General features: G+C 45.0%; 1 protein-coding gene across 14 annotated transcripts; it reads left to right on the forward strand.

Moving 5' to 3' along the window:
* The first annotated feature begins 6,549 nt into the window (after nucleotides 1-6,549).
* On the forward strand, nucleotides 6,550-28,856 carry LOC129148992 (C2 calcium-dependent domain-containing protein 4A-like). Of its 14 annotated transcripts, none has more exons than XR_008555984.1 (5): nucleotides 6,569-6,600; nucleotides 7,241-7,295; nucleotides 8,201-8,415; nucleotides 13,596-13,666; nucleotides 15,643-15,902. XR_008555984.1 is itself a non-coding variant. In XM_054715523.1 (4 exons), exon 4 carries the CDS (start codon nucleotides 27,609-27,611, stop codon nucleotides 28,701-28,703), a length of 1,095 nt encoding a protein of 364 aa, XP_054571498.1. In that variant the 5' UTR covers nucleotides 6,809-6,820; nucleotides 24,778-24,862; nucleotides 25,980-26,028; nucleotides 27,569-27,608; the 3' UTR covers nucleotides 28,704-28,856. The 14 variants fall into 14 exon arrangements, 2 of the variants coding, with proteins under 2 accessions (XP_054571498.1, XP_054571497.1); XR_008555979.1 differs by lacking the exon at nucleotides 6,569-6,600 and adding an exon at nucleotides 12,276-12,391 and having other exon boundaries at nucleotides 6,922-7,295; XR_008555982.1 differs by lacking the exons at nucleotides 6,569-6,600; nucleotides 7,241-7,295; nucleotides 8,201-8,415 and adding exons at nucleotides 10,549-10,742; nucleotides 12,016-12,079; nucleotides 12,276-12,391.
* Nucleotides 28,857-61,892: the final 33,036 nt, after the last annotated feature.

Below are 61,892 nucleotides of genomic sequence, written 5' to 3' on the forward strand. Positions count from 1 at the left end.
AGGTCATTTAAAATGGCGTCCAAGGTGAGGGCTAGATTTCAACTTTTTAGTTTGACTAGAGAGAAAGGCATGTGGGGAGTACATCCGCTAGCACTCACCCAAAACAACTGGTGCAGGAAAAGTGTTAGCACAGCAGGCCTGAGTACATTAGTGTGTTGGGTCAAGATATCGATCCCCTATTGATGTTTGGTATCCTACAAAGGCCTGCACGCCCTTGGTGGGCAAGGCCTAGTTGGATTGAGGGCTCCTGCCACCCTAACTGATAAGTGCCTGAACTGCACATATCCTGTGATTTGTGCTGAACATCGGCTTTCCTTCTCTGAGCCTGAGATTTTGGCACACAGCCGGCAGAAGATGAACAGCTCCCAGTAAAAACCGTGGGCACCGAGTCTGTCAGGAGCTTCTCAGGTAGACAGTATTTCACATGCAGTGTCATAACTCATTGAGGGAGGACTTAAGCATGTCCTGTGCGACTCCCCTGGAAGAGGACTCTGGACTTTGTGATCCATGCATCGTCTCCTTTGCTGATTTTCCTTTGTATTCTTTTGCTGTAATAAAGTACAGCCATGAGTATGATTACATGCTTGACTCCTGGGAGTCATCCTAGCAATTCATCAAACCTGGGATTGGTCTTGGGGACTCCAATATACTACCCAGGTCTTTTCTTTCATTCTATTAAGATCTTAAACTTTGGAGGGGTGGTAATAGAGGAAAAAGAAAAATTTCTATCCTTCTATCTTAATATGGACCCCTCCTTGTCCTCTCTCCATTTCTGCTCCATTCAGACACACGTCTTCAACTACTTAACTTTTCTCATTTCTTCTCTCAGAAATACAGAAAGAAATTCTTTCTAAAGAAGCCCACCAACTATGACAGAGATGCCTGGGGTATGTTGTTTGCCCTAGACACTGCCTTCCAGTCGACAGCAGCACCCTTCCTGCTTGTTGGTTTCTGATACTGTGAGCCTTGATTTCTCAGTCTTGACTGCCTCCTTTTACTTGAATATCCTCTTTTAAATTTGTTTTTCCCTTTCCCTCTGCTATAGTATCTATCTACATTGTTTGCTTTGTTTTATTCTGTTGCTGTTCCCACAACTGTCTACTTCTAACACAATCCCACACTTGTGTGTCTTCCTCTCTTACAGCTAATTACATTTTTTTTAAAATGTTTTTCCAGGGAAGCCTAGAGAAAGAAACCATCTGAGAACTACTTGAATCATCTCTTTGTGAACAAAGACTGCCTTGTGTTTTTTTCTCTCTTTTGGGTCCCAGGGGTCAGAAATGATTATCTAGATAATCTCTAAAGAAACACACCTTGAGAAAGATTAAGCCCCACCCATCTTCAAGAGCCTTCCTGGCCTGGACCTTCTTCCATACAGCCAAGATTCCCAGCTGTCTGGGAGTACCCACTCCTATCAAAATCTGTGCTCCAACCTGGCTGCCTGCAAGCTTTCCCACTTTCAACAATGAAGCAGACATCAATAGGGGATCTATATCTTGACCCAAACACACTAATGTACACAGGCCAAGATCTCCATCCTTCAACCAAGAACATCAAGAAGTGATTCCAAGCCCTATACCCTACCATTGATAAAGGTCAACTGTCCCAAAGGCCCACTATCTTGATCAAACACTTGGAAACTCTATCCCCTGTCCTTTTTTGCTGGCCCCTCGGGGTCTAGGTGACTGAGATACAACCACTGATATCCCATAGGAATTGTTGCTACAAAAGCAAAGACAATACAAAGATACACAGGCTGCTGCCTCAGCCCCAAAAGGCTGTCACTCCTGGCAGGGCTTCCAGAGCTTTCAGACAGGGCTTCCAGGCTTCCTTTTAGAAGTTTTAGGATGTGATGTTAAAGTTTTAATGCTTCCACTCAAGGGTTACAGGGCTCCTTGGCAGAGGCCACAGCTTTATTCTGTGGGCTATTCGGAAGTTGAGGCAGCAGCTCATAGTGTCATCAAGGACTCGGAAAGTAATTAGTAGTCGTCAGGGAGGCTTCTAGAGGGTCCTATCAGCATATGTTTTCCTCAGCCACCTCCTTTCATTCATTCATTCAGCAAACATTTAGAGAGCATTTCCCATGTGCAAGGCACTGAGCTGGGTCAAACTTAGGACACAGTATCGACCTCAAAGAGCTCACAGACATGGCTGCTTCTCACACTCTCCCGCTAGTGGAGGCCACAGCTGTTCCTTTATTGGGTCCCACAAGGCCCCTAGTTTACAAAGCCATGTTTCCCTTCCAAGCTGAAGAGCTTGGGGTTAATCTTTTGGTTCCAAAGCTGGGGAGTAGCTAACTTGTGTTGTCTCTGACAGCAGTTTTGTCCTAAGCTCTTTAAAAAATGTTGTATCTCCTGTGGAGGGGGACTGGAAGAGCATCTATCTCCCCACCAAAACCATCCTCAAGCCCTCTGGCGCTTCTTTGGCTGTACTCGAAGGGCTCTTCAAAGAGCAAGAATCCAAAAGGGCCACTGAGTTCAAACACTAGACCTACCCAGCCACTTTTCATTGGCCTAGTAGTCATCACATTTTAAAATGTATTCCTGTGAATGGGTTCCATAAGCCACAACTAAAGAGGACTATATCCTCTAAAGAAACATGCCTTGAGAAGGATTAAGCCCCACCCATCTTCAAGAGCCTTCCTTTGCCAGGACCTTCTTCCATGCCACCGAGATCCCCAGCTTCATGGCTCTCTTCAGGGCACGGACCCCCCTACACTAACAAGAAAATGCCCAGAATATTTCTAGCTCCCATCAGAATTTTTCAACCTGTGAGCAATAAGCTCACTTCAATTAAGATGGGTGAGAGTAGGTTTTAATGTTGGGAAGGAGGAAAATGCACTGGGCACCTGAGAGAAAGAGGGAGCTTGAAAGGATGTGAAAAGACCACAAATCAAATTCCCTATTGCATAGCTGACTCTCAGGCCAACTCTGCAAAGAAAGTCCAAGAAAGTACTAGAGGTGATACCTACAACTGGGGAGCGGGGGGTGGGGGGGGGTGGGGGACACCCTAAGAGAGGGAAGGCCAGAGCCCAACTGGCACCCAGGCTCCCAAAGGGTTAGAAGGTAGACTCTTCCTTGTAAGTGTCCAGTACAAATACCCCTGAGACCCATAGAGAAAGCCCCTCTTCCAATTGAACAGAAAAGCCCACATGGGGTCTTTGAGAGTATATGACATTACAAAGGGTACCAGCATATTGCAGGGAGAGACCATGCCCAGATAGAGGAATAATAACAACAACAGCTAACACAAGTAGATATATAACAGCTAACTGCACTAAGCATTCTATATATACAGATATATAGTGAATTCATTTTACGTGCCCCACATAGGTAGGTACCATAATTTCATTCCCATTTTACAGTTGAGGAAACTGAGAAACAGACTTTAAGTAACTTGCCCCATGTCACACAGCTGGTGTGATAGCAAGGCTTGAACTCCGGCAGTCTAGCTATAGACTCTGAGCTCTAAGGCCTGCAACTCTCCATGGTGACCGGGAATTTCTCTGACAAGACTCGAGACCCATCCGTTTTTTTCTTCCATGGCATTAGTTTAGCCGCTGAAGGCCACCCTTGGTCCTCTCAATCCTGGGACAACATTTTCTCTCACTTTTCCATCCCTGGTTTATTCAGTCAACCCCTTTTTACTTGGCCTTTACTCTGCTTTCTCCCCAAACGTGAAGCCTTGCAAGCATCTTTCTCCCCGCTCCCCTTGGAGAGTTGAGAAAATGTCCGGTGTGACAAGACAGCCCACCCACAAGGTCAGAGAGCCCCTGTGTGGTCAGCAGGGTCTGAGCTTTACTGCCTGAATTTGCTCAGGCCTCTGGCTTCTTGGAGGGCAGGGAGGGCTCTCTGATATTCTCCCCCCTCCCCTCTCGCTCTTTGATCACACTGTTGTTCATTGCTCTTTGTATTTCTCCTGTTAAAGCGATGAGCACGTGTATTGCATGTGCCTGTTTATATGTCTCCCTGATTAGACTTAGCTCCCTGAAGGCAAAGATTTACTTTCAGATGCACTTCCTTTTCAACAGAACACAGTAAAAAAGTTTGCTTTTGGCATCCTTCTCTACCAACTATTCTCTGCCCACATCATGCTGTGAAATGTTGCCTACTTTCTGCTCAATTTGGGGGATGCCACAGTCACAAGCACTAGCTGCTTCCTCCTTCAAATCTCAAGAAACTTTGGTCCCTTAGAGATGTTTCTTCTGGGGCTTCTCATGACAAACTGTTTTTAGTAATCCTGGAGGAAAGTGAGGTTGGGAGAGGTTTTGTGGAGTCTTTCTGATAACCATCTTGGTAGGAAAATTAGATGAAACCAATCACGTCAGTAACCCTTACCCACGGTAAAAACAGCCGGCCTTCCTCCCAAGGGGGGCACCGTATCTCATTCTTGTCCTTCCTCTCCCAGTGCCCAGAAAACATACTTGTTGAAATGTTTCATTCATATGTATGTGTATATGTTTGTATGTGTGTGTGTATGCCTATATGCAATTATCTAAATGTATCTACAGATACTTCTTATCCATACACGCATTTCATTTGTATGTATATATGTATAGGAATTACAGGGTAGGGATGGGGCTATGTATGACTACAGACAGTGCTCTGGCTTTTCTGGCTACATCTGAGCAGTGGCGAGTTTGGGCCATGGGCTCGGTTCTGAGAGGACCCCAACAAGTTCTAAACGTCTTTACATCTGAGCTGTGACGTTTGGATAGCCTCTTACAGGAACCTGTCTGCCCTAGCAGCTGTAGCCAACGGAACACTACATTTCCTGGGAGAAGTGTTACCCCAATACCCTGTCTGCAGTTTGTTTTTTAAAATTAATACTTGAACACCGTCGGTCAGTTCATATTTCTTTATTTCTTTGCCACCATGTACTTGGACATTTCTGCTGCTGGCTTCCCCACTAACCAGAGCCTTCGGCAGGGCCCACTCTGCCCCGGTGTCCCAGCTGGCAGAGGCAGCTTCCGGCAGCAGACCCTGCAACACCTGTCCAGCAGCGGAGCGCTCAGGTTCCCCCTCTCCCTTCTGGGGTAGCCGCACCCCGGCTGAGTTGTCCCAGGGACCTCCCTGGGCTGCAGGCCTGTGTTGTCAGAAGCTCTCTTGAGCAACTATATGCCACATCTCATGAAGTCAGGTTCCTCTTAAAGTCTTTCTTCATATGATTCTCTTAGCTATTCTGGACCTTTACACTCCCACATGAATACTAAGACCATCTTGTCTAAGTTTGAAACAAACAAAAGGATTCGTGATGAGTAGGTATTTTCAAATCTCCCAGCATATTTATATTTTTAGATCAAGTTCTCCTTGCATGGTGAATAGTTTTTTGGCTCAATGCACTTAGCTGCTATGTTGCTAGCTGTATATACAGTTTTTATTTTTTTAACGTACTCAACCTAGCTCATCGTAATACTGCTATTTCTGCTTCCTGGCATATATATATGCAGTTCTTTATTTTCAAGCTTTTGGGAAGCATTTTAAGAGTATTTCTTGTTCAATACCATGTAATAGATTTAAAAGCACATACGTCAATCACATAGTCTTCCTTCAATAGGAAAATTCAGCCCATTCACACTTTATAGTAACTGGGGGCAGGCAGGCAAGCAAAGTGGGCTCAGGTCTGAGTGGGACTCCAGGGGCTCCATTAGGTCCATGGACAGACTGGATCCGACAGTTCCCAGTTACCAATATCCGAAACCCCGCTTACAAAGATGAAGATGTCTCTTTTAAATGAGTTTCATAAACCAGCACAAAAGACAAAACAGAAAGTGGTGAGCACTGCTTCCCATGAGCAGAAGCCCTGTGGACCTGAAGGAACCGCATGGTAAAGGATGTAAGTGACTGAGACCTGGGAGAGGCAGACGCAAGGATGGCCTAGAAAATGCCAGAGAGACCTCAGAGGGGCCAGGCACATGGAATGGAAATCAGAACAAATGCCTCAGGATGCTTCAAGCATCAGAGCCTGCTAGTCCCCAGATGAGGGCGAGAGGGACCGCTGGGGTCAGGGGCAGGAACACGCATGGAGGGCCTCTGAATGGAAGAGGGGAAGGGAGAGATTCTTTCATTTCCTGGGAGGACTCAGAGGTGCGAAATGGGCGTATGCCCCGACGCCCTTGACCCGGAAAGTCTGAGGCTGTCCGGAAAGTCTGAGGCTGTCCAACCAATTTTAGATTAAGAAAGCGAGGCTGGAGGGCTGGAGAGGGTAGGAGAAGGATGTGCAAGTCTGCCTCCCAGTGTGAATTCAAGTCGGAGCTAATCTGGCACCCAGTGGGCCCACGCAGGGCCGTGCGGCTGCCTAGGGCGATGCGGAGAAGACACGGCAGCGGGACAGCGTCCTTGGCTGCCACCTGTCGGCGTCACAGACACACCAACGTCTGCACCGCGAGGTCCCAGAATCCAACCGCCAAGGCGCGTGGGCGGTGGGGGGCGGGGGTGGGGGTGGGGGGAGGGGCTGCAAGTCATTGGCCCGGCCCGGCCCCAAAGCCCCGCCCCCTCGTCCTCCCGGGATGCGCCTGCCCAGTTGCCTGGGAAACCGGGCGCAGAAGGTCTGGGTGCGGTTGGAAAGCGTTGGCCACTCCCGCCCTGGCTCCCGCCTTCGGTTGGGCTCCTTGTCACCCAGGGGTGGCCAGAGTCAAGGTCCAGGTGCCCTCACCCTGCAGCAGGCCTGCTGGGAGGCTCTGGAGGGTTGGAGACCCCAAAACCTAAACTGTTGCCGGGGACTTGAACTGTAGCAGAGCCATATATTCTTGTGGTGACAGTGGCCTTAGGAGAAAAAATTGGTCTCTAGGAGGATTAGATCAGAGCTACACAAACCCCAAGTAATGTGACTGGCCTATGTGGTGGCCTTTGAGGGGGCCCTCCAGAAAATGTCAAACTTTAACCTTGGAAGGGGGCGCGGGGTTATACAGTGGAAATTAAACTGGATGCCGCTTGTAATTACACCCATCGATGCTGAGCTGGGGCTGCCAACGGAGCAGATCACTTTAGCTCAAGGCTGAGGAATTTTAGCCAGACTTTCTGACCAGAGGGACGGAGCAGGCACGCTTCCTGCCGTTGGAGGGTCTCCTTGGGAGCCAGCATCAATTCACTGAAGCCTAATACGGCTCACAGAGCACCCCAAGGCTGGGGAAGAGCCACCTAGTCGCCAGATGACAATGCCTGTCAGCACTAGACAAGCCCAAAGGTTTCTGCCATCCAGGACGTAACTGTTTTCCTTCTGTTCCTTTTCCCCATCAAAGCCCTCTCACCTCATCTCTTAGGACACAACATTGTTCTTCCCACCCTTCTTACTAGGTAGGAGGAGAATGAATTCCCAAAATGACTTTGAAGTTAACTTTGATGTCATTGGAGAAGTCACTTAACAGTGAAGAGTATTGTTAGGATCAAGGGATTAAAACAAAACAAAACAAAACAAAAATATTGCCTTCAGTAAGTTCCCTTTCTAGTGGAAGAATTCACTTTGCTCTCTAATTAGGGCAGGCGTCTGGCTAATAGGTTAAGCCCAGTGTGAGCTGCATAAGGCTCTAAGGTTTGTGAACAAGACAAATGTGTGTGGTGATCCTAAGTTGAAACCTTGGAATGATATTAGACTGAATCTGGGTGTGTGCCCACCAGTGTTGCTGAGATCATGGGGGTGGGGGCCTGTTACTGCAGATGTCGCAATTTCCAGAAGACCAACTGGGGTGGGGCACTCTTAAAACCCCTTTTAAAATAGGTTAAGTTTATATGTGAATGTTGCATCCATGGTGGTAGTAGTGATTAGAGAAGACTTACCACAGTCATTAGGGACCCAAAGGAAAAGAAGGTGGGACACCACTGGATGGCATTTCTGACTAAGGGACATGTGTGAAATTGGAAAGTCCCTTCGCCCTTTCTCCCGAGTTAGTGCCCTGCCTCTGTAAGTGGGCCTGGAAGAGAAACAATCCTGCAGAGATAACTAAACAGCTGGCGTGTAATGTTAAGGGCTGTTAAGAATTTGGGCTCCAATCCTGAGATTCATTACCCTCCTTCTGTACTCAGTCTGGAGAGAGATGTCAGCGCAGAGGAGTCTTAGGCAGATTGTCACTGTAAACGGCATCTCCAAGTTCTGTTTAAATCCTCTTCCTAATAGGAAAGATTCTAGATGGATAATGTCAGTTATACATCTGTGTGCCAAAATGCAAACACCGTTTTTGGTTTTGCTTCTTTTTATATCTTAGCTGTCCCCTCCTTTTAGCATCACCAAAGTGCATAAAGTGAGCATGAGCCATGTTGTTCCTAAACTGAAAACCTGCGCCCTGGTTACGAAACTAGGTGTAAAGAGTGCTGGATTCCATTGGGAACCTGGCGTTGAATGTGTGAGGATGCAAGTTTTGTCCTTTAGAAACACCAATTGTGAGATAATCTGCGGAGGCCCCAAACCTTTGGAATCCAGGTTAGAGCTGGGAAGAGGGACCTTGCAGAGGTGCCAGGAGATCTTGATTATATCTTTTTTATTAGATAAGGGGGGAGGGACATGAGGAATGTGTGGTTAGATAAGGGGGGAGGGACATGAGGAATGTGTGGTAATGCTGTGCAGCAAGAACGCTCTTCCCCAGCCTTGGGGCGCTCTGTGAGGCCTTTGCTGTCACTCAAAACAGGACCCGAAGCTGCCTTTTTGGAGCAGTGTGCTGAAAGACAAAGCGCCCGTTGTTCCCAGGGTTGGGTAAGGATACATACATACCCTTGAAAGTGTCAGTTCCTATGTTGATGGTAATTGGAAGAACTTTTGGAGTGACCTTGGAGAAGCCAGAGAATGGGTTAGAAAAAACATGAATGGAAATTTCTCATCCATTGGGATAAGACAAGGAGGAACGAGAGTTAATTCTGTTTACTGGGCCCGTGTGCCGTGCCTCTATGGGTGGTCAGATGATACTCTTCTTAACTATTGCTTCGCCTTTAACTTAACCTTAGGTCTATTGAGCCTCGCACTAAAGGAAATATTAGATAGAGCTCTGAAATTCAGGAAGCCCCAGGACCTGAAAACAAATACCCTTCTTGTAGGAGAAGAGACTGCCCGTGTCTAAGGGTGCGTTAAGGGTCTTTGTCGAGGCTGAGCCTGGGACAGAACAAAAGCTTCCAGTTTTTCCCCCTTTGATGAGAGAGCCTCTTTGGGGGAGGTGCTTTTGTGCAAGCCCAGTGTGAGCTGCATAAGGCTCTAAGGTTTGTGAATAAGGCAAATATTTGTGGTGATCCTAAGTTGGAATCCTGAAATGATATTAGACTGAATCTGGGTGTGTTTAAAAACATCCATAGGTCCCAAGAGTACAGAAAGTTGTCGGAAGCCGCCCATTGTCCTCACTAATAGAGAGATGTGGACAGGGAACCCGGAAGGCTGGTCAACCTTAAATGTTCTGAAAGGTCAGAGCTAATCACTCACTGTCTAGTTGAGACATTGGTAGCTGAAGCAGCCTCCACCTGTTAGTCTTATGTAAATTCTTGCTGATTGGCTATTATTGGAATTGCCTGCCTAAAGGCTATGGGTGTATCCCATAATCTTAATAAAAGGAATAGCAAGGCCAGAGCGGGGTGTAGTCCTCCCCCTAGAGGTGGGCTCCCACTTGCTTCCAATATTACCAAATTAATACTTTTCTAGTCTCTTTCATTTGTATGCGGCCTCCTTCAGAACCCAAACCCTGAACCTGAACCCTGAACCACGCGGGACGTGAAAGGGGTTCCCACAGGAAGTTCTCAGATGTGGGCCATCTAAGGGACTTAAGTTTTGTTATACATTGAGTGGCCAGATTATTATGATTTCTGAACGCATAATAATCTGGCCACTCAGTGTATATCCTATGTAATAAAAGGCTAATATGCAAATTGTCCCCTCGACCAGGAGTTCGACCAGCAGGCAGGCCGGCCAACCACCCATGTCCCCTCCCCCTGGCCAGGCTGGCCGGACCCCACCCATGCACAAATTCATGCACTGGGCATTATTATGATGTGTTCAGAGATCATAATAATATGGCCACTCGGTGTATATCTAGGTTTGGGCATTGTAAAGCAAAAATGGAAGAAATAGCTGTTTTTTCTCTAGAGTTTGAGGGGAATAAGGTTGCTGGTTTAGGACTAGGAACCTTTGAAGTCTTTTTCAACTGTTGAAGCTAATTAATGGGAAGGGGGGATGGGATAGAGAGCTGGGGACGGGTGTGTGTGTGTGTGTGTGTGTGTGTTAAATTGCCTGGCCAGAGCCCAAAATAATCTGGAACTAAGTCACTGGCTAGATAAATGCTCTAACCCACAGAGACAAAGCCAGGTGAAGGACATTTACTCTATTTCTGTTATTTTACCAAACATTTTGAAAAATGTTTGGTTTGCCAAGGTCCTGTAATGATGAGCAGTGCTTTAAGTTGGATAGATATCTTTACTAAAAAAATAGTACCACCACTGAAACTGACAAAATTGCCACAGTCCCTGGGTAGCGTTTAATTTCTACTGATCTAGCCCAGCTCTACCACCTCTGCAACAATGGCATGAAGTCACAGAGCTTGCCCATCTTTGTTCTTTACCCAGATGGCCAAGGAGGAGTTGGGAGACATCAAGGATATGATCAGAAACTCTGTGCAGATTCTGAAATTGCTGGCTGATCAATTGATTAGGAGTCCCCACCCTGCTCTCCCCTATTGGAGGTGTTTCTCTATGACCATTTAACGAACTTTCCAGCATCTTAATCTTTTATCAAGTTTGGAAGTTGGCTTTTCTCCCTCTCACATTTCCCTATAGGTATATGCTCTGCCTTTTCCTATTTTTGGCTCTGCTCCCAACTAACTTGCAGCTATTTATTTATTTATTTATTTTTATTATTTTTTTACAAGGCCAGATAATTCACAACTACGCTGAAAATAAAAAAAAAAAACCCCACAAACATCAACATTTTACAAACTTGTAGGTCTACTACTTTGGGCATCTGATTTGGTTTGGTTTTCCTTTAAATGGTATCTTAACTTCTGGACCCAAAGCCTGCAATTCTAATGACATGCTTTTTGATGTCCTTGCCTGGAAGTAATGCTTGGAGAACGGAACTGTAAATAACATGATGGACTCCAATCTCTCATCTAGTCCCCTCACTTGGTTGTCCAACTTTGTTGAAAGGGCTTGCCGTTGAATTTCCCTCAGGTAGCTAGCAAAGACCCTGGTTCCAAAACTGGAGACATCCCATGTAAAGATGTTTTGAAAAAGGGACAAAGACCCTGTGTTCTAATTCTGGTACTGCCATTATTAGGCGTGTAAACTTGGGCAAATCTCCAGATTTCTTTGGGTTGTGGGTAAAATTGGGACATATACCTACCTCCCAGTGTTGTTGTGAGGATTAAATATGCTCTGTAATCTGTCCTGCTATATACTAAATATTTGCAAGTTTTTAGGATTTAAGAGCTATTTTTAAATATTCCCTGACAACATAGCAGATAATGCTGACATTTCTACCACCAGATCAAGGGGTTTTCACTGTCATATACTACATAGTTAAGTTGCTGGAGCAAAATTTTCTGTTTCTATGTATATACTTTTGTGGGGAGAGAGTCCCCATAGCTTTCATCAATTTCCTAAAAAGAGGTTAATTATCCTAAAATGTTAAAAGTGCTTCAGAATTGAAAAGTTGGATTCAGTAACAGGAATAAATGTATTGCTTCCAGAAGGTCCCTCTTAACATGTCTGTAGTAGTACTTTCAATGTTTTTAGATACTGAAATTGTTAATGTGGCCTGATGACTGTGGAGAACATTTGAGATTGGGACTGAGAATCTTGGACATATGGTCACAGTAGCCATTAGATTATCCAATTGCCTACAGTGTGAATGTAGGTGCAAAATGATGAACTAGATGGCCCTATGAAAGTCACCTCACCTCATGGAGTCTGTTTCCTCATTTGTAAAGTGAGGGATTTGACCTTGAACATTTCCAAAGTTACTAGTTGGAATTCTCTAGGAAAGTGAGATTAAAGCTGGACTTGGATGGAAATTTATTGCGACAAAAATGAATCGGGCTTTTCTGTGAAGGAGGAAAAAGAGCGAATGTCAAGAGTGAGGAGGAGGGACAGAGATCCAAGGAGCTCCATCCTCGGTAAAGATGGGAAATTCCATAAAGCCTGCTGAGGTGAAGGGCCAGGTCAATCAGGGCAGAAAGAGTGGTGGTGGGCTCCTTAAGATCCAGGACGCCGATGGCCCAGAGACACAACCTCCTCCATTCACCATTGACTTGCCAGAACACGAGTAGACTCCCTCAGTGAGCAAACACCTCTTCTTCCCCGCACTCACAGAACTTCAGTTCCACTTCCAGTTGTCAGGGGTGATTCCTGCAGCCTCCCCACTTCCCAGAGCAGGTGGTTCAGCTCCTTCAGGAAAGTGGCGGCCCTACAAAGACCTCGAGATACAAGTAAGTTGTAGGGATGATGAAGAGGCTTTTTGGAGAGCTTAAGAGAATCTCTTAACTCTATTTTAGGGTGGATTGGAATCCCCACCCTCACATGAGGAATTTTTTATTTTTTAAATAGAAAACTACTATTGATAAATTATCATTAACTGAAGTCCATAGTTTACATTAATGTTCACTGTGTGACTGTGTGTGTGTGTGTGTGTGTGTGTGTGTGTGTGTGTGTGTGTATGCTTAAACTGGGTTGAGGCTATTTGTCAAATGTTAAATGCTTTTCTGCATCCTCTGAGATGGTTATATGTATAATCATCGTCATTTTGAAAAAACAAAACAAAACCAACAACACTAGCTCTGTGGACTAGAGAAAATGAGAACAGAGAGTTACATTTTAAAAATATATGTATTTTTTATTGATTTCAGAGAGAGGAAGGGAAGGGTAGAGAGAGAAACATCTATGAGGAGAATCATTGTTTGACTGCCTCCTGCACACTCCCTGCTAGGGATCGAGCCCACAACCTGGGCATGTGCCCTGACTGGGAGTCAAACCCTGACCTCCTGGTTCATGGGTCCACACACTCAACCACTGAGCAACACCGGCTGGGCCAGTGGGTTACATTTTTCAGAATAATAATAGCTTTATTTTGTGATTCTGTAGAATACGGGTCAGTAAATATTTTTGTGGTAAATATTTCTGACATTTTAGTCTTTGCAGGACACAGAGTGTCACTCTTTTCTTTTTTAACATTCCTTTAAAATATAAACTATCCTTGGTTTACATTAAAAAATTTTGGTCTAGCCACCTGAGCTGAAATGATTAATTACTTTGTTATGAAGTTGGCTATACAGCTTTAAAAAGAAGTAGCAACAGTGACAAAGACATAAGTGGCCAGAAAGCTCAAATTATATACTACTGGCCCTTTACACAAAACAAAGCAAAGCAAAAAACTTTGCCAACTCCTATCCTAAAATATTGTTACAAAATACTTTAAAAGGAACATTATATTTTCATAAATTGTATATAGTGCAGATTAAATTAAGCCAAAAATGGCAGCTTCTCCTCATCTCTAGTACTACTCCCTAAACAGGGAATTTTTTTTTTTTACAAGAGTACAATTATTAAAACAGGTAGCATGAAGAAGCAGCTGAGGATGTCAATTTTGTTATTAGTCTGGAAATTAATTGATGGCAACTATTCTTGATTTCTCAGAGATCGGAAGACTTGGCTCCTGGGTTTGGAAGCAGCACTGGCTGAGACTTGAGTCTTCTGAAATAAACAAGGTATAGCCTTGCTTGGCTAGGTGTTGTCGTTAAGTCCCCCTTTTAAGTGCATTTAACTGTCAGATAGTAGTAGGTACAGTCCGAGCATTATGCTAAAGGTTTTATCCTCTGGGAATGATATTGACACTAATAGTACCCTCTTCATAGGATCGCTGAAGGGATTACGTGTGGTTAATTAACCTATGGAAGATGTTCATGGAGTGGTAGAGCCAGAATTTGGCTCTTAACTCTGTATCATGTATTTCTCTCGTACATTGAGTTCTTTCTCTGTTTTCTCTCCCATCTGGTCGTCTTCCCTAGGTCTAGATTGTCACAATGACTGATGGAGATGAGATATGAATGAAAAGTCCTATTTCATATCCCCTTCAGTGAACTATGAGGTTGAAAGCTGTGTTCCATTTTTTTCTTTTTAATCCTCACCTGAGGATAGTGTCTCCATTGCTTTCCAGAAGAGTGGAAGTGGGGAGGGAAGGAGATAATAAGGAAGGGAGAGAGAGAGAGACAGAGAGAGAGACAGAGACAGAGAGAGAGAAAGAGAGACAGAGAGAGGAGAAAGACAGATAGATTGGCTGCCTCCTCCTGCTGCTTGTGCCATGACTGATGGCTGGGAGTGAATCTGCAACCCAGCTACCTGCCCTTGACCAGGAATCAAACCCGAGACCCTTCGGTGCAGGGGCCGACACTCTAACCACTGAAAAACACCAGCCAGGGCAGCTGTGTTCCATTTTCAATTTGTGGTTCAAAACAATGTTTCATTAATCTTCATTTAATATCTCTTCAAGAGGAGGGCCAGAATGTTTTGGAGAGGCAGAGAAAGAAAGAAGCATAAAACTACAGAAACTAAGAATTAGGAAAGCTTCCACTCTTTTCTTTTCCTCTGACCTGAAAACATTTTAAATTTAGAGGAAGTCAAAGAGCTTTCCCTAGTTTAGCTTCATTTGAATCCATTTTAACCAATTTTGGTGGGGATTTTCAAATGAACCTCTCTGGGGTAATCATTTAAAACATATTATGACACTGATGATTTTTAAAGGTCAAGAAACAACCAAAATCAAAATGGCATGTCACTCATTGTAAAATACCTCCCAAATGAATTTCTCTTACTGTGCACATCACCAGGGTCATTGGTGTTCTTCCCAGGGAACGGGCCGATGCGCCCGTCCAAGGCTCAGGTCCACACAGGTCCGCACTGCTGAGTCCCTCCTGTGGTTGGTTCTTGTGCGGGACCTGGGCCAGGCCTGATTCGGTTCTCCCATAGGTTCACGGTTCTTGGTTTCCCCCTTTCTACTTAAATGCATTACTTTCTTATCAAACCCCTAGTTGTATGGCTTTACACAGACACCAGGTAGTGTTGGTTTCTTTTTGCCTGACGGGGGGCCCCGTGTTCGACATACTAGGTCACCAGGGAAAACTACACTGTTACCAGGCTACAGGCTTTTCACTTTTGCTTGAGTTTTTAGGGAATTCGTGTGCCCTATGGGGTGTCTGAAGCCTTTTTCTTTTACCCAGATATATCCTTTCTCAAGTACCCAGGCTCTGAAGTGGCAACTTTTAATCCACTAACTTCATTTAAAACCTCCATCCTTGTGTCTTCAGGTACTGACGACTCAAATTTATTGTCCATTTAAAGTAGCTTTAGTTTTAATGCTCACCAGAAGTATCTATTTCTTGAGGGGGAGGTATTCTACTATAGAAATAACACATCTTCCTTTTGGTAAATCTAGAAAATACAAATAAGGATTAGAATAATCTATAATCCCACCATCTTGAGTCCACTTGCTGCTAACATTTTAGTGGATAGCCTCAAAGTGTTTGCCATATATACATTTTTCTCCCCAGAAATAAGATCACTTAATACAATCCTGTCTTTATAGCATTTACAATTTTTTTCTAAGTTTATAGTCTTTTATAACATCAATTTTAATGATCTATCACATAGGTATGCTTCAGTTTATTCAATCTGCCTTTGTCCACAGATCCCATTCCAGGAGGATTTTAATGTAGAAGATGCATGAACACCAACTAGAGACAGTGCGATCAAGGGCCCTGTGATACGATGTTTGGCTGACTCTTGATGGGGAGGACAAATATGCTTTTGTGGTCAAGTATGGGGTAGATGGGTTCTGTCATATGGAGATTTCTTTGAAATTGTTCATTTCCACTCATGGAACAAATGGTGCCATTATTTGCCCAGCACCAAGGTATACAAATGTTGCATTAAAAGCTTCTTGAGGTATCTGCTGTCTCAAAATGTATATACTTCAAGGTGATATTAGGGCATTATAATAAAATGTACTTTTGATGACATATGAACTGAGAAGGCATTTATTTGCCTGAAACATCTTTCAAAGACAATACAAATTAAATAATATTGAATTCTATTTGTAACATATAAGGATTTACTCATGCTACCTGGCTGGGGGGTAGGGAAAATGTAAAAATGTCATATTATTTGGAGACCTCACTTATAAAGGGAAGCAAGAAGTGTTCTATATTAATCACTAGAGGGTCTTCCACTATTTAGACTGTACCAGGGCTCTGAGTAAGAGATCAGGGGAATGTGGGTAACTTTGTTATTTACTCCATTGGTTTGCTTTGAAGATGGACCTGAGCCCCTGTTCAGGGCCTAAAATTTTAAATTTGGGCAAATCTTCTGTGGCTCCACTTACCCTTCTGCTCTCCATAATGTGCACAGTTGTGCCTGGTACACAGACTCCCATGAGGGCCATGTGTTTTCTCCTTTCCAAGATAATCCTGAGTAGAGTGATATTAGCCACTCTGAAATGGAAATCTCAGCTACCCCAGTAAATCCAGAATCCATCTTTTATTCAACTTGGACAGCTCAACCTTACATCCTTGTTGGGTCTCTGTCATCCAATCAAACACACTGACAAAGAAGGGGGGCCTTCAAGCTGGTTTGTCCCCACCTGGCTTGGAACATACAAATGGTATCAACTTTCAACCGCGCAGGAAAATATGACTCAAATGTCCAACTACACTCTATAAAGAAAGGGGATGTTTAAAGTGAGGTATCCAGCCCAGCTCAGGGTGATCAGGCTTTGAGGACATATCCATGAATTTGTTTAAGCCTCAAGTAATTTCTAAAAAGCAACTTAACATCACCAACTTTAGGCTTTTGCATCAGCATTTAGAACCTAACTCGTTAGTTTGTCCATAATGTGCACAGTTGTGCCTGGTAAGGAAAGAGAAAAGAGCATTGAGATGTGCACAAGCACTGAAAAGCTGAGGTACGAAGGCGTGCGAATCGGGCTGGCAGCAGGGGTCTGGGTGCGTTGCTTTTTTCAACCCGAAGGGAGACAAGCTCCCGATTACCCTGAAATCCAGTTTCTGGGGAGACACGGGGGACCCAAACTCCTACAGGAAGAAGCTGGACTGTCTGCCATTGGGTCAGAAAGTGAGGGTGGCTTGCTTGCAGAGCTGCACGCAGGAATAATTGTCTACTGTGCTGGGGCGCGGGACGTGGGGATGCGGTCGGAGACACAGACAGCTGACTGGCAGCCATCACTGTTTGCCACGCCCTAGCCTAGTGACTCCCTGAGACCCCACCCCGCACAACCTACAAACCCACCCAAGCTCCAAGCAGCGGCTTTTGCATATGAATGGCCTGCCCTTAACCTAGCAAACTGCAGCCCTAGTCAGACAGCTCCAAAACCTCCAAACCCCAAGCAAAGAGGAGAAAACTGTAGTTCTCGCTGTAGCTCCTGCTGGGTGGCTTCAGACAGTAGCTGACCTGCACCCCATTGGAGATCCAGAAGCCAGTGTACCCAGTGGTCAGTGTGAGACACAAGATTTCAACTCCTCACATCTATAAGTGACACATTCAAGAGGCAGACTCAGTGAGCACCAAAGCCCCACTGAAACAAGTCCTGCGCCATAAGCATGTCTCCAGTGCTGCAGTTCTTCCATTATAGACACAGCGGGTCCTCACAGCCAATTGGCCTGGAGGTCAATTCCTGCCAGTGTACCAATAGCAAGCAAGGCTTAACTACACCAAGACTTTGCACACAGCCCACAAAGGGGTGTACCAGGAACGTCCACCTCAGGTGATTGGGGAAGCTGAGCTACTGGCCCCTATAGGTCACCTACCACACAAAGCTGCTCCATCAACACAGGGAAGCAGCCAAAATACGGAGACAAACATGTCATGAATGAAAGAAATGGAGGAAAGCAAACTACTGGTCATAGAGTTCAAAACCACATAAGGTTACTCAAGAATCTTCTAAAAACCTCCGAGAAACTTAATGAGACCTCCAAGGAGCTTAGTGAGACCTTCAAGGACCTTAATGAAAATGCAAAAAAAAAAAAAAAAAAGAAAAGGACCAGTCAGAAATTAAGCATACATTGTCTGAAATAAAGAATATACAGAAACTCAACTGTAGATCAATGTACCCCAAGAATCAAACCAAAGATCTGAAATATGAGGAAACAAAAAACACCCAACCAGAAAAACAAAAAAAAAAAGAATCCAAAAATATGAAGGTAGTGTAAGGAGCATCTGGGACAACTTTAAGCGTACCAACATCTGAATTTTTTGGGTGCCAGAAGAAGAGAGAGAGCAAAATATTGAAAACCTATTAGAAGAAATAATGACAGAAAACTTTCCCTACCTGGTGAAAGAAATAGATTTACAAGTCCAGGAAGCGCATAGAACCCCAAAAAAGAGGAATCCAAAGAGGACCACACCAAGACACATCATAATTAAAATGCCAAGGGCAAAAGACAAAGAGGTAATCTTGAAAGCAGCAAGAGAAAAACAGTTAGTTACCCACAAGGGAGTACCCATATGACTGTCAGCTGATTTCTCAACAGAAACTATGCAGGCCAGAAGGGAGTGACAAGAAATATTCAAAGTGATGAACAGCAAGAACCTACAACCAAGATTACTCTACCCAGCAAAGCTATCATTCAGAATTGAAGGTCAGATGAAGAGCTTCACAGACAAGAAAAAGCTAAAGGAGTTCATCACCACCAAACCAGAATTACATGAAATACTGAAGGGTATTCTTTAAGCAGAGGAAGAAGAAGAAAAAGGTAAAGATAAAAATTATGAACAACAAAATAACATCAAATACGTACCTACCAACAAGTGAATCTAAAAATCAAGTGAATGAGGAGGAACCAAGATGGCGGCATAGTTAAACAACTAATCTGCTGCCTCACACAACAATTTCAAAAACACAACTAAAAGACAAAAACGTCTACCACCCAGAACCACGGGAAAGCTGGCTGAGTGGAAGATTTACAGCTGAGAAGAGAAAGGAGCACAATCGCTGAAAAGCTGAGGTACGGAGGCACGCGAATCGGGCCGGCAGCGGCGGGCGGCTGGGTGCGCGGCTTTTCTTCAACCCGCAGGGAGACAAGCTCCCGATCACTCTGAAATCCAGTTTCTGGGGACACTCGGGGACCCAGACGCCTACGGGGAGAAGCTGGACTCTCGGCCATCGGGTCGGAAAGTGAGAGTGACTTTTTTGCAGTGGTGCGCCCAGCAATCATTGTTTACTGCGCTGGAGCGCGGGGCGCAGGGACTTGGAAACGTGGAAAGGAAGAGACGGCTGACGGCAGCCATTGCCGTTGGCCACGCCCCAGCCTAGTGACGCCCTGAGACCCCGCCCTGCCCTGAGGCCCCGCCCCGCACATCCTACAAACCCACCCAGGCTCCACACAGCGGCTTTTGCATATAAATGGCCTGTTCTGGAGCAGCTTAACCAACTGCAGCTCCAGTCAGACTGCTCCAAAACCGCCCAAGCAAAGGAGGAGAAAAATAGCCCTTGCTGTAGCTCCTGCTGGGGAACACACAGTACACAAGGGTACACCAAGAGTGTCCACCTCAAGTAACTGGGAGGCTGACCCGTTGAACCAATAGGACACCTAGTACACAAAACTACCCTACCAACTTAGGGAAGCAGAGAATATGAGAAGGCAAGGAAACAGATCACAAACCAAAGAAATGGAGGAGAATAAGCGACTGGACATAGAGTTCAAAACCACGGTTATAAGGTTTTTCAAGAATTTCATGGAAAAGGCCGATAAATTCAATGAGACCCTTGAGGATATGAAAAAGGACCAACTAGAAATTAAACATACACTGACTGAGATAAAAAATATTATACAGAGACCCAAAAGCAGACTAGAGGATTGCAAGAATCAACTCAAAGATTTGGAATACTTGGAATACAAAGAGGCCAAGGACACTCCTCCAGAGAAGCATGAAGTGAAGAGAATTCAGAAAGTTGAAGATAGTGTAAGAAGTCTCTGGGACAACTTCAAGCAAACCAACATCAGAATTATGGGGGTACCAGAAGAAGAGAGAGAGCAAGATGCTGAAAACCTATTTGAAGAAATAATGAATGAAAACTTTCCCCACCTGATGAAAGAAATAGACTTACGAGTCCAGGAAGCGCACAGAACCCCAAACAAAAGGGATCCAAAGAGGACCACACCAAGACACATCATAATTAAAATGCCAAGAGCAAAAGACAAAGAGAGAATCTTACGAGCAGCAAGAGAAAAACAGTTAGTCACCTACAAGGGAGCTCCCATACGATTATCAGCTAATTTCTCAACAGAAACCATGCAGGCCAGACGGGAGTGGCAAGAAATATTCAAAGTGATGAATAGCAGGAACCTATAACCAAGACTACTCTACCCAGCAAAGTTATCATTCAGAATTGAAGGGCAGATAAAGAGCTTCACAGATAAGAAAAAGCTAAAGGAGTTCATCACCACCAAACCAGCATTATATGAAATGCTGAAAGGTATTCTTTAAAAAGAGGAAAAAGAAGAAGAAAGATAAAAATTATGAACAACAAATACATATATATCAACAAGTGAATCTAAAAGTCAAGTGAATTAAAAATCTGAGGAACAGAATAAACTGGTGAACTTAATAGAATCAGAGGCATAGAATGGGAGTGGATTGATAATTCTCAGGGGGAAAGGGGTGTCTGTGTGGGGAGTATGGGAAGAGACTGGACAAAAATCATACACCTATGGATAAGGACAGCGGGGGGGGGAGGTAAGGGAAGAGGGGGGGTAGGAACTGGGTGGTGGGGAGATATGTGGGGAAAAAGGAGAAACAATTGTAATCTGAACAATAAAGATTCATTAAATTAAAAAAAATAAAATAATAACAGAACAAAAAAAAAACAAACAAACAAAAAAAATAAAAATAAAAATAAAAATCAAGTGAATAAAAAATCTGATGAACAGAATGGACTGATGAATATAATAGAATCATGGACATAGAAAGGGAATGGACTGACAATTCTCAGGGGGAAAGGGGTATGAGGGGTGCGGGAAGAGATTGGACAAAAATTGTACACCTATGGATGAAGACAGTGGCGGGGGGTAAGGGCATAGAGTGGGGTGGGGAATCAGGTGGAGGGGAGCTATGGGGAGGGGGGGAGAGGAACACCTGTAATAATCTGAACAATAAAGATTTATTTAAAATAAAAAATAAAAATAAAACATCAGAAGAAAATAGAGAAAAATATCTTTATGGCCTTGAGGCAGGGGATTATTTCTTAAGCAAGATCACAAAGGAAAAACTGATACATCTGATTACATTTAAATGTTAAAACTATTTTTAAAGACTTCATAAAATATGAAAAGCAAGTCACAGGGAGATGATATTTATAGCACTTAAAAATTACCAAGAAGTAGTGTCTAAGGAGTGTGTATATGTATGAGTATAAACAACACACAAAAAGAAACAATTAGAAGAATCGACACTCCTCAGAAAAATGAAGAGTGTTTTGATTGAGTTTCATTTGTTAGCTTGATAAACATTTAATTGTAATAATATTAGTCTGAAACTCTTTGAATCTCATTCAGTGTGGACAAGGAACAAGTTTGGTGGTGTGTTTTTAAGTTGTTTCATGTTTTTCAAACTGTTGTCAAAAGCTATCCCTTCAAATGTAAATATAGATTTAATGTGATTTAGCAAACTAAGCAATTTTGGAAGTATAACATGGGAAACTGAAGTCAAGGAAATTATTTTAGTAATAATAAAATTTACTGAGTCCTATTATGTATCGTGTGCTTTCTATGTCCAATCTGTAATAATCACGAAATGGAAGTGATAGATACTGTTACTCTCACTTAATAGGTAACATTGGAGCTCAAAGGGTTTTACTAACTGGGCCAAGGTCACACACATAGAAAGTGGTAGAGCAGGATTGTGAACCCAAATTTGAGACTCCCAAATCCACTGCTTTACCTTCACTCTGAAGCAAGATCACAGAAAAAGGGCACATAACCAAGCCTGGGCAGTCATAGAGGGCTTTCAGGAGGAAGTGATGTTTGAAGGCAGGCGTGTGTGTATGTGTGTGTATGTATGTGTGTGTATGTGGGGTGTGTGTGTGTGTGTGTGTGTGTGTGACGGGGTAGTGGGGGCCTGGGAGGATCATATGAAAGGGATGAAAGTGAAGAAATATATTGCTTCAAGGAACAGCAAGTAAAGGATCAATGGCACTTTACTAGTATGACTTAGTACTTGCATGTGAAAGTTCCCATTCTCTTTTCAGAAAGGAATAATCATCTTTCCCATTTTATAGATGAACTAGAGGCTCAGTGCACAAAATTTGTGCACTCGGGGCGGGCCTCAGCCCGGCCTGCACCCTTTCACAGTCTGGGAGCCCTCAGGGAATGTCCGACTGGTGGCTTAGGCCCACTCACCGCAGACATCTTTAGCACTGCCGTGGAGGTGGGAGAGGCTCACACAGCCACCACTGCGCTCACCAGCTGTGAGCCTGGCTTCTGGCCGAGTGGTGCTCCCCCTGTAGGAGTGCACTAGCAGCTCCTGCGTTGAGCTTCTGCCCCTTGATGGTCAGTGCACATATAGCAACCAGTCTTTCTGCCATTCGGTCGATTTGCATATTAGCCTTTTATTATATAGGATACAAGGCATATTGGAGATGCAATAACTCGTGAAAGGATGCAGAAAAAGTAAATCGCTGAGTATCAGCTTTTCTGATGCCAGATCCTGGGCTCCTTCCATAGTGCTGTGGCAGTTACAAATCTTCACTGTATGTTTTCAATTCTAACCTCATTTCTGGTTTTATCACATCTACTGTTGCTTTCCTTCTGTTGCAATTATTTCACCTACTTTTTTATTTTATCTGATCATTCTGCATATATTTTTGTAAGCTTGCTCAAACTAACTTTCAATGACCCAGGACATAAAGTTGATAAAAACTTCAATACCCACAAAATAGAAATTGTTGCAACATTTATATTCTTTTCCATTCTTCTTCTTTTTTTTTAATCCTCACTGGAGGTTATTTTTCCCATTGATTTCTAGAGAGAGTGGAAGAGAGGAAGGAGGGGGAGAGAGAGAGAGAAAAAAAATCAATGTGAGAGACACATCAATTGGTTGCCCTCCCATATGTGCTGCTACCAGGGCTGGGGAACCTGCATTCGAGGTATGTGCCCTTGACCAGGAATTGAACCTGAGACCCTAAGGTTTGTGGGCCAATGCTCTAACTACTGATCGAAACTGGCCAGGGCTTCTTTTCCATTCTTGACCTTAGGAAACCACATCATTACCAATTGTGATGTTAAGGAATATGTAATTTTGTACATTGCTAGTTTCATCAAATGTTCCATCAGACACATGTTTCTGTGTTGTATGGTCTTCTTAATGATGATTTCCCATGACTTTTTCTGTAAAGGGGATGTGGTCATTCCCACACCACTGGACACTTAGACTGGTTCTTCACTGGTTTTCCACAGCTAATGGAACCTGAGGCTCCTGTAGGACTTCTCATTGTTCCAAGTCTTCCCACTGGAGCCTCTTGAATGACTTTTACATCGTGTTCTTTCCATTCTAGGGGCAGAGGTATTGACATGTATCAATTTTTTTATTGAGGTAACATTGGTTTATAACATGTTTCAGGTATACAACCTTATAACTTGATATCTGTATACACTATATTATGCTCACCACCAAGTCTACTTCATTCAGGGTTCTTTACTCACCTAATTACAAGTCTCTTCGATTTTCACCATGTCAGGATCTGGCCTTTGGTACATCCCCTGAGTCTTTGTTATGTAGATCACTTTTTGGAACAATCCTATTTTGGAACATGGGATAAAGAGAATGGAGTGTGCTTCCAGGGAGGACAAGGATTCTGTTTACAAATGATACTGAGATAGGCCTCTCTTAGGTGGATAGCAATGTCCTTTAGTTACTTCTTGAGCCTCTTCAGGATTAGGTTTCCCTTCCAGTACTCCTGGAATCAATGCCTCTGCCCCTATGCCAGTCAATGCCAGCCCAGAGCAGGAACCTGGAGAACAAAGAGATCCACTGTGCGCCTGCTCTAGGAACAACCCCACCCCACCCCCCACTTCTGGCAGATGCCAGTAGCAGTTTGGGGAGCCATACTCTGTAATTGTGTGCTCCCTTGATGCATCAGACTCCCTCCCTCTCTCTTTTCTTCTCACCCTGTATTTAGTAAATCTCTCCTCTTCTGAATCTGCTTTGCCTCTTCTCTTGATTTCTATCCTGGGGAGTGGGTGGGGGGAGGGACAAGGACTCCTCCTCAGGTGACAGCACTGCACTAACATCAATAACTAGTGACTTCCTGCTTATGATAATAACATGCTTTAATCAACTAGATGCGTGTGTAAACAACAAGGTGTATCGTTTCAACTCAAGGCCTTGGGAAAAGGTTCCCTTTCTCATCTAGCTGCCTGGAGAGGAAATGGTTCAGGATAAACAACTTCGAAGGAGGCTCTATCAGAAAGTGGTTATAAGCACAAAGATGAGGAGCCACATGGCTCTGGGTTTGAGCCCCAGTTTTGTTCTTACTGGACGTGAGACAAGTTGTTTATTTTCTATAAGCCATAGTTTTTACATCCTAACCTTCTTTAGAGGGTTGTTTAGCAATTAATTTAGACCCATTATATAATGAGTGTTCAGGAAAAATTATTATTGGGATAGGTTTTTTTGAAATAACAATTTCAAAGCTTTGAATACAAGACGATGGTGGACCTCATCTGGTCCTAAGACACAAAACAATGAAACAACTCAAGTGATCAGAGTTTTCCCATGAAGGGGTTGTTTTTCACTTCTCCCAATGTGATTTCAGGATCAGGAAGGAAACCAGGCCTCTAACTATGGATATGGCCTGCAGCTATGAGTTTGAATGAATGAATGACTGCAGCATACCGTGGGTAAGTAATTTTTCTGTATCTTACTTTCTCTTCTGTGGAATATTGATTCACGGAAAACTAATGGTTTTGGAAAACCCTCTAGATCGAGACTGTGTTTGTAGCCACGCTTATGTTGTTCTAGGAACATGGATGGAAGTGCTCATAGCACAATAATTCATATCCCATGTGCTGTGTTAAGTGGTATTTACCCACCGACGAAATGTTTATTTGTTCACAACACAAAGACCTTCAGGAGAGAGAAAGCCATTTTCATTGAGATCTAATTTGAAGTGAGCTGGCACATTCAGGACAATGCAGGTGGGCTCTGCTTTAGAGAAGACCATTCTGCCCACTAATTTGCAGATTGGTCTGAAGAACCAAAGAGAAATGATTCGGTCAGAGCCCCAGGGACTTCTCTGCTTCTAAGTGAGGCTTCAGCAGGAATGGTTGCTGCTCCTCGGCTGCACATTGATTCAGACTTGTGCCATCACAAAAGCATATACTAAAGTAAAAGCATTGGTTACTAACCCAGGGAAAACATTCATTCTCCTTAAGAATTTGGAAATAATAATACTAATTCCAAAGCAAGGACAATGGGAAATATTTAATAGCAGACTAGGTTGCTTTAAGAATTAAAATTCTGGTATAAAGTACACTAGTCACACACACAATGCTTGGCACAATAGACAGAAAGAAAAGGACTAGCCTTGCAATAGACAGTGAATTACAATGAACTGAGTGAATGGTGGAAGGAAGGAAGGAAGGAAGGAAGGAAGGAAGGAAGGAAGGAAGGAAGGAAGGAAGGAAGGAAGGGATAGCTATACACCTGCCATGTATAGGGAGGGAGGGAGAGAGGGATGGAGGGAGGAGCAGAAAACTAGGACTTAATATAGTGCGCTATGATTCATAGTTTGAATGACCCTAAACAAGTCTCTTAACCCAGCCTGTTTCTCATCTGATCAACAGAAGCAATGTCCACCTTACTGTCTTGTAAGAAAAAAAATGGGATAACACAGAGAGATATTTAGTTACAAGCGCCTGACAGTCATAAGACCTGGATTGTAGATCAGGCTCAATACAATATAATCCATCAAATGTTTACTGAGCACTTATTCTTTGCCTGGCATTGTATCCCCAGGTGCTGAAATTGGATAAGAGATAAATAAGACAACCTTGCTTGTCCTTAGGTAAGGAAACTGGGTTGGAGGTAAATTCAGGTTCTGGATCAGAACATTTATATATATTCATAATAGGTCCCCCAAACTCCACTGTGGTTGAATTGCCCCAGTCCTTGCCCTCGAGAAACTTGTAGTCTATTAGGAAAGACTTGTAAACCAAAAAAATTCAAAAGCAACATGCTAAATGCAGCAGGTGAAACATAGTCTGTGTGTGTATTGAGGGAATAAGGAGGGGCTGATGAACTGTGGTGGGGCAGTTGAGTAAAGTGTCCCAAAGGGATGATGTCTGGTGGAATTATGGAAAATAAACGAATTCCTACAGAAAGAAAAAGCAGAGAAAGGGCATTTCAGGTAACAGGAAGCATCACACACAAAGCCAAACAGGAAATTGCTAGTTCCAGGTTCTGCCATTAACTAGCTTTATTTAACCTTTATGGAACTTCCTCAAGTCCCTCTGGACTTCCAGTTTTCTCAACTTAGAAAATAAAGGTTGCGGGTGGAAAGAGGCAACCTAGATTTTCTGTAAGATGCTTTCTAACTGGATATCTCCATGCTGGAGCCCAGGGAAAAGGGCTAGCTTTGCAAAAAAAAAAAAATAAAGTGTTATTTTTAGGGCATGAGCCAGAAGCCCCCTCTTTTGTGACAATCCAGATGACAGGCAGAGCCTGTAGTCATTGAGAAAATTTTGCACACACTAATTCACCCACTTCACCAGTATTTATGCATTATCTGAGCCTGGAGCTAGATTATTAGGGAAGCCATCGTCCAGCAGAGGGAGACTCGTAAATAACTAATACAGGAATCCCATGGAAACCATATTGGTCTATACATGGCAGGTGAGGGCGGGGGGGCGGGAGGGGACGGGGGGGGGCACTAAAATAGAAATCCCTGGGGCATGTAAGTCACGTTCAGGGTGACAGAATTTAGCTCTTAGCAAAAAGGAATTTGTTTCCTCATCCTGCTTCTTCTCCAAGAGGCCGCCTTCGTTTTCAGCTGCCAATTGTCCCTTGGCAGGACTGTGAGGCGCCCTCTTTTCACCTACGGGGCTTGGTGAGCGGATGCAGTTCCCAGGGCTGACCAGAGGGTGCCAGTTCCCGCAACAGCTTCGCTCACACCCCAGCACCCGCTGCAGGGCCGCTCTGCTCTCCGGGAAGGGGTGGCCTAGAAGGCGGGCTGTCCAGGGCCTCCAGGAGTTGGGCTCCCAGCCAGGGGGCGGGACTCGGGCTACCGGTATAAGAGAGGAGCGCCACTGTCCTGGCCACAGTGCTGAAGCTGGCGTCTCAGCCAGGACCTGGAGGCAACGGACGCTGAACTTGCAACGCTTGCCCCAGAGCGACTGAGAAATAAAAGGTCTGATTTCTATGTGGTCGTTTATTTAGTACCAATGAATGAAAGGCGGGGCTGGTTTGTGGGTGCGCGAGAGCTCCACTCAGACTGGCCATGGTGGTAGGCGCGTTGGTTGGTACCCTCAGAGGGTCCGGGGGAGGGGGTCCTGCCATGTCTCCAGGGACCCCGGGTGCCCAAACTCAGCATCTTCTCTCTCCTGCAGGAGCGCTTCTTCCCGCCACTCGCAGCCACAGACTCGGAGAATGCGGCTCCTCGGGAAACTCCGCGCCTCGGCCGCGGGCAGCGCAGCTTCGGAGCCGGCTTTCTCCAACGTGCTCACCCCGGGCCGAATCCCCGAGTTCTGCATCCCGCCGCGGCTGTCCGCGCCCTGCGCGCCCGACTCCCCGCCGCCGGCCGCCGCTGTGCCCCGGCGGTGCGCGGCCGAGCCCGACCTGTGGCCCCGAGGAGCCGACGACGCCGCGGGGCGCACGGACTGGGACCCGCGCTCACAGGCCGCGCTCTCGCTGCCTCACCTGCCCCGCGCGCGCACCGCCTACGGCTTCTGCGCACTCCTGGAGAGCCCGCACACCCGCCGCAAGGAGTCGCTCTTCCTCGGCGGCCCCGGGTCCGACGCGCTCCTGCAGCCGCCTGTGCTCCGCCCGCGGGCCCACACCTACGGCGGCGGCGGCGGAGAGGTCCCCCTCGGATACCCTGGCGGAGTCTCCGCCCCCGCGGCCCCCAGAGACACCCTCCCGTCCCGGAACACGCTCTCCCCGCGGCCCCGCGGCCACCGCCTCCTGCGCGCCCCCGAAGGGCTGCTGAGCCGCGCGCTGCAGGCCCGGAGGAGTCGCGGCCTGGCCCGCGTTCGCTCGGTGTCCAGCGAGAACGAGGAGCGCTGCGCCAGCTCGGGGTCCCCAGCCCGGACCCGCTCCGCGTCCCCTCCGTCGGACTCCGGCTCGCGACCCGAGTGCGTGGAGGCCGAGGGCACCGTGGCTCTGGGTCGCGCCGGCGGCGCCCTGCGCCTGGCCGCCGAGTACAGTCCGGCCAGCGGGCACCTGCGCCTCCGGCTGCTCCGCCCCGAGGGCCCGACCGGAGGAGCCTCAGACCCCTGCGCCGTGGGCTGCCGCGTCAGCCTGGTCCTGCAGCCGCCCGGCAAGACGCGCCAGCAGCGCAGCGCCGTGGTCCGGCGGAGCCGCAAGGCCGTCTTTGACCAGGACTTCTGCTTCGACGGGCTGTCGGAGGACGAGGTGCGCCGCCTGGCCGTGCGCGTCAAGGCCGAGGCCAAGGGCCGCGGCCTGAAGCGGGGCCGCCTGCTGGGCCAGGGCGAGCTGCTGCTGGGCTCCCTGCTGCTGCTCTGAGGGCGCTCAGGCCCTGCCCGCGGGGCGCTTTCTGCCCGCTGGGGACTCTCGGACACTTGACAGCCGTTTTGTACAAAATAAATGTTATTTATTCGTTTTTCTATTTATGATCTTGCTTTTTTTGTTTCTTAGATGTTTGCTTTTGTCATTGTTTATTGGTAGGGAAGTAAAAAATAACGACTCCCTCCTCTATTCACAACATCCAACCCCCCTTTCCAGGCTGGAAGAGAGAAAAAGGAATTACACCACACCTGCATTGTTTTTGTTTGTTTTTTCTCCCTGCTTTATATCAATGCCAAATGGTCTGTGGGTTTGAAAATAAAAGGTACTCCTTCAGAATCATGCCCAACGCTAAGATTCATTTGTAGTTTTGCATATTTGTTGAGACATACATTCATATCTTCACTCATGGACTCACATGCACTAGAGCGACAGACTTATGATAAGGTTACCTTATTGGGAAAAGAATTCCTTTCCAATTAAGAACAAGATTCTTTTGAAAGTGAATCTTAAAAAGTTGCCGAGGAAAAGGGAAACGAAATGAAGGATCTTACGATGGATGGCCATGAGGGAATACATATTCCTGGCATCCCCTCTTCCTTCTCCAGAAGGAGCCCTGGGAAATCTTGCTATTTCAGAACAAAAATCTTTCTTGCCTCCATAAGCAAGTTCTTCTGGCATTATTTCCACCTACCTATGTCTCTCAATTACATAGTAATTAATGGCTTTGCTATAGCATTTCTAGATTAGTTGAAATGTAAACTCTGTTTTCAAACACTGGGTTCTAAGAAAGTGTTTTTTAATCCAACTTACTTTCATTTGTTGATTCAGCAGATAGACCCGAGTCCACTAGAAATTGATTACACTCCAGAGGGTTTGTCCTTGACTATAGGCATCTATGAGTGGTATGGTGGAAAGCCCAATGGGTGTATGGGTGTAGGTGGGGAAATATGGACTCCAGTCTTTTTTTTGCCACTTGCCATTGTTTGAACTAGGGAAAATCAATCTCCCCAAACCTCACTTCCTTACATCAGTGAAACGGGAGTATTAATACCTACCTCACAGGGTTTTGTGAAAATATGCCTTAATAGTCAAATAACCCTAAATACATATGAAATATAACAGTATACCTCAAAAGGCTTGAACTATACTGGTGAATAAGTGCTCAATCATGTTCCAGATAATGAATTCCTTCACTTCTTCATTTCCAATTGTTTCTTCCTGTTCCTACTGTGGATCCTGGAATAATGGACCGTTTTAGAGACAGGATTTAGAGGGGATAGGAGTGGGAATATAGAACTCTGTAGGATATCTGTGGTAAATGTCCTCCTAAAAGATAAGTTGCACTCATTCTGCATCAGAAAGGCCTTCAACAGTGTTATTACTGGAGTGAGATTCTGGTTACAAATTTGGTCAAGACAAATTAAAATCCTAATTTTAAACATATAAAATGGACAAACTAACTCTTAGAAATCATCTAATCAAACGGCTTCTGAAATTGAGAAAATACCACAGAGGTGACTTGCCCGAAGCCATATAGCTAGTGGCTGGCTGAGCTCAGGCAAGAACCAGCTATCCTAACTTCTCCAGAGGACTGGCCTACCCTTTGTTCTCTCAGTCAGCAATTATTGGTTGAGCCCTAACCCTGTGCCAGGCACAATACTATGCCCAGGGAATGCAGCTATGAACAAGAGAGGCAGTCCCTGCTTTCCCAGATCTTTATAGTGGGAATAGCTAAACAATAGCCAAGCTTTGTTATTACAGAATATGGTGACCAGCATGAAGACAATAAACTAAGGAAGGTGACAGACACTCTCTGGGCAGAGGAAGTGGCAGGTGGGATGCTCTCAGGGATCAGAAAAGGTCTCCCTAAGACCTGAGGAAGGAATATTCACAAGAGGAACTTAATCTATCCAAGCAACCACTTTAATGTGCCCAGGTGACTCCTTAATCCAAACCAGAATTCTTGATTTTCCCCTCCCAAATCTCCTCCTCCCTTAGTCTTCCTCATTTCCGTAAATGGCACTATCATTCTTCCTTTTATGCAAGCCAAAAAATCTGGAATTATCCTTACCTTTTCTCTCACATGTTCCTCTTTTCTCAGACGTAAATGTCTCCTCCTTAGAGAATCTTTCCCTGGCCATCCTATCCAAAAACCGGATCGTTGTCACTATCACTGCTTTATTCTTTTTCATAGCACTTATCACTACCTGACATGGTATTATCCACTTATTTTGTTGTTTTTTCTTTGTTTATTTTCTCTTCCACTAGAATATATGCTTCATACAAATAGGAACTTTATTTCTAGTACCTAGAACAGAGTCTGGCATATAGTAGACACTCAAATATTGATTGAGTGTTGAGTGAGTATAAGAAGAGATGAAATAAATAGAGAAGAGTAGAGGACCTAGGACCAAGCCTTGGAACAAACCAACATTTAGGAATTCAAGACTAGAGTGAAAGTCAGTGCAGGAGACAGGGAAGCAGCAGCCAGTGGGGCAGGGGAAAGGCCAGGGGAGTGTGGAGTCATGGCAGCCAAGATAGGAAAGTATCTGAGAAAGAGGGGATGTTCTACCCATTTAAATCCTGCAGGGAAGTCAAGAAAAATGAGAAGAAATACCCATTGGTACGGGTGAGATGAAGGTTGGCAGTGGACTTGTGCAGAGCAGTTCTATGAGAGTAGTGACAACAGGAGCCAGACTAGAATGAGTTAAAATGTGAATGGAAGGTGAGCAGGTATACACAGAAAGTTTTGAAAAGGGGAGGAGGGGGAAAGGGCTGTAGCTCGAAGAGAAGACTACGTGAAAGACATTTATTTTGTTTTAATGTAAAAGAATCCAACCCATGTTTGGAATAGCCAGTATAGAGGGAGATAATTGACAGTGAAGAGAAAGAAAACCAGCAATAACTGTAGGAGTGGAGTCTTTGGGAAAGCAAGAGAGTGTCCAGAACATACTCTTGCAGGAACATGGGTAGAAGCAATGATCAAGAACCCATGTTCCTAATCCGTATCTTGTTCCATATCTCTATGTATCATCCACAGCATCATTCCATCCTGAGATGGTGTAGGAAGCAGTCATAGGGTTAAGCCTCGGACTGACCTGCTGGCAAAGTCGCAAACAAGTCCCAGCTTGGAGGGCACAGTCCTCTAAGCATAATTAAGCTTGAACTTGTAACTGCTCCCTAGATCTTTACTGGGTAGCTAGTGGGCTGTGGGAGAGGCAGCAAGTGCTGCCAAAACAAGTGAAACTTACAAGAACATTGTAAATTACCTTGTTTGTCCCTAACTAGAAATAAAGCATCAACTTTGCAGTCTGGATCATTCTGTGGCCTCAGCAAGGCGCATAAGATCCACCTACACCCAGCTTATTCTCTTGTCTGTCTTTTTTCTCCATCCTTCACTGTCCTCCCTCAGGCTCGCCGAACCTTTGGCTGTGCTGGCGCGGCACAAGACAGGTCCCTCTTGTAGTCTACGATGTTGGCCAGCAACAGCTGTGACTACTCTATGATTTCTCCTTAGAGTCCAAGCTGGAGAAAAGGCTTTGTTTCTGCAAGCACTCCCATGAGATTGAGGAAGAACTTACCCAGAAGGCCCAGCAAATTTCTCTATATACAGGAGTCCCTCCTTACTTGCGGTTTTCTTTCCATGGTTTTGCTTTCTGTGATTTTAGAAAGCAAAACCATAGTCTGAAAGTATTAAATGGAAAATTCCAGAAATAAACAATTCATAAGTTTTAAGTTGCATGCCATTCTGAGCAGAGAGCGTGATGAAATCTCCCATTGTCCTGCTCCATCCTGCCCAGGATGTGAGTGAATCATCCCTTTGTCCAGCATTTGCATGATGTAGATGCTACCTGCCCATTAGACATTTGGTAGCTGTCTTGGTTATCAGACCCACTGTCACAATAATGAAGTGCTTGTGTTCAAGTAACCCTTATTTTACTCAATCATGGCCCCAAAGCACCAGAGTAGTAAGGCTGGCAAAGACAAACCTTAAAGTACTTCTTTTAAGTGTAAAGGTATGCCTGTATAGGGAAAAAACATATATACACACACACACACACACACACACACACACACACACATATATATTTCAGTACTATCCACAGTTTTAGGCTTCCACTGAGGGGTCTTGGAACATATCTCTTTGCAGATAAGGGGACTACTATACTTTATTGGCTCAAATTGGGTTGCAATCCCAATCACAAACCATTCCCTGCAAGGGGAACAGTGCTAGTCTTACAGTATGGGGCCTATCTGTAACTGAGTGCAAGATCAGTGATTACTGAGGCAGATGCTTCTTAGGAAGTAAGAAAAGGGAAATGAGATGGAGTTTCAGAAAGAGCAGGAAGTCTGAAATAAACAGGACCTAGTTTCAAATCTAGACTCTGCTACCAGGTATGATCTTAGGGCAAATGCTTAACTTCTTTGAACCTCAGTTTTGCCTTTTCTAAAACACTAGGTGTGAAGATGGCAAGAGTTAAATAAGATAATTGCATTTAATCAAAGCAAGATTCATAGTAACAGGAGTAGGCACCCTTTTGTTTTCAAATATAAATTGAACATCCCCTCTTCCGCTCATGCAGATGAGTATAATTTTGCTGAATGGCTTTTATGTACATCTGTGGTTCTCGTCTTAAGCCTGTACAAAGGGCACTCTACTGGGAACATGTTTGGGTGACTGCACTAAATGACACAAACACAAAGAATTGCATCTTTCCATTCCACTGGTTGGACAACTTCGGACTCCATCTGCCATGTTCCAGAGAGAGGGGAACAACAGCTCAGCTGATGTGTGCTTCTAAAACCCAGCCATTGCTACGAGAAGTTTTTCATCATTGGTGAACATTAAGGCCTTGATAAGATATCCTTATGTGACCAGACACTAATTTATTCTCACAGGGAAAATCCATATTTTATTTGACAAAAAGAATAGGGTTTCTTTTCTTTTCTTTTTTTTGGGAGGAGTGTGAGGGGGGGTGGTTTGGTGTGTGTTTGTTTGTTTTCCAGATTGGTAACAGTTCATGATTTTAAAAAGAACCAGTGTCTCCTGTGTCCATCTATTTGTCAGGAGGCGGTGCTTCATTTGTCTAAACTGTCGGAGCAGCAGCCGGATCTTTGTCTCTTCCTCCTCCTGGTCACCTGGACCAGAACCACCATATCTTCCTCCTTTATTCAGTCTGCTCTGCACTTCCCTCTTCAACATGATCAAGTTTTATTACTTCTAAATAACCTGAGATTCACAGAACAGTTTTCAAATCAATACAAATACCCTTCACCCAGATTCTATAAATGTTAACATTTTTCATAGTTGTTTATATTATAAAGGGGCACTTCAATGTGTTATTCCTAAAAATAAAGATATTCTCTTCCATAATCCTATATAATAAAAGCCTAATATGCAAATCGATTGAACTGTGGAATGACCGGTCACTATGACATGCACTAACCACCAGGGGGCAGACGTTCAATGCAGGAGCTGCCCCTTGGTGGTCAGTGCGCTCCCAACAGGGGGAGCGCCAGTCAGCCAGAAGCCGGGCTAATGGCTGGCGAGCACAGCGGCAGTGGCGGGAGCCTCTCCCATCTTCGCTGTAGGTGGGTGGTAAGGAGTGAGGGGTCCTGAACTGTGAGAGCCCCAGACTGCAAGAGGGGGAATCAGGTCTAAGCCAGCAGGCGGACATCCCCCGAGGGGTTCCAGACTTCAAGAGGGCACAGGCCGGGCTGAGGGACCCCCTGAGTGCATGAATCTCATGCACTGGGCTTCTAGTTCCGTAATAAAAATTGGGGAATTAATATTGACTTAATACTATTAGATAATCTACAAATTCTATTCAAATTTGTTTAATTGGCCAATAACATTTTGGCCTTTTTTTTAGGAAAAGAAAATCCTCCATCACAAGTTGCAATTAATTGATTTATGTCTCTTTAATCTTCTTTAATCTCAAGCTTTTGTGAACTTGACTTTACATGCATAAATTTCGTTCATCCCCACAATAATCCTATCCTTATGAGGTGGGCATGGAAAGAAAAATAAGGCTCAGAAATCAAAGACTAGATTTTCAAGTGAGGCAATTGCAGAGCTAGACCTATAACCCATGGTTGTTCAAAGTCATGTTAAGAGCATGAATTTTGCAATTCAGCTGTCTTTCTTCTGTTTATGAGCCAGGTGACTCTCATAGATTTACTTTTTTCTCTGTGCCTCCATTTCCTTTTGGAAATAGAGATGACATATCATCTACTTTGGAGAATAGTTAATTCTTGTGAGGTTCAAGTCAATTAATGTGTAAAGTACTAGCCTATTACAGGCCTTTTTATAGATGTCAAGCACCTGGTCATACTATTCCCATTACAACAGGATTGAGATGAAAGGATCTTTGAGGAACCCAGAGCCAGAGTAGGAACTCATTTTTAGCTGGAAGTCTAGATGCCCGGCTGGACTTCTGTTCTGGTCCCTGACCTTGTCCCAGTGTTGACCCCCACCCCTTAATTGAGGTAACCCCGGATCTGCTCTGCCTGATCCTGCCTGCTGTGGAGATGTTGAGCACCTAATTCTGTGCACCTGGCCCTGGAGTGATCACCTGTGACACGGACTGCAGGTCTTAATTACATGAGTGAGTTATGAGGAAAAAGCCGCTATGTGTTCCTGAAGCTGTTTGCATCAGTACCTCAGGTGACGGGGGTGGGGGAGCCATGCTGGGAGAAGAGAGGGGGTTGCTGGAGAAAACCCCTGAGCTAGGTGAGGGGGGGGCAGATTTTCATCTATGGAGGGTGTGATTTAGAGATAAGAGACCATTTTTGCCCCTCCTCAGAGCAAATGAAGAAGAATCAGTGATGGGGGAACTCATGTACTGGCATAAGCTGGTTTCTCCCCAGCATCTCAGTAAGGAAGGCTTGGACTCTGTCCCATGTGGTAAAAAGGCCAAAGCTTTTTCTGAAGTGAGGTCCTCTGAGAAAGAGAGCAAGGGCAGTGCAGGGTCTCTCAGATTCCCAGAGCAGAACCAGCCCTGGCTTCAGAGGATCAGGCTTACAGGGTATCTCACTCCCCTGTGCCAGGTAGGAAGCCTCTATTGAGGTCTTGTCAAATCACCCTGGGGCTGAAGGCCTTAGGGGGTAGGCATCTTCCAGGATGGGCTATAGGCTTCCTGGTGAGCTGGGCAGGGGAGGCCACGCTGCAGCTGGTACATGTAACCTATACGCAGAGCTGTTTGGGATCAAAGAAAGGCAAGGGAGCAAGGGAGCCAAGGGCACTGACAAGGGAATGGGTGGTGCAAGTGGACAGGGGAGTGAAAAGAGGAGGGTGATGGGCAGAGTGAAGCAGCCCAGGAGCAGCTTTGTCTGCCCGAGACTGTCAAACGAGGTAATTGGAGTAAGGGATGAGAACAGGAAGGAAAGGGAAGTGTGATCAGGGAGAAGATCAGGACTCTGTTGAAATGGAACAATTATTGGCACTGCTTTTGGAGGTATGATCTGGGTGGGGTGCTGCAATTTAAAAAAGTATAATTATTTATCAATTCATTCTGAGTACAAGGCATTGTTATAAATGCTCTGAATTTATTAAGATAGTTCTTCCTCATGGCAACATATTCTTACTTTGCAAATGAGCAAATTGAATGACAGTGAAATGTAGTAACTTGCCCAAGGTCACATGACTAGGAAGGGGCAGAGCTTAGGTTTGAAACCAGGCATGCTGGCATGAGAGATTAAGCTCTTAACACCAGCTCGTTTCCGTAGAAGACCAGATGGGAGGGCTGGGGTCCTGCGGCGGGCCAGAACAGGTGTGTTGGGGAGTTGAGCGACAATGAGATGATAAAACAGAGAGAATTTGAAAACAAACTTCATCCATCTCACAACCTTTTTCCAAGCACAAGCCTGAAAAAGTGAATCCTGCACAAATCAGGCCTTAAAGCAGGGGTCCTCAAACTTTTTAAACAGGGGGCCAGTTCACTGTTCCTCAGACTGTTGGAGGGCCGGACTATAGTTTTAAAAAAAACTATGAACAAATTCCTATGCACACTGCACATATCTTATTTTGAAGTAAAAAAACAAAACGGCAAAAACACCTGCATGTGGCCCACGGGCCGTAGTTTGAGGACGCCTGCCTTAGAGAGACTGTCCTAATGCAGTTTACTCTGCACCAGGAACCAAACAGAATCTTTTCTGAAGATTGATATCTTAAGGGCACTTTAACATCAAATAAGAAGTAGCTACATTCTTTGAAAGGGGACAAATAACACACTAGTGAGCAGAAGAAGAGTATAAAAAACTTGAAGAGCCCTGAATGGAACATCTGATGTGAGGTTGTTTCCATGTTGATCACGTGACAGGAAACTCCAAACAGCTTAATCAGTTTTGTTCTTTGTGTTTCCATTCACCATAATGTGGTCATGGCCATAATGTCAGTTTTGTTCCAATGAAAAGAAATACAGAAAGGGAAAGGTGAGGAAAATAGGAGAGGGTGGAGGGAGGGGAGGAGGGGAGGTTTTCTGATGTTCTCAGCCTCCCACAAAGTGTGCTATAGCCTGTACTGCCACAGGCCACCGCTGGGTTCCCATTCTCCAATAGAGGAGAAAATGAGGTTCCTCCTCTTTTAAAAAGGAGGGAATGTTTATGGAGCATTAGAGAAGGTTTATGGGGCACTTACTCTGTGCTGCCTTCAAGGAACGTAGAATCTTATAGGAGAGAAGGCATATCTACAAGGCAAGATGAAATGGAAGCTGTCCAAGGAGGCAGATGTGCAGATGAAGAAGGCTGATTAGCTCTGATTTTTAAGGGCCCCCTCAAGGGCTAGGGTGTTCTCTTTCTCCCTCTTGGCTCCCTGAGTGGGAACACAGCACCTGGGACTCGCCCTGATGGGATTTAGCTCAGTTCACAGGGCGCTTCCCTTCTACACACATTCAGGGCATCATGAGGGAAGGTGATCCAGGTAGAGAATTTGATTTTCATAGAGGTTCACTGGGTCTGCTCAGGGCATGGGGAGGCCTGGACTGACAGAATGGCCAGTGGTAACCTGTATGTGCCTGGGAGGCTGGGCCCAGGCCAAGGCTGAGGATGCAAAGAAAGAGGTCTCCCTCTTTTGGAAGGCTGGCTTACTGGGGCTGGAGAGGGCGGGTTCCGTCTCGGGGTGTGAGGAACAAGGAGGAGAGCCTGTGAGCAGGAGGGTTGGGGGTACAGATCCTACTAGGATCTGTGCCCAAAAAACAGTTAGTTGCACCAGGTCTGCTTCCCCATCCCCCCGCAGCCCAATTCCTCCAGGTCTGTTCCCAGGAACTGAATATTTGTGAAATGGATTCTATTTTTACACCTTCCTGTTATTATGTTTCCTGAGATGTTTTTATCATTTCTGCTTGGTCCTCAGTTGTGTTTCCACAAACTTGAGCTTTAACAAACCTCTATTTATTTAGTTTTAACAAACTTTCTCTATTTCTCTTTAAGTTTGCTTTGCTTTTCTTTTTAAATTTTGCTTTTCTTCTTATGGATTTTCCTACTACTTATTTTTTTGGAGGTAGAGTGATGTCAGCCCATCTGAGTCTCATTAAGGCTCATCCACTTAATACCTGTGTGACCTCAGGTAATTGACTCAGAGTATATCAATCTCAATTTTCTCATTTGCAAAGTGGGGCTAATAATAATAACGATAATACCTACCTAATTTAGGATTGCACTGAGAGGTAGAGATAATACATGCAAAAACTCTGGCATAATGCCTGGCACAAATTAAGCACTTAGTAATGGATAACGACTTACGTTGTCTTTAAAAAGGTCCTTTCTGTACTTTTTAACACCCTGGTAAACAAACCACAGGACAATACTAGGAATTTGTAATTCTCACACCGTGAGAATTGCTCAGAACTTACAAAGCTTTCAGGAATGTCCTGTTTTGGGGGTGGAAGGCAGAGTTTAATATTTCATGGGTTGTTTAGATGTGACAATCAAAATAAGGTCAGTTTTCATTGTGAAATGAGATCCTGTTTATTGTCTGTCTTAACACAGTAGAATCAAATTTCCACAAGATCAGGATTCATGCCTTGTCTTACTGAATACTGTATCTCCCCACCTAGAATGGTACTTGGAAAATAGGAGGCACTCAATAAATATTCCTTAATTGGTAAATGTATGATTAGATTATTTCTAGTAAACTGTTTAAGGAAGCAAGGAAATATGTCTATATCGATAGATCCATTCTTTTTAGATCTCTGACAACATTGGTAATCACACTCAAGGTAAATAAAAGGATGCCTCATCTTGGGGCCTGCATGGGAGGACACCCAGGCTGAGAAAGGAGTGCTGTGAACTAGGGGAAACCCACTGTGTGTGCCATGGCCTGAGAAGCACAAGAAAGAATTATAGAATTCTCATGGCAACCAAAGAAGGGCTCAGAAGTAGCTGAGAGCCAGCTGGTTCACCCAGAAAGGCCTGGTATCAGAACCATGGAGAAGCAGAGTGAGGGGACCCAGGGGCCAGAAGCCATGGTGAGGCATGACCATCCACAGTGAGGCTAGTCCATGTAAACGATGACGAGGTGAGGACCAACCACGAAGCCACTGCTCAGCAGAGCCAACTGCTCCTGACAATGGCTCTTGGCACAGACACCTCCCCATGGGAAAGCGAGATGAAAGGTAAAGAAGGGTGGAAAATCATGAACTGACTGAGTTTAAACTCTGAATTCACCATGTTTAAATATGGAATTACTGAGTTACCTTAAACCCAACACACACTTTTTGTAGGAAACAGCCAGACAAAACAACTTTTCTGATATCTAAAGTCAAGTGTTTAAAATCATGTGATTTAAAAAATAACATGAGTAACAAAACAAAATCTTAAAACATGTGCTCTCTAAAATCTTGTGAATTGGTCTGCCCTGGCAGGTGTCGAGGTCATAGTTCATTTGATAACTAATTATCAGAAATGCAGCTGCTTGTTGGAATTATAACCAGATTGAACTTTGGTCTGAGTTGGCAGTTTCTAGAGAAACAGGTGGCCTAGGTAAAAACCTGGGGTTGGGTTACATAAGCCAGTGTCTGGCTTTGTTTTCAATGGGGTATTATGTCTGAGGGCAATGACATGCAGCTGCTGCAGGTGTCACTTAAGCAGGTTTCTGATGGGTAACACGAGACACTTGGATCTCAATGGCTGCTATATCTTATCATTTTTGTTGCTCTTGTTTTTCAACAAGAGCACCACAAGATGTGTTGTTCAGCTGTATGCAGAGCATGTCGACAGGGAATCTGGGTTTCGGGGCACTCTGGAGTTCTGGAGGAAAATTTGGTGCCATGAATAGGAGGCTGAGGATAAAGGAAACTTGTAGGCACCAGAGTCAAATGGGAAATATACAGGAGATGAGACCTGAGCAAGAATTGGGGTGTTTCAAATACCAGCGGCAATCAAGGTATCAGACCTGGGGCTAAATTAGCTGCTAAGACGACTTGATGTTGAACTCCACAAGGTGTGGCTGGTCTGGTTAAGTGTTTTCACATTGGGTCAAAATAGAGCGTTGTAGCTTGGAGGAAGGTTGACTCTGCTGGTGCAGGTCCTGCAGCTTTGGCCTGGAAACAGGCCATGTCTGAAAGTCTGGACCAGCATCTGCTGCCTTGAATTACAATGTAACAAGGTGATGAGTTTCACATGCCTGTGTGTCCTATCGCTCCAAGACTGGTAGTCAGGGACCATGTTGCATACTTCTTTCTATCAAACACATCACTCATCTTTTTGTTGGTACTCAGGAAATGTATGTTGCAAATGGATGGGTCTCGGTTCCTTCAAGTTATAAAAAAGATTGAAAAGATTGCCTTCTAGGTAGTTTGCTAAAATCATATGATTTTAAAAAACTTGACTTTAGATATCATAAAAAAAAAGAAGTTATTTTCCTGGTTTCCTGCATATCAAATGACAAGAAAATAATCATGGAGCTGGAAGCTGGGTCTAGAAGGTCTCACTGGGAAAGGGAAGTATATGAGACAGGGTGGCTCTTGGTCAAGTCAGGGAGCATTAGGGACACTTTGGAGATGTTCTTACTCTTCCCTGCCATAGACTCCCATGGACCTGGATTCCTCTGGAAGATGGATCTAAAGGCAGTGCTGGACTCTAGGCTCTGCACCACTTCTCAGTTATAGTAACAGCACATGTGCCTTTCATTTTAGGTTTTGCTCACCAAATACTCATGTCCTCTATCTCCCAGAAAGCCCATGCTCAAGGACCTCTCTCTCCACTGGCACTTCTGAATCCACCAGCTTGAGTGCATAGGACAGGCCCAGGAGTCCTTCTTAGCTCCCCATGATTGTCATTGTAAGGAAGGTCTAGACTTCCTTGTCATGATTCAGAGACAATGGGAGAGATGTAGAGATTCTTCATTTGGGCCCAGGAAGGCCAAAGTGTTTAGTGTGGCCTCCCCTCTGAAGCTCCTGAAATTCCAGAGCAGGGTTGGGGAGGTTCACAGGAGCTGAAGGGCACCAGAGTACTGGAGGCAGAGGGAGCCAGAGAATGAATGTGGGTCTCAGGGAGGGCCTGAGGTCCCACTAAAATCAGATTGAGGGTTGGAAAGGAGGGTGGGGTCAATCAGATGAGTTGGCTCAATTCAAAGGCAAAAGGTCGAGGGAGACACCAAAGCTCTGACAAGATCATGATTCACTTTTGAAATAATTCTTTCTTTAGAAGGTGGAAAGAACCTATATGAAGTCTCAGTGCAGAATATGAAAAAATAGTTTAGATTTACACCTGTGTTGATTATTTTACTGTTTGTAGCCTCCATGTTATTGCCATGGTAGTATCTACCCACACTCAGTGTGCAATGTGGAGACCCCTAACCAGGATTCAAGGGCCTGGTCTCTTCATTGTAAAGCCACTGATCTCTCTGATCCTCGGTCTATTTATCTATAAAATCCTATCTAATAAAAGAGCAATATGCAAATTAAACATCACTCTGCTATACCCACAAGCCATGCCCACAAGCCAATCAAGAGCAAATATGCAAATAAACCCAACCAAGATGTCTACGGCCACAGAGAGCAGGAGGGAGGCTTGGGTTTCCCCGGCAATGGAGGAAGCCAAGCTTTCTGCCTGCCCTTGCCAGCCTAGGCCTCCACTCAAGGCTACAAAGTTTCAATGATAGAAGATACATAAATCCAAACAGAAATGGCGGCAGCCACGGAGCTGGAAAGAGCAGGAGGCTAGGGTTGCCCCCAGCAATGGAGGAAGCCAAACTTTCCACACACCCTGGCCAGCCCAGGCCTCCACTTAAGGCTACAAAGTTTCAAATATAGAAGATAAATAAATTCCAACAGAAATGGCTGCCGCCATGGAGTGAGCAGGAGGCTTGGCTCTGCTCCAGGCTACAAAGTTTCAATTGTAGAAGATAAATAAATTCCAGATACCAGGGCCTCAGCTTGGGTCGCCAGGGGGCATGGCTGGCCTGCAAACCACCACAGGCCCCTTGCCCAGGCTGCCCTATGCCCCAAGGGAACCCCCATCCTGATCCGGGACACCCTTCAGGGCAAACCAGCCAGCCCCCACCCATGCACCAGGCCTTTATCCTATCTAATAAAAGAGTAATATACAGATTGACCATCACTCCAACACACAAGATGGCTGCCCCAATGTGGTCAAAGATCCCGCCCCTATGTGGACACAAGATGGCCAACACAAGATGGCCAGCAGATGAGGGCAGTTGGGAGGGACCAAGCCTGCAAGGGAGGGTAGTTGGGGGTGACCAGGCCAGCAGAGGAGGGAAGTTGGTGGCAAACAGGCTGGCAGGGGAGCAGTTAGGCATCAATCATGCTGGCATGGGAGTGGTTAGGGGGTGATCAGGCTGGCAGGCAGAAGCGGTTAGGGGAAATCAGGAAGGCAGGTAGGCAAGCAGTTGGGAGCCAGCAGTCCTGGATTGTGAGAGGGATCCTAGATTGGAGAGGGTGCAGGCTGGGCTGAGGGACACCTTTCCCCCAATGCCCCCGTGCACGGATTTCGTGCACCGGGCCTCTAGTAGGATAATAACAGCGCTCTCAATGTACTGTGAGAATTCGATGAAATAAAGTGAGCAAAGATATTTCTTAAGCCCAGGGGCCAAAACAATTGTAAGAGCAAGAATTTTAATTATTTCTTTACCCAGCTATGGAAAGATGTGGATCTGGAGGGGTTGTTATGCACAGAAATCATTTACAAAATTATTTCACTTGTTGTTTTGTTTTTTTTCTTTCATGTGAGATAACAGTAGGGCCTCTGAGGTCAACTTTTAAAAGGGAAAGAAAGACATCAATGAAATGTGGGAGCCGAACCCAGTCTTTTGATAAGATATTTACATTTCCACTGGATATTAATGGACACGTGTCTTAAAGGAAAAAAGGCTTTCAGGTCTTGGTAACAAGTTACCTGAACCACATTTCTTAACCACCTCTCTTTCTGCTTGCCCAGAGAAACAAGGGCTCTGTTGCTATTGGTTACTCTTTTCTTTCTTTCTTCTAAATACTAGTATCTTGATAATCCCATTACAATTCCACCACTCTTTAGTATTTTGTAAACAGTATCTTTATGGGATACTTTTAATTCCAAAGTTTTCAAAGAATTCTGATGATGTAGTTGTGCAGTGTTAACAGTGTGGACCTATATCAAAGTGGAGATTTGTGATGGAATAGGGGCTTCAGGGGCTTACCCACAAATTGTCAAAATGATAAAGAGAGTGAAAGATGTCTACTAATGAAAATAAAAAGAGTTCTTAAAGAGATGGGTTAACCTGAATGAGGAAAGTTTTTAAGTGTGACACCAGCGGGAGGTCTAATAAAACCACCAGGAATCCTAGTAAAATTTTGAAGAATAAAGATAGCAATAGTGGGAATAATGACCAGTAGAAAAGCTAAAGAAATAGAATCATAAGTTTTGGGGTCCCCAATTATAAATAATATGCCTTTATTGTACTGTCTTATAAAAAATAACTTACTGAGGTTATTTCAATTTGAAGGCTATGCTAACATTTCAGAAAGTTTAAAATCAGAGGCGCTATCTACCTACCACCTTACCACAGCAGTTAGAATCTGTTCATATTCCCTTCCATCTTTGTCTCTTTGCTTAGTTTTCAAAATTACAGTTGTACACTTCCTACAATGTCATACATTTTCACAATCTTCATAATTATAGTTTTAAAGAATATATTTTATTTTTTGCTTTCGTCACTGGTTTCTTCCCCTTGTCCTACAAACATACTCAGATTTCTTCATTGTAAAAAAAAAAAAAATGTCTTCTTAAGCATTTTATTTTAAATAAAAAGATTCAGTATATGTTTCCAAGTGAAATAAAGCAAAGCTAAGGGGTCAAAGCAAACATGGAAGGCTGCTTGCTCTTTAGTAAAATTAGACATCCTCTTTGGGTGTAGCGAGTATTGATTTTTGAGATTTCTCTACTTCGGAAGGGTTATAATCCTATCAACAGCAAAGCTTTTGTGCTCTTTTGAGCAATTCTTTGGCAGCTTTCTCTTCTCCCTAGGTACAGTGGTTCTCAACCTTTCTAATGCCGCAACCCTTTAATACAGTTCCTCATGTTGTGATGACCCCCAACCATAAAATTATTTTCGTTGCTACTTCATAACTGTAATTTTGCTACTGTTATGAATCGTAATGTAAATACCTGTGTTTTCCGATGGTTGTAGGCGACCCACAGGTTGAGAACCTCTAGCAGGGTTGCCTAAGACCATCGGAAAACACAGATATTTACATTATGATTCATAACAGTAGCAAAATTACAGTTATGAAGTAGCAACGAAAATAATTTTATGGTTGGGGGTCACCACAACATGAGGAACTGTATTAAAGGGTCGCGGCATTAGAAAGGTTGAGAACCACTGAAGGAACTCTTGTCTTCCCCAAATTGCTTCTTAATCTAATGAAAAGTTATTTCCATGTTATGCCCAAGGAGCCAAATTTATTAAGTCATAGCCTCAACTTTCTAATTCAACATCTACTGGGTACCCATTGTTAGAAGATAAACTGGGGCATATTAAAAATGTTCAGAGCTGCAGTGGAGAGAGAAAGAAGACAAAAGGCAGGAGGATCTTATTTGACCAGCATTTATCTGATTTTAGTTTCCTCTGACTTGGCAAGTGTTTAAGGACCATTTTCTCTTTTGTGGATTTCTTGCTGGGGGTGGAGATGTGTCTCCTGGCTGGTCACTTGGCAGCTCCTCTCTCCACCCCTCTGTCTCTCAGTACAACTTCAGCCCTCATTCTGCCAAGGCTACTCTCTGGAGTGAACCTCCAGGTCGTAGGTAAGCCCTTTCTGCCAGGGCCCCCATCTGGACCTGGGCAAACACCAACACTTCCTTGGACCTCCAGGAGGTTCAGCACACTCTGCTTTCCCAGACTGTTCCTGCCAGCCTCTCCTCTTCAGCTGTCTCTCCCACCAATGGAAGCCCTTTGAGCAAGTCTTTCCTACCCCTGAGGAGAGGTGGCGGGAAAGAAACCCGCCTTTCCTCCCATTCCCCGAATCCCTTCCTCTTTGGAGTGGGGGCTGGGATTCAGCGCTGGCAGTTCTTTAAAGAGACTCAGGTCTCCAAGTTCCCTCCAGCTCTCCAACTTCAACTCGGGTTTGCAAGTGCTAACAGGGTTTCAGCCACCTCCTTTGAAAACAAAATCGACACTTTGCCCTGCTGCTGTTTAAGTAACAGGCACATGATTTTTTTACAGTGGCGGTTGTGGGGACCAAACCAGGTTGCACTGGGAGATAAGACAAAAATAATCAGCTCACTAAGTCTGGTTCTAGTCCCCTCCATAAACAAAGCCTTGAACTTCTCCAGTAAAGATAGGTTTCCAGCCTCTGTAATCCTTTCTTCTCCAGACTCCAGATGGGGGTGGGGGTGGCATAGGGTAGCGGGTGGGAAGGTTGGGGGGGAGCTGTCATTTGACTTCTACGGACTCTAGCAAGAACTTTACCTTGACTTTTGCAAGGCTGACATCTGAACTTTTGTTATGACTTTGAGGCTACGATAATCATGTGGGGGAAGTCGCTGCTTTCTACCATGACAGGCTAATATAATGGAGGTAACCTTGCTAACCCTGAGAGTGTTTTCCCCAGTAAATATGTACCACAGATTAAGTTTTATTTTTTTATTTTTGCCAGCCCGTCCTTCTGAAGTCTAACTCCCTTGAGCTCCTTTAAAAGTAAACTTCTTTCCTTTCCTAAATGCTTTTGTCTCTGAATCTTCTTTTCTCAAATCCCACATAGGCTGTCTAGTATTTCACTTTGGAATGTGGGGGTAATGGTACCTATTGTCTTGGAGTTTCAGCCAGAACTGAGATTGGCATCTCTCCATTGTCATTCCTGTCCCACAAGTCTATGCAGGACTGGGATTCAGAGATGGATCATTTGAAGCCAGTCCATTTGCTGCCACACTTTGGTCTCCTGGGTGTCATGGAGGTGAAGTGCCCGAGTTTCTCTTCTGGTCGGTTGTGTTTAGACTTTCATCTCTCCTGGAGCAATGGAAGGTGTTGTCGTCATTGCCTCCTTTTGCCTTAGGTGACTTCAGGGAAGGAGACTGTGGCAGGCTGTTGTCCCAAGGTCTCTAAAATTCCATCTTGGAAGAACATTGATTCTAAGAAAAATAAGTCAACACTAACCTCATTTTACAAAGGAGTTTTAGCTCAGTTTGAGATTATCCAATAGTGTCAATACCTGGGTTCCAGCTTCTATGCTCTCCTTCCATAATTAGTGATCATTTAATTCCTACACAGAGGATTCACCTCCCTCCCTCCCCCTGTCACCCCCAATCACTTGGTCCAATCCAAATGGAGGCAGGTGATTTTCCACCAGCTTCAGTCCTGGGTTCTGGGCATTGAGAACCCCTTGATGAGAAAGTGCACTCCCCTTTCCCATATACCCCATTCTTATCACTGAGCCTTGACCTTGGTCTCCATACCTAAACCCCTCTTCTAGTAAACTGCCCATTACCCTGTTCTCTTCAAGGGGCTTTGACTCGGAACTGGAGGAGAGATCTCTTCTGCCTGTCTCAAATTTTAGCCTGGTTTGTCTCCGGGTTCCACTCACTGGTTGGCATGCCCTGACAGTGTCATGTGAGCATCCTCATTCTCCTCCATTGCCCACATTTGCCTCTGCTGTGCCAGATGAACAGCATACCTACACACCAGGTGCAGCCTCCCTGGGCACTCAGTTCTCATAGGCTCTTCTCTGCTGATGAGAAGCCTTTGTCTCAAGTACTTATTGCAAGTGCCTCCATGATGTCTCATTTTCTGAGTGACTGGCAGAGGCATTTTTTTCTTAATATGGAGATGAAAAAACTGTTAATGACTTTCCAGTTACCTGGCAAGGTGGGACTGATTGCTGTTCCACTTTGTTCCCAATTGGCTATTTCTAAAAATTGTTTAGTTTCCCACTCATGTGTTGCTTCCATAACTTCAATAAGGGGTTAGGACAGGCCACTATACAAGGGGCAAATTGAAGGGATTACCAAGAATCATAGTGTCCTTTCCTTTCATCCAAGTCTCTATTCCCACCTAATAGATTTATCTCCCACACATTGTTTCTTAGAGCCGTGAGCTGAGAACAGAACACCTTCCAGATGATGTGCAGTAAGTGTGGACCAGAGAGAACATCTCCCAGGGGAAGGGCCCCATTAGACCTACTGAATCAGGCAGACTGCCTAGCTCTTCCTTTTCCAGGCCAGGTGCTATCCCATCACTGTCTTCTTAGCATTGCCCATCAGCTCTGCCATTTTCAGTTTGGGCCTCTCCCCTGCTCACTTCAAGATGCCTCCTGTCTCAATATTGCCCTTGCACCTGCGCTTGGTACCTAGTGCCCAGATTTACCTGATGCACCTCAGTATGTCTCTGTATACCTATTCTATGCACCCCATCCTACTAAGCCTGACCTGAGGGGTTGTGAGCTCACTACTGTGCAGAATTAATCCTATAAAAGGCTAATATGCAAATTGACCAAATAGTAGAATGACCGGTCCCTATGATGTGCACTGACCACCAGGGGGCAGATGCTCAACGCAGGAGCTGCCCCCTGGTGTCAGTGTGTTCCCACTGGGGGAGCACTGCTCAGCCAGAAGCGCTCATGGCTAGCAAGCACAGCAGTGGTGGTGGGAGCCTCTCCCACCTCCACGGCAGCGCTAAGGATGTCCGACTGAAGTCAGTCAGACATCCCCTGAAGGCTCCTGAACTGCGAGAGGGCGCAGACCGGGTTGAGGGACCCCCTGAGTGTACGAATCTCTTGTACCGGGCCTCTAGTATTAGCATAAAAGCCCTAGTAAGTTTATCTGGCCTCATGCCCCTCATCCTCATTTTTTTAAAAAATATGTCATAAGCATCAAAAGTATGCTAGGCACTGTGGAGACCTGAATAGCTCACAGTCTGGTAAGGGGAGTGGACTTGGAACCAAATAATGCCATTCAGTGTGAAGTCAAGTTCATTCATAAAAATGGACAGTGATTTTAAGGTGGTCTCATTCCCAGGTGAAGCATTGTATGATGTCAGGCATTGTGCTAAATGCTTTGGTTCATTCAATATGAGTATAAAGTGGAATGGGCACCATGACAGTTGTGTGTGTATATTACATGTGTGTGCGCTCTCTCACAATCTCCTAGGCTTTTCAAAGCCAGTTTTCCTTTCTGTGATATCAAGTGTAGGGCCAAGCCCACAGGATTTAGTCAGAAGCTGTAAATTCCCTTCCGGACTCTGCCAGGAGATCTGGGAAAGGCCATTTAAATTCTCCGAGTTTCGATTTCCTCATCTTTGAAACAAAAATCAGATCCTGCCTCATGGGTTGTTGTGAGGATAAAGAGGTAATAGATATGAAAATAGCTTTGTAAACCCCGAAGCGTGGAACACATGTGATTTGCAATGACTTCAGCCAAGGGTCAAAATGCTTATTAGAGCAGGCTGGCTCCCCAGCCAGCCTTGTAAATGCCTCTGGCTCTTGGAGAACCCAACCGGCCACGGAGTCTCCTCCCACACTTTGTGTCCTGCACACTCAGGGTGGAACCTGCCTGCCCTGCTGCTCAACTTGCAGGGGATGTTGGCTGCTGCTGGGAAACTGAGAGGAGGCAGTGAAGAAGGGGCCGCAGGCCAGGAAAAATAGGAAGTTGGTGCATTTGGACAATGATGGGGATTTTTTTTTTGGCTGCAAGATAAGAGTGTTTTTGTTAGCTTAAGGGTGGCAGTGGGTTCATGGCAGTTATCTGAACGGGCCTTGTTTGTGGATGGCTCTAGACTTTGAGACCTGGCAAATGCTGGCACTAAGCGAAAGTGAAGTGTTTTTAACACAGAGGAAAATCCCCAGCCTCCTGACTATGGCTATAGTGCTAAGGTCTGCAGAGGGAACAAGCTCCCAGGCCAGGGTGTACCCACTTGAGGAGGTCACAGGGGTGCACAGGCCCTGTCACTTCTGTTGGGCTTTGGCTGAGATAAATCTGGGGGGAGCCCTGAGAGTGCCAAAGTAGAGGCCTGTTCCTCTCTCTGGTCCGCAGTGAACCACCCCAACAACTAATCAGGGGACAAGGGAAGGGCTTGTCATGGCCCCAAGGCTTCAAGGTGAATTTTCAGACACAGACTCTGCACCCCTCTTGTTGATGAGCTCCCCAATCCAGGGGCAACGTCCTTTGTGAGCTAGCCCAGTCCAACCCTCTCTCAACCTCCTGTCCATCATGTGCCCTTCACTCTCCGCCATTCCCTGATCCTTCAGGTGCCCTTTTCTGTCTCCATCCCTTTGCCCCTGCTTGGCATACCTTCCCCATCTCCTAAGCCTGTTGACTTTCTCATGTGTGACCCACGTGTGCTCTGAAGCCTTCTCCATGCTCCCATGGGGACTTACTGGCTTAATAGTCAGATATTGAGACTCCTTTTAGAGGGCCACCCGAGTAAATTAGAAGGATCTCAGGCTTAAAAATATAAACAATTTTATGTTTGCATGGTACATGAGGATTCGAGAGTGAACTCCTGAGTATGATTGATTGCCTGGGATGAAGCGGAGAAGGGAGCTTGCTGCACACTTCTGGTAGTTATCACAATTATGCCCAGATAAGCTCTTGACAAAGGAAGTGCTTACCTTAGCAATGACCAGCTCTCCAGCTGTGCTAAGTGCTCAGTGGAGCGCTGCCAATGCTGGGAACTCCGGATGCAAATGTTTTATGTTCCCCGAGCGGGAATAAGCTGCTCTTTCCCTCTAGGGCGCCTGCACTCTGTCTAGCGCAGAACACAGCTGGTTGGGTGTTAAGTGTCAGGTGTCTTCTGGCTTCCTCAGTCCTACTCCCAGCACTCGGGGTCAAAGGTAGTGAAAGGCAGCAATAAAGTACCCTTGGGTTTTTATTGAAACTCTTGGCATAAGTACATGCTGTTTGTCATGAGGTCTGACCCAACATAAATAAAAGCAAAATGCATCATAGTGAAACTGCAGAAGTGGGAGGATACAGAGAAGACCTTCGAAGGGGTGAATGAGACGAGAGGTGATAAAGAGACAGGTGATAACTAGAGGAGGAATAGGAGGAAGCGAGTTGCTTTGGTTTTGTTTGTGGGTTTTGATTCTGAAGATCAGAGTGATTTGAGACTAGTAATACGAAGACTTTAAACATTTTAAAAGGTTTAAGATAGAGAAGAAAACTTCTCTAGAATCTCACCGATGACCACAACTTCAATAACCATTTAAGCTATTATTTCCAGGCCTCTCCTTCAAGATCCATATTTTTAACTACCTACTTAACTTTAGCCTTATTGGTAATATCTTAGTTTCTTAAACAGAGAATTCATTAGTGTGGTGAATGAGTATTTGGAAATTAATTTAAAACTATGGTCCTCAGGATAGGAGGAAAGCAAGTTCTTTTATTTTAATATATTTGTTTATTTTTAAATATGTTTTTATTGATTTTAGAGAGAGAGGAAGGGAGAGGGAGAGAGAGATAGAAACATCAATAGACTGCCTCCTGCATGCCCCCTACTGGGGACAGAACCTGCAAACTATGTGCCTTGACCGAGAATCAGGCCGGTGACCTCCTCATGCTTGGAACAATACTCAACCAGCTGAGTCACACTGCCTGGGCGAAAGTAAATTTTTTAAAAGAATCAAGTCCAGAGCATAGATGACATAAGGATTAATCTTGCATTGAGAGGAGTGAGCGGGGTAATCATGAGTAAGGACAGAAGGAAATTAATATACAAAAGATAGCATCTTCCTTTGTGAAGCAGCTTGCCCATCATTTCACCTGCTGGGCACTGCGAGAATGCCTTTTTCAAACCTTTGCAGATTGGGGGTAAAGGTGGGTTGGGGGGGGATATTCTCGGCCTTCATTGAAAGCAAGTGTGACCAGGTCTCATGCTCCACCTATTGGTCACTTGAACTTGAAGAACTGGTACTATGTAGCCATCCTGGCTAACTCCTCATGCTGAATTCCACGAAAGCAAGCCTCTTCTGCTCTAAGGTTAGCAAAGCTTCGAGCAGTGAGTCTTGCTTTTGTGGACTGGCCGAGGTGTAATGCCTGAGTGAGTCTACTTGGCCTAAAGGACCAGGAACGGCGCGGACACATGAGAGAGAAGATAAGCTGCCAAGTGTCAGGGAGTGTGGGACAGAGAGGGGCTGAGGATGGCGTGTCATGGGAGAACTTGCTGACCAATGAACTTAGAATAATTGCCTATTTCACTGAGGCCCCAACTGAAATTCTTAACTATTCTTTCCACATGTAAGTGGGAGATAAGGAACAATTTTCAGTTTCATTTTACCTAAAATATCGCAACTTCTTTAACTCGTAGTACTACTGAAAAACGACTATATACATCTGAATTTTCCCGGGGACACATGCATTTCCAACAGCTTGCCTATGACATTAGTGACTCAGGAACAGTCAATATTTGTACTGTGGTACTTAAGGTTGCAAATCATTGTCAGTAAAATACTGAAAACAAAGCAGTTTCCTAATCCCTGAATATGCTTCTTTTTCTGCTATTGAAGCCTTTATCTTTGTCTTTTTGTTGAGAAAGAAGCCAACGTGCAAACAACTACCTCATCATAGTGACTAAGAACACAGTTTCTGGGGGAAACTCTCAGAGTGTGAATCCCGATTTCACTATTACAGCCATGAAAGCCATTCAGATTCTTTGGGTCTCAGTTTCTTCATCCTGTCTAGTGTGAATAATAGTAGCATAGGTCCCACAGCAATGTTGTGAGGATGAAATGAGACAATCTATGCAAAATATTTGTCAAGGTGCCAGAAACTAGTAACTACTGAATGCATCCTGGTCATATATAATATGCATATTATACATGTTAAAAGATTCTGGGTAGCCCAGCCAGTGTGGCTCAGTGGTTGAGCATCGACCCATGAGGTCACTGGTTCAATTCCCAATCAGGGCACATGCCCAGGGTTCCATCCCCAGTAGGGGGCATACAGGAGGCAGCCCATCAAAGATATTTCTCTCATCATTGATGTTTCTCTCTCATCAATGTTTCTATCTCTCTATCCCTCTCTCTCTCCCTCTCTCTCAAAAATCAATAAAAACAATTAAAAAAAAAAAAAGATGCAGCATAGCCCTAGCTAGTTTGGTTCAGTGGATAGAGTGTCAGCCTGTGGACCAAAGGTCCCAGGTTCGGTTCCAGTCAAGGGCACATACCTCAGTTGCAGGCTCCTACTCGGCCCTGGGCCCTGGTCAGGGTGTGTGCAGTAAGTAACCAATTGATGTGTTTCTCTCACATCGATATTTCTCTCTATCTTTTCCTCTCTCTTCCACGCTCTCTAAAAATCAATGGAAAAATATCCTTGGGTTATAAAAATATCCTCAGGATTAAAAATAAATAAATAAAAAGATGTGAGGTTGTCCATGAACTACTAAAAATAAATCAGTTTAGAACTTGAAAGGAATGCTTGAGATTTATAAAAGGATGGCAAACATGTAACACACTTACCATCATTCTTTTTCACGAACATCCATAACAGACATCAATAATCAACTCCAGAATTCTTTCCTAATGCTACACTGTTGATTAGTGTCAGAGCCTGAACAAAAACACAGTATCTGGTTGCATTGATGATTATACCCATTGCTGTATAATTTATAGCTTTATATAACATAAACTTTTAAAAGGATCTAAAAAATAAATGCTCTTTGAAGGAAAAGATTATTTAGAAGAAAAATTTGTGGGCTGAAGAAAATGGGAAATTATTGTTGTCTATATTTTAACTGTTTTCTTTTTTTTAAATATTTTTTATTGATTTCAAGTGAGGAAGAGAGAGGGAGAGAGATAGAAACATCAATGATGAGAGAGAATCATTGATTGGCTGCCTTCTGCACACCCCCTACTGGGAATCAAGACCGCAACCTGGGCATGTGCCCTGACCTGGACTCAAACCTTGACCTCCTGGTTCATAGGTCAACGCTCAACCACTGAGCCATGCCAGCCGGGCTATATTTTAACTCTTTTCAATCTTGATTATTGGTCATGGTTTGGTTAATGAAAGAAATTAAGCTGACTGCAGCCCTAGCTGGTTTGGCTCAGTGGATAGAGCGTTGGCCTAGTAAAGGGCACATACCTTGGTTGCAGGGCTTGTGTGGGAGGCAACCAATCGATGTGTCTCTCTCACATTGATGTTTCTCTCTCTCAGTCTCTCCACCTCCCTTCCACTCTTTAAAAACAAAAAAAAAATCAATGGGAAAATATCCTCGGGTGAGGATTAACAAAAAAATTAAGTTGACTACAGAAACCATATATTCTGCAGCTTTCCAAGGGACTTTGCTTACTGTTTCAACAAACATATTTGGTGCCAGCTTTATACTAAGCATTGAGAAGATAAAATAGTCATAATATGACCTTCACTTTCAATAAGCTCAAGAAACAGTAGGGGAGACAGACATGGACAAACTGGATGCACCCCAGCAGCGTACAGGGAACTGCAGGAAACAAAGTGCTCAATTCTACCCACAGGGGTGGGAATCAGGAAGCCTGCTTGACCTGAATCTTCAAGGAAAGAGTAACCTCATAACCAAGAGATTTTGGAAAACGTTAGTAACCACTACTAGCAAACCAGAAGTGGCGTTTTTGGATGATGGAATATGTGTGATTTGAATTTACTTTGTTAAAAATTGCTTTTAGTAGCCCATATGGGTTTGTTAAGGGAAGGCCAGAGTAAATATTGTTTCCTGCTATAAGACTAAGTGCACAAAACAATGTTTGCCACAATCATATTTTCAGGAAGAGATTATTTTATATATTTGCCTGAGGGGCAAATATACTTCCTAGTCTAACAGACTCTTCCTTGTGTGTCTATAGGGTGGATATCAAGGAGTTCAGAGTTTGACACTGGCTGAACCAGTATGGCTCAAACCTGCATGGAACCACATGCAAGACCAAACTGATGGTTTACCCTGTTTGACGTCATGGCCTTAAAATCAAATTTGCTTACCCTCATTCTTTTATTGTTAAGCACACTCTGGTTATTGTTCTGCTGTTTAGGTAAGAGGGAAAGATAAAGAGCCTCTATCCTGAAAACTCTGGGTTATAAACTAACTCATGGTATCTACAGACTAACCATCCAAATGCCCTTTGGCAATTGGTGACCAATGAAACCCAGTGCCAAGCAGGTTGTCCAACTTGTTAAGGCTAATGTTGGTACACCTACTTCTTAAATTGTTTTTCCACTCTCTTTGGCAGGGGTGAAAGGGAATGCGTTCATTTAGAAAGGTCAAGAAAATCAAGCTCGCCTGGATCTACCCCAATGTATTCCATGGCAAATTGTCATTGACCTAGATCCTGTGCTGAATCAAGATGATTAAGAGTTGCTGACCCAGTTTCCACGTTGCCTTTACTTTCTCTTTTTACATTTGAATTGCCTAGGTTACTGCAGATGCTAAGAAACAGAGGTCCCATTGGGTAAAAAGACTTGGTGTGAAATTGCCCAAGTGCTCCATGAAGAATCCTTGAAATGAAATTTGTGGCTGAGCCTGGGATATTCTTGTGTAGTATCAGACACAGATTGGACTTTTTTTCTATCATAAGGAAATTTGGCTAAAACAAATGTCATTGTACCCAGTGGTAGCTCTGAGTACCTGAAACCGTTATGGGGTTGGAGGCATGACTGGAAATTAAGATGGATTAGGAATGGCTCATTGTAAACTATGGTATGAGGGAGGGGGCAAGAGTGGACTGAGGTGAATGGGCACCTTGAGGCCCCTTCAACAAGTTATTGAATATTCATTTAAAGAAGTCTCCTGTGAAACTAATACAAAATAATACTGAATGTAAACTATTATTGAAAAAAAAATTTTAATTAAAAAATATATAATAAATCAGCCTGCCTGGGAGAAGAGAAACGAAGCAGGTCTGTCACCACCAAGAGCCTCTTCTCACTGGCCTGAGCTGGTCTGCTCTGGATCCAAACTCATAGACCTCACTAGCAAGCAAAAATTCAAAAGCAGCTGAGGTTCTTATTACCTGTTGTTACCAGAGCACACCCCTTGGTGTATGTAGCATCTTATTACTACACTAGAGGCCTGGTGCATGAAATTTGTGCATGGAGGTGGGGGTCCCTCAGCCGGGCCTGCACCCTCTCCAATCTGGGACCCCTCGAGGGATGTCTGACTGCCAATTTAGGCCTGATCCCTGCTAAACCAGAAGTCAAACATCCCTCTCACAATCTGGGACCACTGGCTCCTAACCGCTCACTTGCCTGCCTGTCTGATTGCCCCTAACCACTCTGCCTGCCTGCCTCATCACCCCTAACCATCTCTGCCTGCCTGCCTGATCACCCCTAACCACCTCTGCCTGCCTGCCTGATCACCCCTAACCACCTCTGCCTGCCTGCCTCATCACCCCTAACCATCTCTGCCTCCCTGCCTGATCACCCCTAACCACCTCTGCCTGCCTGTCTGATCGCCCCTAACCACCTCTGCCTGCCTGCCTGATCACCCCTAACCACCTCTGCTTGCCTGTCTGATCACCCCTAACCACCTTTGCCTGCCTGCCTGATTGCCCCTAACTGCTCTCCCCTGCTGACCTGATCACCCCTAACTGCTCTCCCCTGCTGGCCTGATCTTCCTGTCTGGAAGGACGTCCAGAAGATGTCCAGTCTATCCGGTCTAATTAGCATATTACCCTTTTATTAGTATAGATACAGTACTGAGAGGAGTTGCAGTAACTACGATGTTCTCCATATCACTGCATTTCTGGTGGGGCTTCAACACCCCTTATGGACACTGCCCTGGGAGAACAACTGGCTGGCCCATCCATGCTGTATTGAGGGTAGAACCAGTAATGCCAGGGAAGAAAAGCCGGATGCCTGCTCTGAGTCTGCATGTGGGCTCAGCCAGGGAGATGGAGTCTCTGAGAGCGCATAGGGCCAGTTGAGCATGGCTGGGCAGGGATGAAAGCCAAGTCTTGAGAACAGCAGGGCAGCCAGGAGATTGAAGCAGCCAACTCTGGCTCTGAGACTGGCTCACCAAACAATGGTCCCATTGTGCTAAGTGCCGTGAAGTACAACATTTTAAAACATAATAAAAATATTAATTTAAAGACATGTGAGCCTTGACAGTTGGAGCTTCTCACATTAGTGACAAACTCATGTGTGTTGCATTTTGGACTTTGACTCCATGCCACTTTCCTACTTTCCTGTCCCTTTCTCCCTCATTTATTCACCACATATTTATAGAGCATCCACTCTGTTTTAGCACAATTCTAGGCACTGGAGGTGGGATGGTGGGGAGGAGAAACCCATGCCCTGCTCTCTTGGACACTATGTTCTACTGAAGAAACAGACAAAAACAAAGATGTAACTATATACTATATATTGTATATTATGTTATAATATACTAGAGGCCCAGTGCATGATTAAATCATGCACGTGTAGGGTCCCCTACACACTTTCGCTTTTGATCACGGGGGAGCTGGGTGCCTGTCCGCTGGTGCACCAGGCCTTTCAGAAGCCTCTGGCATGGCGGAGGCTTCTGAAAGGCCTGGTGCCGGAGCGGACAGGCACCCAGCTCCCCCGCTTTTGATGGTCCAGCAGCGGGACGTGAGCTCGTTGCCCCAGAGGCCCCTTCTGTGCCACAGCACAGCCATGGCGCAGACGCTGAACTCGCGCCGCTGCTGGCGATGCGAGCTCAGCGTTTTGCCGGCCCAATCAGCCACCCCGGCCACCCCAAGTCCCGCCCCCCCGCGCCTCCTGGCCAATCGTGGGCATAGCGAAGGTACGGTCAATTTGCATATTTGTCTATTATTAGGTAGGATTGCAAATCCTATATAATAAAGAGGTAATATGCTAATTAGACTGGTCAGTGGAACAACCTTCTGGAACCACCTTCCAGAACAACCATTGGGTAGAGGGTGGGGCCCCAGGGCCGCAAGGCAGCCGGGGCCATGAGGGCTGAGGCAGCTGGAGCTGTCAAGGCCTATTCTTGCACAAATTTCGTGCATTGGGCCTCTAGTCTATATATATAAAAGCCTAAGTGACTGAACGACCTAATGACCAAATGACTGGTCAACCTGTTGCTATGACATGCACTGACCAGCAGGGGGCAAATGCTCAATGCAGGAGCTGTCCCCTGGTGGTCAGTGCACTCCCACAGTCAACCTCCTGCAGCCAGCCAACCTCCCACAATCCCTCCCCACAGCCGGCCGGCCCCTCCGCCCCCCAATCAGCCCCAATCAACGACCAGGCCAAGGGACCCCACCTGTGCACAAATTCGTGTGCTGGGCCTCTAGTCCTATTTAATGAAAGAGTAATATGCAAATTAACCATCATTCTGCTATACCCACAAGCCACGCCCACCAGCCAATCAGGAGCGAGTATGCAAATTAACCCAACCAAGATGGCTGTGGCCACAGATTGAGCAGGAGGCTTGGGTTTCCCCAGCAATGGAGGAAGCCAAGCTTTCAGAACACCCTGGCCCACCCAGGCCTCCACTCAAGGCTACAAAGTTTCAATTATAGAAGATAAATAAAGCCCAGATACCAGGGCCTCCCCTTGGGTCGCTGGGGGCTGTGGCTGGCCTGAAAACCACCACAGGCCCCTCGCCCAGGCCATCTCATACCCCAAGGGAACCCCCACCCTGATCCGGACACCCTTCAGGGCAAACTAGCTGGCCCCCACCTGTGCAATAAGCCTCTATCCTCCTATCTAATAAAAGAGTAATATGCAAATTGACCATCACTCCAACACACAAGATGGCTGCCCCCATGTGGTTAAAGAAGGCTGCCCCCATGTGGACACAAGATGGCCACCACAAGATGGCCAGCAGGGGAGGGCAGTTGGGAGGGACCAGGCCTGCAAGGGAGGGCAGTTAGGGGTGATCAGGCCTGCAGGGGAGGGCAGTTAGGGGCAAACAGGCTGGCAGGAGAGCAGTTAGGCATCAATCAGGCTGGCAGGGGAGTGGGTTAGGGGGTGATCAGGCTGGCAGGCAGAAGCAGTTAGGGGCAATCAGGCAGGCAGGCAGGCGAGCAATTGGGAGCCAGCAGTCCTGAATTGTGAGAGGGATGTCCGACTGCTTGTTTAGGCCTGATCCTACTGGGCTCAGGCCTAAACGGGCAGTCGGACATCCCTTGAGGGGTCCCAGATTGGAGAGGGTGCAGGCTGGGCTGAGGAACACACACCCCCGTGCACAAATTTCATGCACTGGGCCTCTAGTTATACTATAATATACAATATATTGCATTATGTTTACATATTTTTAAGGTGGTGCTGAGTCTTCCCAGGGGACGAGGGAATAATGGAAAAGAGAGAGGTGTCCCTTGCATATTGTGCTCCTCAGGCTCAGAACATGGGCTAGGGAATCAGTGTTCTGTTCAACAGGAGCAATGCAGGAAGTGTGGTGAGATCGGAGGGGGACACTTGTGCCCTAGCTGAGGTCACTGCAGTGTTCCTAATCCCTCAAGCTGTCCTTATACATCCTGAAGGCCCATTTCTTGCTTTTTTTTTAATCGATTGAGTTTTGTTTGTTTCTTTTTAGAGAGAAAGGATGGGGAGAGAGAGAGAAACATTAATTTCTGTTGTTCCACCTATTTATGCATTCATTGGTTGATTCTTGTATGTGCCCTGACTGGGAATTGAATCCACAACCTGGGTGTATGGGGATGATACTCTAACCAACTGCACTGCCTTGCCAGAGCCAATCCTACAGGCCTAATTTTTTAGCCTGGCTGGACTGCAGAGAACCATGCCAGCAGTGAGAGGCAGCTCGCACTCAGGGCTTCCTGCCCTCTCCATGTGCTTACATCCCGGTGAACTCTGGATATCAGTTGTAGCAGCCTGGTGGGACTTCTCCATCAGAGATGACATTGTGCTGGGTGGCAGAGCCACCCTTATGGCTAGTGAAAGGACAATAACTCCGGTCTTGTGCTCAGCCAGAGGGACTCATCTCTGGTGACCTGGCTGGTCACCTGGGATGTAGAGAGAGGGGAGATAGGGTGAGGAGGAGCAGACATATCTAGATGGGGTTGACACACAGCAAAGGGACGTAGGGAGAGACTGCTAAGAGGATAGAGTTACTTTGGGGAGTGATGAAAATGTTCTGGAATTAGAAAATGGTAATGATTGCCCAACTTCTTGAATATATAAAAACCATTGAATTGCACCCCTTTCAAGGGAGAATTTTGTGGTAATTACATCTCGATAACAAAAACATCTCCAAATTCAGCAGAAAGTAGTCATCTGACTTCAGCTGTTACCTTCTTCCTGTCACACCACAGACACCTCTTACTAATGTTACGTTTGTTACCCTAGCTTCCATCAAAGGAAAACACCATAAATTCAAAGCCATTTGACCAATTCTGCCCAAGGGTTTCCAGGGACTTTGGGTTCCACTTTTGCTATTGGCTCTGTCATTTAATCCCAGTTCAGGTAAAAATAAGAGCAGTGCATAACAGGAAGTCAGAGCCAACGCCTGTACACAATAACACAAGTGTGAATTACTACAAGAACAACAGGTTTCTGAATCATTGTTGTGATGACTAAGTGGGAAGAAGGCAAATCAGGTCACAGTACTGATGAAGGTGAGAGCTAAAATACGTTTCCCAAACTGCTGAATTCTGGAGTGGCCTGGGACAGACCGAGATTAAAGTCAGTAACCCCGTATTCTAAACACGTCACAGCAGAACTAGCTTGGTAGGAGAGAGAAGGTAAGGAAGCACATTGGGCAGAAGGTGAAACTTTTGTTGGGAGGATGAAAGGGTCTTCTCACTGCTTCCTACAACCATGCCCACGCGGCTCCTAGATAGAGATACATCGAGTTCTTAAGCCCACAGACTAGGTGTGGGCTCCAGGGTGGGAGAATTCTGCAGTTAAATAGTTTAAAGCTTTGTAGAACAGAATTGCAGACACTGAGGTCATATATCAACAAAACAACCTTATTTTTATTTTTGCACTTCACTAAAATAATAGCAACTATACTATTACTAAACCATCAGTAATATTTTTGCAAACATTAAGTACTAATTCCTTATAAATGTTTTAGAATCTGCCTCCATTGCAGTTTCAACGATAGGCTTATGTATACATTAACTTTATACACATAACTAGAGGTATTTGGGTTTGTTTGTCTGATGTTATGACTTGAAGCTGGTGACTCTTGTCATCAGTACCCATCTTGTCCCAGAAGCCCACTTAAATGCATGCCTTAACTCGCTTCCTTCTCACAAATGACAAAATGCAGATAAATGACTTGGCTTACTTTTCCTTGTCATTCTTTCTCTCCCCAGGATGCTTTGAAAGTAATTTTACTCCTGCTCTGCTATGTGAGCTATCATCCTTTTCTCTCCAGTAACCCTTTTGTTTTTCCTAATTATATCCAAAGCAGTGATGTGATTCTCTGTTTGCTGAGAAGGTGTATAGAAGGAACTATGCAAATCCCAAAATTTGGCAAAAGGAAAATGCATCACTAGGATGTAATTACCTTAATTATCTTAATTGGGGGCGAGATGGAGAAATGCTGATTAAATTATGAGCAAGTTAAATACAAGAATCTATCTCCCTGCTTTCTGAGAATAGGGCTATGATTTATCCAGCTTCATATTTCCAGTGCAGGGCTTGGTTCACTGTAGACTTCCTAGTAAAAGTTTGTCCCAGAGATGAATCAACAAATACATTTGTAAAACGGAGTCGGGATGACTAAAGTGCAGGATGAACTTAGACTTGAGGAGCTCTAATAATGACTGTTGTTTTTATTTGATTCAAAGCAGGAAGAACTGCAAAAGCAGGAGCCTATTGTTTGGGGTGGATGATGTAATGTTTACAGGTGACAAAGAGGAAACACAACTGTTTTTTAACTTTGCTATTCTATAAAGGTTAGCTTGATAGAATCTGCAGACTGAAAAACATGGAGACCAGGAAATGGAAGCCCAAGATTAGGGAAAGGAATGGCAGGGAAACACCTGACTATTTTGAGTAAGTTCATATCCTGGTTCAGGCAAATCACATTCAAATGGACTCTAATGCCTGTCAGTCGTCTTTGAGATATTATGGAAAAGAGGAAAGTCCTAAAAGATTGGAGACAGGAAGACACTGTCCTAATTGTCAAAAAAGGAGAGAAGGTGGAGTCCAGAAACTGTGCAACTAAGTGTTAAATGAATGCTTTGTGAACTCAGTCCAGTGAGTAGAAATTCATCAAAAGCCAGCAGTGGTTCACTGTAAGTCATGCCCAATGAACTTTATTTCCTTTTAAATAGTACTATGAGGATGCTTAGCTTCTAAAGGAGAAGACTATGGGGAAAAAGAGAGATATATTCATGAATCTGAATAGGAAGGTCATGACTATAGGAGAGTTAGAGGCAGCAGCAGGGTCAGGGCAGGGAGGACTTGTTGAGATACTGGGAATCTCACAGAGCAGGGATATGGCCAGGCCATCGTGACAGGACCAGGCTCCATGGTAGCAGGGACTGGAGGACCAGAGGCATGGACCAAACTGAAGTCTTGAGTAGAACTAGGTCTGAACTCAGGGAGGTCAGTATAACACCAAGTTGGGTGGGAATGGGGACAAGGGGTCATGGTACAGGCCATAGAGCCTCTCACACTGCCGGGAGTCCAGTGGAGATGGGACCAGAGCAAAAATGAGTGGGAGCAGGAGAGGGTGTTGGGTACAGTCTGGGCCACCTTCTGGGCTGAATGGATGGGTTGCATGGATGGTGTGCTAGACTAAAGGACCAACAGTGGGACAGACATCCGTAGGGAGAGAATGACTGCTGACCAAGAGATACATATCAGGGCCTGCTCTGTGTTAATGTGTGTGGG

The sequence above is a fragment of the Eptesicus fuscus genome, chromosome 5 (assembly GCF_027574615.1).
Source record: "Eptesicus fuscus isolate TK198812 chromosome 5, DD_ASM_mEF_20220401, whole genome shotgun sequence".
NCBI classification, from domain to species: Eukaryota; Metazoa; Chordata; class Mammalia; order Chiroptera; family Vespertilionidae; genus Eptesicus; species Eptesicus fuscus.

Excerpts from the sequence above, each read along its gene's own strand:
- LOC129148992 (XM_054715523.1), top strand. The coding sequence starts at position 27,609 with ATGCGGCTCCTCGGGAAACTCCGCGCCTCGGCCGCGGGCAGCGCAGCT.